Genomic DNA, 72,089 nt, shown 5'->3' with positions numbered 1-72,089 from the left:
AATTATTTTCAATTATTTTGGAACACAGAAGGAGAGAAATAAACTAGCCTGCCAGACGGGGATTCTTTTGTTTGTAAGTCTCTGGCATTTTAAAATAAAAAATGCATTGATAAATTAAATATGTTGTCTCGTACTATCATGCTACAAAACCCAGTGTTTGCCGGCTAGGAATACTTATTTACATTTATTAAATTAAATTATCTTCTCTTAACACACCAAGCTAGTTACCGTTGACAAATTTACCTTTATATTTGCCTGAGCGTTTTCTTCTGTATGTTTAATTTATCCAATCGTTGGATTTTTCTTACATAATCTACATATTTCTATATACTTAACAAATCTAAATAATGAGAACAGCACGTTGTTTTACAGCAATGCCATTGTTATGTATAATCACACCGAACAATGTAAAATGAAATACCAATAATCATTTTTTTTTTAAATAATAATAATAATAATAATAATTATTATTATTATTATTATTATTATTATTATTATTAGCAGTTTTGATGATGATGATGATGATGATGATGATAATGATGATGAATATTATTATTATTATTATTATTATTAGCAGCAGTTTTGATGATGATGATGATGATGATGATGATGATGATGATGATGATGAATATTATTATTATTATTATTATTATTATTATTATTACTACCAATTATTTGTGATCAGCCAAAGGTGCCAGCAGAAATAAATGTTATCTGCAGCCATGTTGCTGGCGCCTAGTTGAATGGCTCTTGAAAATGACTATAAGTGAGCGGTTCAGATTCTTGAGAAACCAAACCAGCCACAAAGTACACAGAGTGGGGTTATGACCAGCAGTCACAGTATTCATAGTGGGGTTATGGGCATGCCCAGCTGTTACAGTGGGGTCCAGTATTTAAAAAAAGTAATATCATGCAGAGCGAGCAGTGAAGCGTGCCGGTCCTAGTCTTGCATCCCATATAATGGCACCAAGCCACCGGCTATTCTCAAGGTTCGGATTCTCAAGAAACTAGCATTTTTTTAGCACCTAAATAGTTTTTTTTACTAATGTACCAGAACACTTTATACAGCCAACAACCACTCGTCAGTTTAGAGAGGCCTGCAAGCAATAAATAGCTACAAGAAAGCACCAAGCCCCACTGCCGTGATGAGCTAAAAGACTTTTACTGCAGATTCGAGAACAAAGCCCCCTGCATCAGCCATACTCCTGATCTGGCCAAAGTCGCACCACTACCACTCTGCTCAATACACCACTCCCATGCTCTACTGGTTGACCAAGGTGAGGTAGACGTTATGTTCAAAAGGGTCAAAGCCAGGAAAGCTGCAGGCCCGGATGGAGTGTCACCATCTACCTTGAAGACCTGTGCTGTTCAGCTTGCCCCCATCTTTACTAGGATTTTTAACAATTCACTGGAGATTTGCAAGGTTCCCTCCTGCTTCAAATGTTCAACAATTGCGCAGGTTCCCAAGAACTCTACCACAAAAGACCTGAATGACTACAGGCATATTGCACTAGCATTAGTGATCATGAAAGCTTTGGAGTGACTGGTGCTGAACCACCTGAGAGAAGCAGCTACTGTAACACTCATCTGGACCCCTCACAGTTCACCTACTGAGCAAACAGAAGTGTTGAGGATGCAGTCAAAATAGCACTGAACCACATCTTGCAGCACCTGGACTGTCCAGGAACTTATACTAGGGTCCTATTTTTTTTTTACTTCAGCTCAGCATTCAACACAATCATCCCCTGCATCCTGCAATCCAAACATTCCTTTGGGGTTCCACAATCAACATGTTCCTGGATCACTGATTTCCTGACTGCGAGGAAGCAAATGGTGAAAGACGGGTCATTCTCATCCAGTGTGCGCACAACCAGTATGGGCACCCCTCAAGGATGTGTCCATTTGACCCTGCTCTTCTCCCTATACACTAACGACTGCACCTCGACTGAGCCATCAGTCAAAATAATACATTTGCAGATGACACCACCATCAACAGCCTAATCAAGGATGAAGATGGGTCTGCATACCAACGCAAAGTTGTCCGGCTAACACAGTGGTATGGCAGGAACAACCTCAACCTTAACCCTCTCAAAACAGTCAAGATGGTGGTGGACTTTAGAAGGAAACCAAACACCATGCTGCCGCTTGTTATAGAAGACAGCGCAGTGTAGGGTTGATTCCTTCAAATTTCTAGGAGGTTTTTGGATTGTGCTGGCCTGGAGGTCCCCAGCTCTGGACATTAATGGGATCATGGTTGGTGGGCTCAGATATTTATTCCACATTATATAAGCACCTAAATCTTACTCTATGTTATATTGCATAGTTTATTATAATTATTCTGATTAACAGTGTTTAGTACTTAGAGTGTGCAATTGCATTTTCATTTTTTAATGTGGAGCTACAATAAAGCAGTTGTCTATGTGTATTAAGTTTCATGTCTGTCATTAAACATAATTACAGAACTTTACATAATACAGTATATGCATACACTTAATATTGTTATAGTTATTAAAATGAAAGCAGAGTACTCTTCATTGGATAAATAAATACGTATTGAATGCAATGATGTAGGTATCTAATTGAATCAAATTGTGAATGTATAGTGAAAATAAGACAATTAAGAGGTATGACTAGAATGCTTTCGAAGAAGTTGATGATGATTTTCTAATTGCTTCATTTGTACTTTTCCTGGGTTCTGCAGATAATCATATCAATCATTATGGAAGTGAATTTCAGGGTTAACCAGCAAATAAGTGACTCTAATTTGAAAGCCTAATGCTGTGCACAGAAACATGTATCTATCATTACTGGCAATACAAGGTTATCATTAATCAAGTGAGGGCTCGCACAAGCAGATGTGCAAACATATAGCTGCCATTAACCAGTCATTTGAATTAACATTTTTGGACTTGGCCCATATGAGAGGATCTGCTACACTTCTAGTTATTACATTAACGTGTGACAATTAGTCTGTCACCTTAACTTTAGTGTATGTTCCAGAATTGTGTAGGACATTTTTGCAAATTGTATCTAAGTAAACTAAAGTGTAGTTTAATTACATTGTAGGTTTTATACAATTTTATGTTTATTTAGAAACTATGCAATTTATTAAAGGAAATGAATAACAAGTAAAAGATAAAGGAAAGATAATACATTCTTAAGAACCCAATTCATTCAACCTTGATCCTCAGTGAAGTCCTGATAACATATATTGCCACCATAATTTCCTTCTTTTTTCCCAAACCATAAGAGATAGGCAAGGTTCCCCCCACCCCACAACCACCACCATGGAAACTTTAAGAACACTAAGTTTCAAGTGTAGATTTAATTGTCTCCAGATCAATGGGGGTTATTCTAGTCCATTCTTTCTGACAAAATCCTTCTTAGATGGACAAAACCATGTGCACTGCGGGTGGGGCAGATGTAACTTGTGCAGAGAGAATTAGATTTGGGTGGGGTTTTTCTTCAAAGTGAGATCTATATTGAAGTGTAAAATCATGCAGTCAGTATTTTCCCTGCACAGAAACAAAATAACTCACCCAAATCGAATTCTCTCTGCACATGTTACATCTGCCCCCCTGCAGTGGCACATGGTTTTGTCCATCTAAGAAGGATTTTGTCAGAAAGAATGAACTAGAATAAACCCCAATGTGAGACCACAGAGAAGTACAATACAATGATTGAGCATAATTAAAATAATAACAATTTAAAGGAAAACATTTTTCTGCTCAATTATATAGTAAAATATGTCACTAATAACATGATTTGTTTTTTTTTACCATGTTCTTTTTAATATTAGTTATTCACTTTAATCAAATAAATTAGTCATTGCTAGAACTTGTCACCAAAAGGCCTGTTTCCTTCAGCATTAGAGATTGGTCATGGAAATAATTTGAGAGGTAAAAATAAAGGAAAATCCAAATTGATTGAGTCCCTCTACTCACTCTACAATTTGCAAATTCATATACTGTAGAGATGAGCGGTTCGATTTTCGTGGAATCCGAACCGCTCCAAAGATAGCTGACCCAAAGTCCCGCGAGCCACGCTCGGTAGTTTCTGGCTTTGTTCGGAAACCCAAGCACGGTCAAATTCAGGAATCTGGCGTTGGATTCTTGTGAGACGCGAGTCTATAAAAGCTTTGCTTCCCGAGAATTCGGCGCCATTTCACAGTCACACTTCCAGCTGTGCACAGCTCTGCATAGCAGTGGGGTCTGGGTATTGTGCAGGCTAGAAGGGTGTTGTGCAGGCTAGAGGGCTGTTGTGTCATAGTGTGCGGAAGGGTGTTGTGCAGAGGGGTGCAGTGCAGTCAGTGCAGAGGGGTGCTGTGCAGTGCAGACAGAGGGGTGTTGTGCTTGTGCAGTGCAGACTTTAGAGGGGTTTGTGCTGTTGTTGCAAATCTTTCAAAGCTCCAGTGGCTTTTTTTATCTATTGGAATATTTTACACATGAGAGAAAGGGAATGTCCCAGTCTCCCAAGAGCCCCAGCGCTAGTAAGTGGATGGTAGAAATGCAAATATAGGTATTTTATGTAAAAGAGACCTTAACTGGCTGCTGCAGGTGTAAGGAGTCTGCCAGACTCCAAAAAGAAGAAAAAGTTTTCTTCTAGCGAATACTGGGTTTGTACACTGCGCTGACAATAAGGACAATAATAGAATGGGTAAGAACTGGTTAAATACACCTGAGCACAATGATAGAGGACACGCTGTAATTGGATATAAATTTATTTTATATAGACAAAAATAATAAGATAATCATGTAGGTGGGTAAAAAACAGAAATTAGAATGTAATTAACACATATAACAATCTATACACTGAATAAAACTCGGAAGAGCTTTATATATATATATATTTATTTTTATCTATCTATCTATCTATCTATCTATCTATCTATCTATCTATCTATCTATATATATATATATATATAGATACAGAAGTACCAACACACTCGCCATTCCTAGGAATGGGGTGCAAACAGCACCTACATCCCAGGGTGGGGTGCGGTGGCCTGTGACCACACACTAGTAAATACAAACACAGGGGGCCCAGCACTCACTAGTAGTGAGTGCTGGGCCCCCTGTGTTTATATATATATATATATATATATATATATATATATATATATATATGTGAAGATTGGATGAGAGGCGCCACTTGTGTTTTCCCAAATTTTAATAAATAAACAATATTCCCTTAATAAAGGGTGTCTGTCAGTCTTTAAAAAAAGAGCAGTGGTAAGCTGCACATGAGAAAATGTAAACAGTGGATAAAGGTAGCGGCGACTAATTGTTTAAAAATGGTAGTGATCTTGCTGGGTATTACAGACACCTCAGGACCACAGTAATCCGGGTCTCCCAGCTGCTGGTACCAATGTGTAAGTAAGTATATACTTAATTATATTGTAATTGTACTGATCGTGTGTTAGGCAGGCTGTCATTCAGTGTAGTCGGGTACACAGGCAGGCTGTCAGTGAATTTTCATTGTTATTTTTTTTTTTCATTGTGGTGTGTGGTCACTGTGGTGTGCTGCACTGAAATCCAATACACCATACATAATATATACTACTGTCAGAAGCAGAACAAGTTCCGTGTGTGATTGTTCTTCCTCCACGGTCAACGCAGTGTTATCCAAGGCACGTCCATAACTAAAAATACAGTATAGAAATATATTTTGTTGTTCTTTATATTTTTTGCTGTATACTGCACCCCAATAGTATACACCAAAAGTTCAGTGTGGGATTGTTCTGCGTCCACACAGCGTTATACAAGCTGCACATTAAAAACAAATTAAATTTTAAAAATCCAGATCAAATTTGCTCATCTTTTTATTATTCATTCTTTGTGTGTAGAGCACCCATGGTATATACTGTCATGAGGTGGGTGTGTGATTGTTCGGCCTTCACGCAGTGTTATACAAGCTCTGTACTATAAAACAAAACAAAAATATTTACATTTAATTTAAAAATGGAGAACAAACAGTTTGGACCAAATACTCCCGCACCAGCTGCTGCCATCATTCATGGTTATAAATATGGTGACAAATATGGTACTACTACTAATACTAACGCCGTCGCTGGTTTGTGTTCAACAGTGCAATGTGTATGTCATTTTTTTTACAAGCTAAGGGTGCGTGGGTGGGCCCAGGGATAATTCCATTTTGCACCTGCCGTCCTGTCTGCCACTGCATTGACACTCCTAGATGAGACACGTGTTTGTGCCGCACACTTGTGTGGCTTAGCATAGTTATCCAGCTACCTAGGTGCAACCTTTGGCCCTAAAAACAATATTGTGAGGTGTGAAGTGGTCAAAATTGTCTGGAAGGGGCTGAAAATTCATGTTACTGAGGTTAATATTACTCTAGGGACAAAAAAATTCAAAAATTATGTGATTTGGGCATTTTTGATCATTTTTCAAAAAATTCCAAATCCAAAGCTTATCACTGCCGCTCGACAATGCCAAATCCAAATCTTCGGCTCCGGCGCTCATCTCTACTGTAAATATACCATTACATATGATATCAGTACAACTTCAAACACTGTATATGTGATCAATTCTTCCCATTTTCCTTGGCATTCAGTGACCATTTTAATTGAAGGATCTAGACTTCATAAAAAAACCTTGATGTGCATGTGTACCCCTGTTCCAGATGTAAGCCTTTATGTAAGCATCTGGTGAATTATAGCCCAAAGGAGGTGATATTCTGTTAAAAACCGAACAACATTTTATAAGGAGAATAACCCCCTTTTTTCTTTATGGACCCTCAATTTTAGAGGCTTACAGTTATTTAACAAAATACTAAACTACAAATGTTCTCTTTGTAGAAAGTGGTGCAGGCTCTGTTAATGTGTTGCATCAAGGAGATGACTCCTTTGTGTGCCGTTACATGGAGGAGTCACTGCCTTGATTCAACACATTAACAGAGCCTGAGTGCCGCACCACTTGCTAAATTTTTTATTCCCTTCAGTGAGGGCACCGGCGCAGATATGTGTATTATTGGGAGTGCCGGACCACAACAAATTATTATATATATACACACTGTATAGCCTCACAGGAGAAGAGATACCTAAGAATCTGAAGGGGAACAAATTTTTCACAAAGTGAACACTAATACTTGTATATTATGGAGGTGTCTAACCTATTTCCCTACAGTGGATCTCCTTTTCCATTTGTTTTGTTTTGAATTATATCGGTTGGCCAAGATGATAATTCTTGACGGATTAAGTGCTGCCTCTTTTCCATGCAAAGGGAATTACATTGGAAATTGCATATTTTATATTGTATTACAACTTTAATACAAACAGTATGTAACACAACTTTTGAATAATACCCATTCAGCCCTCATCTGCCTCCTGCCATGACTTAGCTTGTTTGAACATGTCTTGACCTCCTGAAGCCAATGTGCAGTGGTGTCAAGTTCAGCCCAGCTTGGTAGCATCACTGCTTGAAGACTCCTCACACTCTCGATAATTGGATTAGTGAGTCGGTAAAACCTCTGATGAGGTCAGAGATGCATAATACTGTGCAGGGAAAGTCTGTCTTCCTAGTCATTTGGTAGACCATGGTCTAGAAGTACAGTAAAAGGACACATTTGCGCTAATGATGTTTCTATTTCCTTATGAATGTTCTTGCCATGCTATATGATGTCTGTGTGACTAATGCCATTCGGTGTGCCAGTCAAACTTTGAGTTTTTTTTAAAGGGCATGGTTTTGCCTTGCAAAGACTGCCCCTTTTAAAAAAACCTCTAAATTCTGCCAGAGTCCTGCACGGCCGCCGGGCTAGCAACGCATTGCATCACACCTGATTGGACATATTTATTAAAGTTCTAGAAATAAAGAGAGGTGACGTTGCCTATTGCAAGCAAACAAATGATGTCTATTATATTCTAGGATGCAACATAGAAATGATAGACAGCATTGGATTGGTTGCTATGGGCAACATCACCACTTTTTTATATATATTTTAGAATCTTTAGTATATTTACCCTTAAATATGTATTGTCATAATCATTTGCCAGGGTACACATGACATCCCAGAGCTGGGGATGTCGGCAGACAAAAGAACCCAGCATCCGATATGGAGAGTCCCAACAGGGGCTCTGTAAATTACCTAAACCTCTCTCCATACCCCCTCTAATCATCCATTTAGCTGGCTTGCCCCATCCCTTCCCCCTGTTACCTAAACCTAAACCCGACTCAGCTGCCTAACCTTCATCCCCATTTCTTGGTTCATAACCCTAACCCCCCCTCCCCGCACCATAACCCTAACCTAACACCCCCCAAAAAAGTGTATAACCCTAACCTTCCTTCCCTGACTGCAAACAAGCTTGTCCCGCACACTCCCCGATCATATTGCCAACTGTTATTTCAGCATCGGCATCCTGATCTCTTTTGATGTTCTGGCGCTGGTCTTCTGACGGCAGTTGGGATGCGGGCATCAGTATACTGAATGCCGGCTTCTTGACCACCAGAATGCTGCCTGTATCCCTATTTGTCTACCCACAACAGGGCAGTCAATTTGTTGATTAACAGCTTATAAATTCAATCGAAATTGTGATGTCCCTGTACTATCAGCCACAGGTTTCCACCATGAGTTGGTGGGATAGGTTGACCCCATTTAGCTCGACATGCATTGGGTTGTCCACTGAAGGTTGACAGGGCTTAGGTTGACACCTGCAATAGGTCGATATGGCTAAGGTCAACAGGGTTGGAAGGTTGACACAAGCATTCGGTCGACAGTCAAAAGGTCGGCATGAGTATTTCATGTTTTTTTCTGAGCCAACGTGATGACAGGCGGTATTTCCTGCCCTACCATCCACTACGGTGTGGCGGGAGAATAAAGCCACCGGACCTGCTGCGAGTCCAGTGGCTCTCTCTTTGCGCCGTGTCCACCTTGCACAAAGAAATCGGCCCACCTTGCCATCGGCCCCTCTGGCATTTGCCAGAAGTGCCAGATGGCCAGTCCAGCCCTGCTTCCAACCATGTCGACCTTATCATCGTTGATCTGTTTCAGGTGTTGACCTAAGTCCGTTGACCATCAGTGTTCAACAAATGCATGTCAACCTAAATTTGGTTTACCCAATGACCCAAAGTTCGTGAGGAAAATACTTAAAGGTTACTGAGGACATCAAGTTCTGAATTGCAGATTATTTCTCCTTAAAATATGTACAGCTGTGTTTCAGTCAGCTCAGATTTTGGTATTCAGAATTTATTTTTGAAGAAGCTGTTTCAAATTAACCTGAACACACACAAAAAAATCAAATAGCAGTTAGTGTCTGGTAAACAAGTTTGACTGTGTATCGTGCGGTTTCATTGATCGTAATAAGGCTTTAAAGAGGTAAGTGCCGTAAGAACTGGGGGAACATGTACCGCTATGCAGCAAAATCTTTATTTAATGCAGTTTAATGATGTCAAGGAATGTAAGCAACATAAAAGAAGACATTGTTCTTGCAAAATTAGAAATCACCTTATGTGTGTACAGATAAAGCCTTCATTATTGTACCTTTCCACGTAAACACATTTCCAATTTTAGACTTCCTGCAGCTTCTGCTTTATATTTCATGCTGATTTTCCTCTGTAATATATTCAGAATGTGTGATTAGTCTGTACTAACTTTGAAAACGTCTAAAGTTACTTTTTTATCTTTACTGGCAGCAAAAACATAGGATGGAAAAGGCCTATGAGGTTCTAACGCGCATCAATTAGTCAATAATAAAAGGACAATGGGGGTTTTTTCTCCAGGACAAGAAGGGGACATTGTAAATCGGATTTGTAGAGAGGTGCCATAAGGGCAAGGGGAAGAAGACTTGAGGGTAAATTTACCCCAGCTTCTAAAAATGAAGAGAGATGTTATACGAGCAATCAGATGCTGTCTATCATGCCTCTATTGCACCCTAAAAAAATATAGACAGAATCTGATTGGTTGCATCACCACATTAGTAAATTTTCCCTTTGGTCTAGGGCTTCAGGCTCTTTCAGATGGCCCGGACATGGGCTTCATTCATGGTGGCTGGCCTCTCCTTAAGGTCCAGCTATCATAAAATATTATTGGCAGCTTATAGCTCAGCTAAATCTCTATCAGCCTTCATATCTAAGAAAACAAGGAAAATAATGACAGCGCCGGAACTACTGCAGCCTTAGATCCACCTAAAGACTCCTAGAATCTTCCAACTCATACACAACAACAAAATGGTGTTCTAATTGGCGCTGTAGTCCCCTCTTTTGAGTGATAAAGATAGTCACCATTAAATGGATAGGGTTTGGCAATTCTCTTGTCTGGTCGTTCCTTAATAATTTAAGAACTGACCTTAGGGAATGGCCCTATACGCCCGAAGCGGTTTAATTAAATCTTCTCAACCTTGGCATACATGGATCACAACTCATCAGATATCATCGCCGGGTGGCCATAGAAACACAAACTCACCAAATTCAAGTGCCCTATGTTCACCAAACGTTTTTTTTAGGTCCGCCAACTCCTCCTCACAGGATACAGACAGCTCGCTCACTCCAAATACTTTTAAAATTCTTGACGTTTATTCCAGCAGTGCAAACAAGTAAAAACAAGTTTAAAATATATAAAGAGATTCCCTAGGAAAATGGTGGTCTGGGTTACCTCCCTATCCAAAAGGAAGAACCCCCAGTGGCTGAAGATGACACCAGCACCAACCAAAAACCTTTTGGGTAATCTACTTTACCTCCTACCAATGCGTTTCGGGCTATGGAATAAGCCCTTTTTCAAGGTGTGGCGGTTACTACCACATGTGGGGTTAATATACCCATTCTTTATGACATCATTGAAAAACAGACTGAAAACATGGAAAATTTCTTACATTTTACATTCAAGGATTCCTGTATGGCTGGGGCGCAGCTGTTCCATAATCAGCTAGCGTCTCCAACCACCGGGTTGTTGGAGCGCACGGTGACTCATATCTTTACTTCCGGTCACGCGATCCATAGCCGAAACGCGTTGTTTGGAGGTAAAGTAGATTACCCAAAAGGTTTTTGGTTGGTGCTGGTGTCATCTTCAGCCACTGGGGGTCCTTCCATCCAGATAGGTAGGTAACCCAGACCACCATTTTCCTAGGGAATCTCTTTATATATTTTAAACTTATTTTTACTTGTTTGCACTGCTGGAATAAACTTCAAGAATTTTAAAAGTATTTGGAGTGAGTGAGCTGTCTGTATCCTGTGAGGAGGAGTTGGCAGACCTAAAAGAAACCGTTTGGTGAACATAGGGCACTTGAATTTGGTGAGTTTGTGTTTCTATGGCCACCTGGCGATGATATCTGATGAGTTGTGATCCATGTATGCCAAGGTTGAGAAGATTTAAAGAAACCGCTACGGGCATATAGGGCCATTCCCCAAGGTCAGTTCTTAAATTATTAAGGAACGACCAGACGGAAGAATTGCCAAACCCTATCCATTTAGTGGTGACTATCTTTATCACTCAAAAGAGGGGACTACAGTGCCAATTAGAACACCATTTTGTTGTTGTGTAGCCTTCATATCTAGAATATCTGGATGACAGACATGGTTCATTATATACAAGGGGACTCTTCTTCATGATATCCGACCATTCTTTTGACCATATCGCCCTTCCTTTTTCCCACTATCTACTTCTACCAACCTATTCTCAGCAGTACACCTTTCAACCTGCGGAACAGGTGGGTCTGGTTATGGCTTCTGATGAATGCAAAGACCATGAAGGAGACAGACAGAGGCGGTGGTGGGGACTAATAATGACTGGCCTAACTGAGTAGTAAAAGGGATAATGGGTAGATGTATCAAGCCTTAGAAAGAAAGAGGAGATAGGTAATGCAGGAACCAATCAACTTCTAGCTGTACCTTTTTCAAACCTAACCCGTAAAATTGCACTAAGGAGCTGATTGGCTGGTACTCACATAAATTGTGCAATATGTTTTTTTTTATCGATTTAATATTGGGCCTGGTGGGGTGAGCGAAAGGTCTGGAATGTTAACTTGTTGATTAATATTTCGTGCCTTGAGACACCAAGAAAAATTGAAGCCTGTAGGGGCATGGAGGAGGAGGAGCCTGGGCTGCACTCAAAGATTGTCAATCTCGTTGGCGCCTGTAGCTGAAGCTCCACAAACACGCCACTGTCCCAGTGCCCACCATAGGTATGATATAAAAAATACCTTTTCATTTTCCAAACAGGGTCCCAAATGTCTAAAGCATCAGCAAAGCTTAAGATATCATCATTAGTATAGTAGGTAATAAATGCGTTCAGTTCAGTCCCTTCTACTGTCTTGATTCTAGAAGAACAGTTCCTGCTCTCCCAATCCACCGCATCTGCAACTCCGAATACACCGCGTCTGCATTCATAGGCTATACAAACCTGAGAAAGGGATAATGATGGGGAGAACAGGGTGGACATACAGATGTAGCATCTGAGACGGGGTATTACTCTGATCCCAACCAATCTTTCCACAACTTTGGGATTTGGATTACAAAAATTACATGATTTTAGCTTTTTTGAATTTTTATTTATTTTATTTTTATCAATTAATTGATTTTAAACCCAACCAAAATCTATATACAAACCAAAACACTTAAGGCTAGCCTTGCCAAATGGTGTAATTGTGTGTAATTTACAAATGATTATGCTTATTGCATAAATTCTGTTTTTTTTTTTTTTTTGTATTTTAATATTTTTTTACATGCATGCATTAAAATAAAATGGTACAATATGTGTAGTTTTTTTGCAACTAAGGCATCAAAGCTTTTAAGTCAAAACAAAAAGTTCTCAATGTGCAAATAATTAGATCACTAAGGGCCTTTTTCCCTGGTAGTCGATTTAATCAACCGTTGGATTCCATTAAGTGGGTATAATATAGTGATGTCATTCTAGGTTAGGTTTCCAGTTTATGGTAATTGCTCTTCCTAACGAATTTACCCAGAGGAGTTATCTCATCAGAAGTAATCAGAGGACTTCGCCCGATTATATGTTTTTATAAGTGGTTGTAAAATCTATTGTGTCCTTTGAGAATCATTAAAGTGGTCTACTAGAGAAAACAGGCTCAGGATTAGTGGGCACCAGATAATTGGGACATGAAAGTTACAGTGTGACTATTTTAAATGGTACAGAAAGTGATAGCGGGAAAGAGAGAAAGGTGGAAAGGGAAAAAGTAAATAGATAGGGCAATGGAAGTAATGGGACTGGAGGTCAGAATGAGGCTGGTTTCAGCAAGTATATCTGAGTGATCCTCGTCTCCCCCCCCCCTGGATTTGCCACTGGGTGAAGGGCACAATAGAACACCCCCCCCCCAAAAAAAAAAAAAAAAAGTAAAAAATTAAAATCCGGTAGTGCTGACAATATTTTTAGGATTAGACCACACCCCAAAACATTTAGTCTGCCCGTTACACCATCTACACCCTGCACATGCATAATAGCAAATATAATTATCTTGGATACACATGGATGGTGCCATGGTTAGCATTGCTGCTTCACAGTCCTGAGGTTGTGGGTTAGATTCCAACACTCTGTGGAGTTTGTACTGTGTGGGACTTTCCAGGTTATCCCATTTCCTTCCAGATCCCTCAAATATAATAGGATCCACTGCCCTCAGCCCATTCATGTATTGTCTGGGTCTGCCCTTGCTTGGCCTTGCCTATCGTGCATATAAACTTGTTACCGCGCGTTGCATTCTGAACATAGAATGTGACTGCGCATAAGAACCTCTTGGCCCAACTAGTGTGCCCCTTTTTTGACTATTAGGTAACCTACTTGATTCTTAGCTCTTTGTATGGATATCTGTACACCTATCCCAAGCATTTATATTGCTCTACTGTATTCTTGCTCTTCCCTTGTTGTTCTTCTGGTTCCATCATGGTTATTTCTATTGTCTTAATTTAATCTAACGTATACTTCCACGTATATTACTTACATGCCCTACAGGAGATCTACAGTCTTCTTACTATTAACACCTGGAAGCATTCAAATATTTAAATTCAATAAATTCAAAATCTAAGAAAGTCAGGCGCAATACATGGGCAGCTAGTGGAAGATTAGTTGTCCTAATAATCGATGTCCCCATATCGATTTAGGCAATCTTTTAGGTAAGAATCGAAATACAAAAAGGACAAATTCCTTCTCTAGCGCCTGAGATGGTAATGAAAATGGGAGAAATTGGTACTGTACGCCCGTGAAGGGGTATATGTGTCTCCTCTTCTCCGAAACAATTCAGCTATACCATACGGATTGCTTTGTAATAACGAACCCTCTTCACCATGGTATTGATATGGGGGTCCGGAGGTGCTGGAGAAACGGTTAAGAAGGCTCTCAGTCAGGCATGAGTAAACACTTAGAATGTAAAAAGTCCCGGGATAGTGTCACTCCAAATCCAGGCTGTAAGTCCCCCTTCAGTACCGCGGTGAATCAGGAGCTGTTCCACGCGGTACTGAAGTGGGACTCACAGCCTGGATATTATATAGATCCCATTAACCTTGTGTTACCTTGATGGTGCACATCCTTAAGTTTCCTCAGTTTGTATATAACAGATTAAATTGTCATATTGACTGATATGCGAAATCGGGGTTTAGCCATATTACAGAAGCCTGGGAGAGTAATTAGCACAGGATTACATGGCATGCACACGCCTGATAAATAGGTTTTGTCGGATAGGCTATACATCTAGGCAACAGTGTGTTTTTTAATAATTTTCTATATATCTGTATATTTTTATTGTTTCACCATATCGGCTTAAATGCCATCTTACGTGTACTCCTGCGGTACATGGGTGACTGTGACAGGACTTTTGTATATCACTGATTTGTAACAATTTAATTACAGTGTCTTATTGGTTGTTTTGTACATTATGTGATTTTTTTCTGAATACTATTTTTCCACACTTTTTATTTTCAATGATTGATTGTGAACCCTCCATTGGAACCAGCCTGCGAGCGATGGTACACTTCTGCTGGAAGTAGTAGCTACTGACCAGACAGGTGATTCCAGTGCCAGATTAAGCCTTCGGGGGGCCCGGGGTACTTTAGCCAGGGGGGCCCCCTTGCACTTGTCATTACTGGCCGCATACTGAATGGGAGAATATTACACTGTCAAAACACAGAGTAAAGGCAGTATAAACTTGGTCAATGGGTAACTGCATATATATATATATATATATATATATATATATATATATATATATACACACACATATATACACACACACACACATACACATAAATACATACCATATGAAAAGCCTGTGTTTGTCCCTCTGCACCTTACTCTGTAGGAGACCTCACAGTCCTAGTGCTGTCTTTGATTAAAAACCCTTCCATGACTAAGCTGCTGCTGCTGTTCTCCATTGGCATGTAATGAGCTCCACCAATTAGAGCTCAGCACAAACCTCTCAGCCTCTGCCCTCTGGTTTAAAGTGTCATGGGACTTAGACAACTCTCAGGAATGCACTGCACACTTGTGCAATCAGTGTGCCTTGGCTCCTGATGCTCAGCACCATTAATCATTGTCACATTGGCAGATAGGTGAAGCTGCAGCACTACCCCACTCCCATGCACAAAACCTTTAGCTAAAAAAAAAAAAATATATATATATTTTTTAAAAAAATACATGCCAACCACAGGGGGCCCAGGGGCACTGACCCGCTTGTGCCTCCATTATAATCCGGCCCTGGGTGATTCCACGCAGCTGTGCTGAGCGTCCCAGAGACACGGAAGGGGCAGGATGTTTTGGGGGTAAGTTATTGTTATTTTATGCACCTTTTCACTTGTAGTCTGGTTATCCTGACGAAGGGGACATGGGACCCAAAACATTGAGCCATTAAACACTAAGATTGTTTTTCACTGCTATTGCAAGACTCTGAGTGCTGCTTGTTCTACACTGATATATATATATATATATATATATATATATATATATATATATATATATATATATATATATATATATATATATATATATCAGGACCTGACTCTACCATTTAGCTTAGCTCAGACCCTGCTATGATTTTGGCACTTGCTCACTTTGCTGACTGACTGTATGAATAAGCCCCAAAGCCATTGTCAAGGCTTCTCTGTAGCCTTGGCGACGGTTTGGGGGCTTATTCATATTTTTTCAAAAATTCATATATTTAAAAAAAAATTTTTATCGTTCGTGTGCTGGGAAATATATTTTTCGCTTACCCCTCCCTATCACATTCCTGAGTGATATGATTAAACTTACTGAGCATCTGCCATTATCTATACAGGTTGAGTATCCCTTATCCGATATTCTCGGGACCATGAGCATTTTGGATAAGGGATTTTTTTCAGAGTTTGGAATCAGAGGCGTAGGGAGGGCGGAGCCACCGGAGCTCATGCTCCGGGCGCCGATTGGTGGAATGGCGCCGCCGGCCCGCCCCCCCCTCCGCAATTGATCCATTCCCTCCACAAGTTATTTCAAGTATAATAACGGGCAGCGCGTGCCGGCGTCTGTGCTGCCCTACCCGGCGCCTGCCTCCGTCCTGCCCTTCTCGCCCGGTCACAGACACCCACTCCAAACAAGCCCATCGGTGCAGCAGCAGCCACATTCCATCAGCGCTGCTATCGGAGCTCCGTTGCCTAGGATGCTCCCGGTGACGTCACCACCCTGCGCCCCGGGAGCGGACGAAGGCAGCGTTGTAGCACCGCTCGCACCCTCTCTCTGCCCGTACTGCACGATTACAAGACACCAACACCAGCATTCCAGACCGCAGGCAACATCACCGCTATAGACGGAGGAAGTAGCGGTAAACGTCAATCCTGTACCCACATGCATTAGTGAACAGCAACGCCCTCCTAAGATCCCGCGGCACCCCAACTAGGGGAAGCTGCTTCGAGGGACCGAACCACAGCGTGGGACCATTTGATTTGAACTGAGACTGTGAGTTGCTGAGGGTTTTTTGTGCACTGAGGGGGGTAGGGATGCCAGCCCCCCTCAACACAATACCCTCCCTGATACTGACATCCCCCATCACTGTGACTCAATTCAGCCCCACGTTTGTGCACATTCATTTATTAATTAAGCATGCATTTTGTGTTTTAAACTATTTATTGCACCATTTATGTAGAAAGCATCACTGCAAATAAAACATTTAAATACACATGTCTTATATAGCGCAGCAGATCCGTTACAGCGTCTTATAAAGCGCAGCAGATTCCATTACAGTGTATTATATAGCGCAGCAGATTCCGTTACAGTGTCTTATATAGCGCAGCAGGTTCCGTTACAGTGTCTTATATAGTGCAGCAGATTCTGTTACAGTGTCTTACATAGCGCAGCAGATTCCGTTACAGCGTCTTATATAGCGCAGCAGATTCCGTTACAGCGTCTTATATAGCGCAGCAGATTCCGTTACAGCGTCTTATATAGCGCAGCAGATTCTGTTACAGCGTCTTATATAGAGCAGCAGATTCCGTTACAGCGTCTTATACAGCGGAGCAGATTCCGTTACAGTGTCTTATAAAGCTCAGCAGATTCCGTTACAGCATCTTATATAGCGCAGCAGATTCCGTTACAGTGTCTTATATAGCGCAGCAGGTTCCGTTACAGTGTCTTATATAGCGCAGCAGATTCTGTTACAGTGTCTTACATAGCGCAGCAGATTCCGTTACAGCGTCTTATATAGCACAGCAGATTCCGTTACAGCGTCTTATATAGCGCAGCAGATTCCGTTACAGCGTCTTATATAGCGCAGCAGATTCCGTTACAGTGTCTTATATAGCGCAGCAGATTCCGTTACAGCGTCTTATATAGAGCAGCAGATTCCGTTACAGCGTCTTATACAGCGGAGCAGATTCCGTTACAGTGTCTTATAAAGCGCAGCAGATACCGTTACAGTGTCTTATAAAGCGCAGCAGATTCCGTTACAGCGTCTTATATAGCGCAGCAGATTCCGTTACAGTGTCTTATATAGAGCAGCAGATTCCGTTACAGTGTCTTATATAGCGCAGCAGATTCCGTTACAGCGTCTTATATAGCGCAGCAGATTCCGTTACAGCGTCTTATATAGTGCAGCAGATTCCGTTACATCGTCTTATATAGCGCAGCAGATTCCGTTACAGTGTCTTATATAGCGCAGCAGATTCCGTTACAGCGTCTTATATAGAGCAGCAGATTCCGTTACAGCGTCTTATACAGCGGAGCAGATTCCGTTACAGTGTCTTATAAAGCGCAGCAGATTCCGTTACAGTGTCTTATAAAGCGCAGCAGATTCCGTTACAGCGTCTTATACAGCGGAGCAGATTCCGTTACAGTGTCTTATAAAGCGGAGCAGATTCCGTTACAGTGTCTTATAAAGCGCAGCAGATTCCGTTACAGTGTCTTATAAAGCGCAGCAGATTCCGTTACAGCGTCTTATATAGCGCAGCAGATTCCGTTACAGTGTCTTATATAGCGCAGCAGATTCCGTTACAGTGTCTTATATAGCGCAGCAGATTCCGTTACAGCGTCTTATATAGCGCAGCAGATTCCGTTACAGCGTCTTATATAGCGCAGCAGATTCCGTTACAGTGTCTTATAAAGCGCAGCAGATTCCGTTACAGCGTCTTATATAGCGCAGCAGATTCCGTTACAGTGTCTTATATAGCCCAGCAGATTCCGTTACAGCATCTTATATAGTGCAGCAGATTCCGTTACAGTGTCTTATATAGAGCAGCAGATTCCGTTACAGTGTCTTATATAGCGCAGCAGATTCCGTTACAGCGTCTTATATAGCGCAGCAGATTCCGTTACAGCGTCTTATATAGCGCAGCAGATTCCGTTACAGTGTCTTATAAAGCGCAGCAGATTCCGTTACAGCGTCTTATATAGCGCAGCAGATTCCGTTACAGTGTCTTATATAGAGCAGCAGATTACGTTACAGTGTCTTATATAGCGCAGCAGATTACGTTATAGCGTCTTATATAGCGCAGCAGATTCCGTTAGTGTATTACATAATGTCTTATTTTTTGAAGTTTTTTCTTTTCAAATGACAACACATGTTAGCCACGCCCCCAATTCATTACTGGGCGGTGGGGGGGGGGGGGCGGGGGCGAAATATGCCCTTGCTCCGGGCACCATGGCACCTAGCTACACCGCTGTTTGGAATACATTTTTTTCATACTTACCTGGTCCCCAGGTGGTGCCCCGATGGTCCCCCGATGTCCACGTGTCCGCCAGCATCAAGGGCGGCCTTCAGGATCCTCTTCAGCGACATCTCTGCACTCATGCAATTCACCCCTGGGACCGGAAATGCCACTGAAGAGGATCCCGGAGGCCGCTGTGGACATCGGGGGACGGGGTAAGTATGAAAAAAAAGGGGTGGGGCGTAAAAAAACCCCCAAAGAAACCCACAAAATATTCTGAAAAACCAAGATTTCTGAATATTTTGTTTTTTTGGAATACAGGGATTAGGGAGACCCGCCCTGTATATATTTTTATATATATTGTGGCAGGGACAGCACACCTCCACATGAACAAATGTGGAGGATCCGGTCCAGGTTTTAGAGCAGCAGCAGGAGGAGTGATGTGTTCAGGGTTGGGCTGATTAGCAGCACCTGTGCTCTCCTAATATAAGTGTTTCCAGGGCAGAGGGTCAGGGCTCCTGATGGTCTAATAGCTGCCCAGGTGATATTGAGTTTGTACTATGCTGTGACACCTGTATGCTGCAATGCTGTAACCATACTTGCCTGGTATGCTAAATACCTGGTATGCTGTGTACCTGCTACAAAATAAAGACCAAGACTCCATCTTACCCAGTGTATGTGATTCCTTGTCACAATATATAACCCTTTATTTCCCACAGCGCCGTTGTCCTTATCTGCCTTGTCTTTTGCAAATTACTCTAAGTCACAGAGCACAGTTTTATCGCCCGACCTCAGTGGCAAACGCAGGATTTTCAGAAGGGGGTTTCCAGAGGGGCGGAGCAAAGCACGGAGATGGACACAGTATATGCCGGGTCAGTTAAAGTATTATAGATAGACCAAATGTATATAAATAATAATAATAAAAAAAAAAAAATATATATATATATATATATATATATATACACACACATATACACCTGGATCAGTAATATACACCTGGGTCAGTAATTTCCACTAATTGCCCCTTTACTGCACAGATGGTAGGAGATGAGGTGGGAGAAGAGGGCATTGGGCTGAATGAAGGGGCCCTGATACATAACTTCCAGGGTGGTAGAGGATGTTTAATATGCAGAGGAGGGGTGTATAGTGGAGTGGGCTTATTATTCATAATTGTCTGGTGGGAGGACAGCTTGCTTAACTGCAGATATCTCCAGTTCCCGGAAATAGATTTCTTAGATTTTAATGGAACTAGAGAATCCCACCTACCAAATGGTACTGGGGACTAGGGAATCAGAGTTCAGGAGGCAGAGCAATCTGCCAACGAGTATATAAAACTACATACCAGGTGTGTGGAGCTGGAGCAGTAACCAGCTGCTGGAAGGCTGATATCTCTGGTTCTGGGAACAGTAGAGACAAGCTGCTAGTGTCCATCAAAGGGGGAGAGTCCTAACTTTTGGAATATTCCCTCAGAAAAACTCTAACTCAGACAGAACCTGAAATATCTGACTGGGAAGAGCAATTAACAGGCTTGGATGGGGACCACTGCTTTGAAGTCAGATATCTCCGGTTCCCAAGGGCCGATTTTTTAAATTCTTGTACCCATGGAAAGAGGGGACCCTCAGCTTTCAGCCTAGGACCCTTAGACTCCTGGGGGGTTTCTGGGTACTCAGAAACCCCCCCTGCGTGCGCTACTGGACCTCCCAATGAATTTCGGCTGCCTCTCACTGCTCTCGCTGGGAACACACTCAGGCGTTGTCTGATGATCAGCGCACAAGGCTGTATCTGCATTTTCTGTACTCGGTTACCCATGGAGCCGGTGCTTGCAGGAAGCTTACCATACATTATATTGCAATGTACTCTGTCTTCAATGCTACGTCTAACTGGAAATGACGCTGCGCTGGCATTAGCAGCACGCTCTCCAACGGCGTATTATATCCGCCTGACAGATCGGTTGTAAGCTGTCTTTTCTAATGAATAAGTTCAAATATTGTGCTTGCAAAAATATGAACAATATAATTGCAAAATGACTGTGGGCAGATGAGCATTTAAAAGTGAAGTGCATCTGCTTTATGTTCCGGTTGGCACGAGATCACAGCGAATACATAAATGAAACTTGCTAATTAGTCCATATTGTTTGGAAGCGGAGCACTGATCTAATGATGCAGGATGGCGGTAACATGTGTGTCGGTGTACCCACAGGGCATCTCTGCAGATGGGGATACTGTCTCTGTGTCATTGGTGTGATCAGTCGGGGGGAGCTGTGCCTTTAAAAGAAGGATAAACATAGCATTTAAAATGATTTTAAAATACATTTGACGCGGAAAGAGCAAAGTCATGTGGAAGTGGCAGCTTATAATGAATCAAGCGAATTACAGACTCATTAACAGGGACAGCTGCTGTGAGTGCTACTAAGTACTGTATACTGTATATATTGTAATGACTCACCGACCTTTATATAACATGTATGTGTCCGGTCGGGAGACAGGACGCGATGAAGAAGGAAAAGCGGGATTCTGTTATTTTTCGTGATTACTATGACTCAGAGGTGGATATTCCACAAGGCAACCTAGACACCTGACTAGGGCTCAGCAGGTCCCAAGGGGCTCCACAAAGATATCCTGGCCATCCAAAATGTTCCCAGAGGAGCATTGCGTGACTCCCGCATGACGTTGTGACATCACATGGATTTTCCTGCACTCTTAAAGTCCCTTTGATGTTCTTTGATTGGATAAATGTTTGTTGGGACAATGGAAATGGTCTCATCCACTGTAGGTGGGTTTACTTCAAAGTGATGCATGTATTAATCTTCTTCCAAAAGTTCTAGAGCTGGCATGTCCAAACTGTGACACTCCGGCTGTTGTGAAACTACACATACCAGCATGCTTTGCCATGCTTTTAGCATTCCCTAATAGCAAAACTGTGGCAAGGCATGATGGGACTTGTAGCTTCACAACAGCTGGAGGGCCATAGTTTGGTCATGCCTGTTCCAGAGCCTGATTTAGCCGATGTCCATGCAGCTGTGCATCTATGGGTAGACTGCGCACGCGCCAATGTACTCTGTCGCTGCTGGCTGCAATCAGCAGCAACAATATGGTGTTATGCGTTGTTTAACCACTTGAGTGGTATGCTCGGAAATTTTCCGGACTCAGCTGCGCTGCCGTAGCGGGCTGTCCTTGAAAATTTCCGGGCATACCACTATGTAGTAGGACAGCGCCAGTGGTGCCACTGGCGCACCACCTTCAGTTCCCCCCCTCCATCACCCCCCCCCTCCTGTTGTCCCCCCTAAGTCCCTCCACTCTGGCGTACCCGGCGATCATACGCCAGAGCTCCCCGTGCACTAACAGATCCAAGTAAAGTTTCTGTGAAAGGGGAAATAGACAACAGTGATGCAGAAATAGATGCTAAGAGGCGAATAATATTCACATTCGGTGCTCTGCTCACTTCACTAAGCCGATCGGCAGTGGTCTCTGGCAGGGGAGTAGCACGGAGACTGTGGATGGGTTGGCTGGTTGGCAGGGTGGCGGGAATGGCGGCAAGTATCGGTGGTTAAGCGCGGGTCTCGGCAATACTCACAAAACGAGTAGATATTGCTCAGTCGAACTAAATGACAGCTGCGGCACCATCTGCTATGGGACAGGGCTACGAGACTCTGGACCCCGCAGTCCCCCTGATGCGGCCCTGCCTCCGCCCGCCAGCTCTTCCAGAATCCTCGGTACTTATGTAGTATCTGGGCTGCCGATTTCTAAATCGGGTCGAATCGGGCACATCGCATCGCATCGCATGCGACCATCGATGCGATGCGATGCGATGCGATGACCCGATTTTTCCATAGGAATCAATGTTAAAATGGACTGAGTCCATTTTAACATGGAATTCAATGGGAAAAAGGGGTCCTTTTCATACCCCTACTATCCAAGTGGGCATGGAGTTGGATATAAACCTGTGGCGAGCGTAGCGAGCCACCGAGCCCGAAGCGTGGCGAGCGTAGCGAGCCCCGCGAGGGGACACAGAATACCGGCCCCTCGCGGGGCTCGCTTCGCTCGCCACGCTTCGGGCTCGGTGGCTCGCTACGCTCGCCACAGGTTTATATCCAACTCCATGCCCACTTGGATAGTAGGGGTATGAAAAGGACCCCTTTTTCCCATTGAATTCCATGTTAAAATGGACTCAGTCCATTTTAACATTGATTCCTATGAAAAAATCGGGTCATCGCATCCGATGGTCGCATGCGATGCGATGCGATGCGATGCGATATCGCATCGCATCGCATCTGATTGTATGCCTTAACTTAAGGCATACAATCAAAAAATCGGCAGCCCAGATACTACATAAGTACCGAATCCTCACACGGCACACACACACATCAGACCAGCGGGCGGGCAGCATCGGCGTCATGATGTTACCTGCACTGAAGCCATGTTCTCAGAGCAGGGGGCTGGCGGCCATGTTTCTGTAGCTGTAGCCATGATCTGAAAGCCGCGGCTAGGAGGAGGAATGGAGGTGGTGGACAATGCGCATATCACCAGGCTGGTGGCCCGCAGCAGTAACTGGTAAAGCGGCCTTGGGCATACAGCACCCTTCCCCCCGGACCAGCCCGCCCCTAGGTCCAATGCCTAGTAATATGGGTAGCTAGACAGATGACAAGGCCCAAGGAGGATATAAGGTGGGTGGCAGACAGCCGTCTGGTGCCTTTATAAACCTGGTGCTGCATTGCCACAGCCATGCTTTTAGCCCATGAATCCCTAAGAAACTTGGGGCCCCCTCACAAGGTTGGAGCCCGGTACGGCCTTCCCCTTTGATCCCCCCTGTTGCCAGCCCTAAAAAAATGCCTACTTATAACAGAAGCCCAATGTTTCCTTACTGTATCTGTGCATCGCTGCTGCTTACTTGAAAGCGATGCACCCCCAACCATATCTGAATCACCCCCATTCTGCACAAGACAGTAGTGCTGTGTGCAAAAACACTATGGACTCAGACTACGTGAACATAATCCACTACAACCAACTGAGTGCTGTCTGCCTGGGGCACTGGGGAGCCCGCTGATATGGATCAGCGACTGAGTTACTTAGTAAGCATTCCGTAGACTAACATAGAGATATTTTACACATTACCACACAAATAGACTCTAGTTTATAGATATAGTTAAACTAAATGTATTTACCTTAGACTCGAGTGAAATACTATGAGATATGAGACAGTTGGCAGCAGCAATTTGTTTATGTAATGGCAAGGCCGTAAATAAGCCGGAACACGCTCTGGTAAAAGCAATAACTCCTTCGCTACAAGATGTTCTGTGTCTGGAAAACTTCTGATTGACCTTCTCAGTTTTCCTAGGACGTGTGACATAAAGTGTTATAGCCAGAAAGAGCGAGTTGTCAGAAGTTTTATGGACGCCATCGCCATATATTTTGTATATTGCTACCCGGTCGCTGTGACTCGCTGCTTTCCAAAGATTTTCACAGTGTAGAGAAACATAAGTATCAAGAGCCGTGCCTAGCGTGTCGCCACGCGTGTTTGTGTGATGTCACCACCAGGCTTCCCGCTTTAAGTCACCCATATGTTTTATTCATTCAGAATTCTTACGCTAATGAAATAAAGACTCGGACACAAATAACTTGACTCGGAGACAATAAATAATGACTCAGACAACTGTGTAAATTGGAAAATTAAGGTCACAGCCAGAATTTATTTAAACGAATGGCTGGAAATTTAAGGATTAATCAAAAGTGGCCCAAGAAGCATGGCCCTCGGCAATCGCCTATGTATAATGCAAAAAATGGGCGTGGCCATAGCCACGCCCTGCGTAACCTAACTGAGTAGCTCAAATCTTCCCTTAACTGGCAGAGCACTGGTCCCTCCCTAAGATGGTGACCTGGTCCTCCCCTAAGGTAGTGACCGACTCGCCTCTCTCCCAGGGAAAATGCTAGCCAATTTCTGTCACGCTAATCTCTTTCAACCGAGGAGCCATGCTCTCCGCCCTCCAAAGCTCTTGCAAGGTCCTAAACCTTTGCACTTTTCCTTCGCCCTTCAATTTGCAAGGCCCTCAGCCCATGCAACTTCTCCTTTACCTCCTCCTGCAAGGTCCTAAACCTTTGCCTTACACAACAAAATTTTCTTACTTCGGGTGGGTGGGTGGGAATCCAAAAATGGCAAGAGGGATAATTTACCTCAGCCAAGACTTATATAACCTTCCAGACTCCTCCCCCCGCTCTGTCACTACTGGCTAACCCACCTGACCTGCAACCAACCAGTACCTATGACTAAACCACCAATGACAACTGCTCTACTAATTCTTACTACAAAAACAGGGTGCTTATTTCATCTCAAGCTTAGGTAAGCTTTTGATTCTATTAAGTCACCCATATGTTTTATTCATTCAGAATTCTTACGCTAATGAAATAAAGACTCGGACACAAATAACTTGACTCGGAGACAATAAATAATGACTCAGACAACTGTGTAAATTGGAAAATTAAGGTCACAGCCAGAATTTATTTAAACGAATGGCTGGAAATTTAAGGATTAATCAAAAGTGGCCCAAGAAGCATGGCCCTCGGCAATCGCCTATGTATAATGCAAAAAATGGGCGTGGCCATAGCCACGCCCTGCGTAACCTAACTGAGTAGCTCAAATCTTCCCTTAACTGGCAGAGCACTGGTCCCTCCCTAAGATGGTGACCTGGTCCTCCCCTAAGGTAGTGACCGACTCGCCTCTCTCCCAGGGAAAATGCTAGCCAATTTCTGTCACGCTAATCTCTTTCAACCGAGGAGCCATGCTCTCCGCCAAAACGATGGCCGCCCCCGCAGGCCAGAGTCCGCCACTCAACTAGAAATCCTCACAAACCCAGCGCTCCTAACAAGGCTGTGACAAACAACTTCATCCCTTCCTTATTCAGATGCACTCCGTCTGCCCTATAAAGCTCCTCCTTCTCATATCTGATCCCTGGATGCCTAATCACAAAACCTCCCATGCTCCAGATAAACTTGGACACTGCTGCATTTAGCTTCCTCCTCACCCTATCTAATGCAGCTCCTCCTTGTGTCCCTCTCCATACCCTTCTCGGAATCATCTCCGACCAATACAATCTCACTTCGGGCCATCTCTCCTTTATGCCCTGAAGATCCATCTTAATTGCTATAATTAATTCAACGCCTTTGCACGACCCTAAGTCGTTGCCACCTGCGTGAATAATCAGCACGTCTGGAGCCCCCCACTTCTACTCCGAGATCAATAATAAGTCCCATAATCCAAACCAGGAAAGACCTCTCACCCCAATCCACTTCACTCTACCAGGCCCTTTGGTCCTATTCTCATGCCTTCCTGCCCAATATATATATGAGTGCCCTACAATCCACACCCTACCCACCACATCAGCCGAACCTAAAAATAAAATTATATAAGATAACCATTAGAAACTTAAATTACTTAACATATCTAAAGCAACTAGCCAAGGAAAGGTAAACTGAGTTGTTTAGGCTACCCAGATGGATGTGAACAACACAAAACCTCAGATTTTAAGAGGAAAAAAGTGAAACGCCATCCAATCCCCCTTTATAAAAGGCAGGCAGCTTATGGCCCTGGGTTACCTAAAAAACAAACTCGCCAGGAGCGCGCTCTCTATAACTTATCCCCCCTTATGTACGCCTTGAAAGCTGATGATCTCCATCTACCCAGCCGCTTTATCGCCTCCTCTGAACTGCCCGCAACCGCTGCGCAAGTTGCTGCCCCGATTCTAAAGGAGTGAGTACCATATTCCTCTTCTGGTATGCCCAAGGCCACTAAACACTTACCAAACACACTAGAAAATTGAAATTTAGTTAATGGCGTACCATCCTTATGCACTAACCACTGAGCCCCCCCTTTAGGCCTAACCAAATTAAATTTGCTTGCCAACTCAACCGGACAGATCCCTTTATTCTCCTCTGCCTTCAAAGAAATCCAGCGCCCCCTACCCAGCTGATCCGTTTTTGATCTCTGAATCTTTATCAACACTAAATCGCTTTTAATCACCACATTCTCTTTCAAAACCCCAGACACCACACACGATTTATTTCTCGCCACCAACTCTCCGATCCTAAACGCCCCAAAAAACGCCAGCACAAATGCTAAACCAAACAAGGCTGATTCATACTCATCCACTGCCACCCCCGAAACTGCCGTGACTAAATCCTGCAGCAACCCTTGATCTATCGGCCTTCTCAAATCTCCCCCTGCCTTCTGCTCCTTGGCCCACCCCTTCAATGCCTTAGCCAAAAGGAATGACTTAGTAGGGTCTTTTTGACCCTTCAATTTAGCGAAATAGGCTATTCCCGCCAAAGCCCCAGCCATTGCAGCCCTAGATCTACCCTCCTGGTGGCAAGCCCAAACGAACTCTAACATGACTTCCTCCTGGCACTTACCCTCACCCCACCTTGCTGTAAAAACCGACCACTCGTTCCAAGCCGCCGAGTAACTTCTCAGCGTACTTGGGGCCAAAGCCTTCAGGGCTAAACTCTCGATGCCGGCTCGATGATCTGCCATAATTGAGAAGGACATGACACACCATCAATATCCGCTGTTGGCGCCAGCCTCCTGAACCTATCCCATTGGAACCTTGATAACGCATCCGCTATTTCATTCTTTACCCCCGGGACGTGCCTTGCAGAGAAAGTAATGTTCTCCTGCAAGCAACGCAGAATAAGATGCCTAAGTAAACGCATTACCCTTGGACAATCCGACCTCTGATTGTTGACTGAATGAACTACTCCCAAATTGTCACACCAAAAAACAATGCTCTTGTCCGCAATCTGCTTAGCCCATAGCTCCACTGCCACTATTATTGGGAAAAGCTCTAACAATAACATACTAGCAGTAAATCCTTTCACCCTCCAATCCTCCGGCCACTCCTCCGCGCACCAATGCCCCTTGAAATAAGCTCCGAAACCTATTGCCCCAGATGCATCCGTGAATAATTGCAGCTCGTCATTTGCCACCGCCTCCTGCCAAATCCTAACTCCATTAAAATCCTTCACAAAACATAACCAAACTTTTATATCTTCTTTTAACTCCGCAGAGATCCTAACTTGATGATGAGGTTTCCTAACCCCGGCCGTAGCCCTTTCCAATCTTCTACAAAAAACTCTGCCCATTGGAATCACCCTACAGGCAAAATTTAACAAACCCAGCAATGACTGCAACTGCTTTAAAGTGACCCTCTTCACCTTTAAGAAATCCTCCAACTGCCCCTTCAACCTCGACACCTTTTCCTCTGGAAGCCTGCAAATACCCACTACTGTATCTATCTCAATGCCCAAGTAAGATAGCTTACTAACGGGCCCCTCTGTCTTATCCTTTGCAATCGGCACCCCCAGCACCCAAAACAATGCACTGGTTGAAAAAAGTAACTCGCTACACACCTCACTATCCGCCGGACCTATTAACAAAAAGTCATCCAGGTAGTGGGTAACCCCTTGCTGCTTACAACCTGCCTTAATACACCACTGTAGGAAACTGCTAAAACGCTCAAAGAATGAGCATGAAACCGAACAACCCATCGGTAAACATCTGTCTATGTAAAACTCTCCCCCCAACTTAAAACCCATATATTTAAACGATTCCGGGTGCAAAGGCAAAATCCTAAAAGCTGATTCCACATCCACCTTAGCCATCAAGGCTCCCTTACCAAAACCCTGCACCAAGCTTAATGCATGCTCAAACAATTCATAGCTTACGCTGCAAAATTCCTGATCCAACGCTTCATTCACTGAGCCCCCTTCTGGATAAGATAAATGCTGAATCAATCTATATTTCCCAGGCTCCCTCTTAGGCACCACCCCCAGCGGAGAAATACATAGATCCTCTATTGGTGGTTCCCTGTAAGGACCCACCATTCTGCCTAAGTTTACTTCGCTCTGCACCTTTTTCTTAACCACCTCCGGGAAATCCCTAGCTGACTTCAGGTTCCTATTTGCCGATGCAATAACCCTATCTACAACTGGTAAACGAAAACCCTCTGAAAACCCTTGCAACAAAAAGGCTGCCTCCTCCCTAAGAGGATAGAGCCTCAACCACCTCTTTAACTCCTCAATCCTAACTGGCGACTCCGCCTTGCCTATTGCCAGGCCCAGCCTCCCCTCTTCCAGCTGCTTGCCCCCTTGGCCTTGTACACTCCCTTGCCTGGTGGGCCCCACTGCACTGCAAACACACGTGCCTGTATCTACACCCTGCTCCTTTTGAGCACTGCCCGTTGTTATACGCATAGCATTTTCCCCTCCCGGGCACACTGTACCCGGGCCTGTTAAGAAAAAACTGCCTTCGCCCCCCTCCTACTTCGCCCCCACTTGACCCCCTCATTTGTTGGGTAACTTCCAACCACACCTCCACGTCCTTAAATCCCAAACTAAAGACTTTCTCCCCATCCTGCTTTTTCCTAAAAAGCTCATCGTACTGCCTCCATGCATTAACCCTGCCTGTTGAGTACATGTTATGTATTAGATGAAAATACTTAAACATATTCATATGCTCCGATGGCCTGGTCTCAGTGTAGCATGCTGCAAACACATAAGCCCCTGCCAGCCAGTTGGTATAAGACCTCCTAGCCTCCTCTGCTGCCGGGCCTTTTGCCTTGGCCGCATCCAATTCCTTCTTTGCTTCATGTGTTATAGCAAACATGTCCACGAAACGTCCCTTCCTAATTTTGTCCCTAATTTTTGACCTCACACCCCTTAATATGGCCGTGTTAGAACAATGCACCGCGTCACCCGATGCATCCGGACCTACCCTGGCTGCGCTGCTAGCCACGCTCCTTGAACCCCCTGCTCCCTTTTTCTTTCCCCTAATCTTTTGCGCAAAGTACTTCATCAGCTTGCGCGGCCTACCATCCGAGCTGGATGAATCAGATGAACTGTCTGAATGCGACCCTTCCGCTTGCTGCTGCACTGAGCGCGAGATCTCACCTGCTCCTGATGTTGACGGCCCCGCCTGCTCCTCCGTTCCAACCGACTGTCCCACGTCGCGCAGTGCGCCCACTGCGACTTGACTCGAAGACTCCAGGACTTCAGATACGCTCCCAGGCCCTGCTACACCCGAAACCGCCTGCAAAGGAATACTAACAGGCACAGAGCTCATAACATTCTCTTCATCAGCAACCAACGTGATAACCTCCTCACCGCCACCCTGCGCCCTGACCGGCTCCCCTCCCTGCCCTACTTGCTGAAGCGCTGCAGTTACCCCGGGGGGTGTGGCCTCTGGCATGGGCGGGGGCGGGGGCGGTGGTGGGGGTGGAACTTGAAAATTACCTTGTTGCATTGAGTTGATTGCTCCCTGCTGCCCACTAACGCCATAAAAGCCACCTGCAGCCTGCCCAAATCCCTGATTTACTGGCCAAAACTGCTGGCCCAGGTTACCATGGACCGTGTTCAACCAAGCCTGACCCTGCGGTTGATAAAATGGCTGCTGCATGCTCCCCCACTGCTGCACTACTGGCCACTGCCCTTGCATCCCCTGCTGCTGGGCTGCTGTGTTGAAGTATGGGGACCAACTCCTGAACTGAGCTGCCTGCGCCGCTGCCACATTGCTCCCTACCTCACCCACTGCCTGCAGTCCTGCCGGCTGCACTACCGTCACCGGCCCCTGTACTAACACTGGTGCAGGTGGGGGCTGGGCGAAGCCCGGCAAAGGGGAGGACCTAATCCTAACAATGGGTGAAAAAGCACCTCTCCTAGACTGAGGTGACTGCCAATCGCTCACCCTAAGGTCCCGCTGCCTGCTGGCAGGGGATAAGTTACTTGACTGCCCCCGCTGCTGGGAGTCCCCAGCTCCTGAAGCTGTGGGACTGCCCCTTGCCTGGAAATATTCTGTGGACAAAATGTCCGCCTGAGACAAGTGGGCGGGGCTAGCCGCCGTCTCTGTACCCCCACTGTCCGACCCGGATCCCCCCCCTAGGTTACTGGTAACCAGGGAAGGTGACCCCCTGCCCTGCGCCCCCCTAGCCAACCAAGCCTGCAGGCCGGAAGGCGAGGGGGACGGGCGCGGCGTGCCTACTCCCGCGGCCGCCATTACATGTCCCTGTACCCCGGCGGAGCGCGCAGCCGCCCGCCCCGCCGAACTACTTCGCCCACGCGCCCTCCCTCTCACTCCCGCCAGGTTAGCTGGGGGAGCGGGGGCCAGGCGCGAACCCCCCACCGCCGCCGCCGCTGACAAGCGCGCTCCCCTGGAGACCTGGGAGGACGCGGCGGCCTGTAACGGCCTAGCCGCTTCCACCAGCCGCCGGGGAGGAGGCGCATTGCGGCGAGGGCGAGACATGCCACTACCTACAGAAAAACTTTTCCCACACTTCACGCTGAAAGCCAGCAGGTGCAGCAAATACTACAGCCAGCAGCCAGACACTGACAGAGAGGAAAATTACAGCAAATTGAAAACACTAGAAAAACGAAAAGAAGAGAATGTATACAGAGATAGACAGAATAAAAAGCAGAAAGCTTAGCATAAACAGAATATAGAAAGATAGTAAATAAAGCGACACTTAGCCTATCCAGACTCCAGAGGGACCGCAATCTCCAGGGAATCCAAAAATGGCAAGAGGGATAATTTACCTCAGCCAAGACTTATATAACCTTCCAGACTCCTCCCCCCGCTCTGTCACTACTGGCTAACCCACCTGACCTGCAACCAACCAGTACCTATGACTAAACCACCAATGACAACTGCTCTACTAATTCTTACTACAAAAACAGGGTGCTTATTTCATCTCAAGCTTAGGTAAGCTTTTGATTCTATTAGTAATGTTTGGTCCTGAGGTCCATATCCCAGTGGTGTAACAATGCCACTGCTGCCCAAGCATGGTCTCTGTGGCCGTCCTTATGGAATCTGCTGCAAAAATCCCTCCAAAAATGGCTGCCGTCTTGGAGACAGATGCTAGAGGTTCTACTGGACAGATGGGTAGATGCTAGCTGTTCTACTGAGTAATATTGCTACCCAGAACTAACAGATTCCGGGAAGCAAATATATATATATATATATATATATATATATATATATATATATATATATATATATATGCGGATAATCCTGGCACTCAATCCAAACAATCAACGACTTGGGTGTCCCTCTGTCCTAGCACGGCGGCAGGAGATGTAGGTAATATGCAGTAGAGGTCACTCACAAGATTTTCATGCTGCACGGCGGCAGACTGGCAATAAAGATCACAACTGACACAAGTAGTAGTGAGTCAACGTTTCGGGCTGGTCGCCCTTTATCAAGACATAAAAAATAAGTGTACAGTACTTACATTTATAAGTGCACAAAGACCAAGCAAACTGAGTTCCCACCACCTGTGCTGCTCCCCTGGCCCGGGGTTGATGACATCACCGGCGCACCGGCAACTGTGTGTGCAGTGTCACCAGGGGGCGTGTGTCCTCTACCCATGTGGGTAACCTAGGAAACCCTATAAACAAAGTGTAAACAAGACGAGTGATAAACTAATCACCTAAGGGTCTGTGCGCGAAGTATCCAAAAAACCACAGGGAAACGTGTTAAATCAAACAGTGACAGCTAAACGGAGCTGTTCTAGGTCCTAATTGCAGAGCGCCTCACCACCGAGTAAGAGTGTGTGTTGTGCTGTGAGCAAACACTGTGCGCTAAAACCAATACAAATGTGCAGTGCAGCCAAACTAACAAAGTGCGCGCATGCTGTGTCAGTGCTAACGAGTGTCGACTATGTGTTGAAAGTGCGCTATAGACTATGTGCTAACAGGTTTGTGTCAGTACTAACAGGTGTCAATGGTGAGTGGATAATGCGATATAAGTGTAGAGACAGAGTGTATAGTATATGAGAGGAAAGGAGTGCGTATAGTGCAGAGAGAAACGCGAGACATCTGATGCATAATAAATAAAACACAGACATATTACAACATGAAAAACAGATCTCTCCTGGGCAATAGATGCGGCAGAGAGCATGAAGGGGCATGTGCAGTAAGCATAGAAAAATAAATATCACATCATATAACGGCTGTGACATAGCTCTACCAAATCGGGGCTGTCATAAAGAACATTGGAGCACAATGTCTGTGACAGCTACAGTCTAGGATATGGTAGGGTGTATCGGGCAACACTTCAAAATGCAGCAGAGTTCAATGGATTGTCCAAACTACTGCCAACCAACTGTTCATGAGGGATACTAAGGGTCTTTATATAAAACAAGTCAAAGGTAACATCTCGTTCAGTCCATGCGGCTGAACCGTTCCCAAAGCATGAATCCATTTGGCCTCTAATCGTAGAAGTGCTCTTCCTCTGTCACCTCCTCTCAAGTTTGGGGGAATGCAGTCAATCATTTTGTACCGCAGGCTGGGTAGCGTATGTTTATAGTTCTTACAGTGCCTAGCAACAGGCTGGTCTGACCCCTTATCACTCAGGGCGGCCCTAATGCTGGACTTGTGCAAAGCCATGCGTTCTTTGAACTGCCGTATAGTTTTCCCTACGTACATATATCCGCAGGGACATTTTATATAATATACAACATAGCTACTGCTGCAGGTCAGGGCATGTCTGATTGGAATTTTGATTCCTGTTCTTGGATGTAGAAAAAAGTCACCAATTTCGAGACCACTACAGGTAACACATTTCAGGCAACGATAGTTACCATTCTTCCTTTTAAGGAAGGTGGTGGGGGCAGTTTCCTTAAGCCTTGATACATCATTATGTACCACAATATCTTTAATATTTTTACTACGCTTGTATGCAGGCATAATTCTGGAGTTCTTCAATTGTTTGAGGTTGGGATCAGCAGTGATCAACGGCCAAAACCTTCTGGCTGTTTTCATCAAAAGCGTGCTGGAGGTGGAGTAACACTGCGTCCATATGATGCGATCGGACTGTGTGTCCTTATCTTGTCTTTTGAGCAGATCATTTCTATCCAGGGCTAACACTTTACATTTGGTGTTATGTAAGTGTTAGCCCTGGATAGAAATGATCTGCTCAAAAGACAAGATAAGGACACACAGTCCGATCGCATCATATGGACGCAGTGTTACTCCACCTCCAGCACGCTTTTGATGAAAACAGCCAGAAGGTTTTGGCCGTTGATCACTGCTGATCCCAACCTCAAACAATTGAAGAACTCCAGAATTATGCCTGCATACAAGCGTAGTAAAAATATTAAAGATATTGTGGTACATAATGATGTATCAAGGCTTAAGGAAACTGCCCCCACCACCTTCCTTAAAAGGAAGAATGGTAACTATCGTTGCCTGAAATGTGTTACCTGTAGTGGTCTCGAAATTGGTGACTTTTTTCTACATCCAAGAACAGGAATCAAAATTCCAATCAGACATGCCCTGACCTGCAGCAGTAGCTATGTTGTATATTATATAAAATGTCCCTGCGGATATATGTACGTAGGGAAAACTATACGGCAGTTCAAAGAACGCATGGCTTTGCACAAGTCCAGCATTAGGGCCGCCCTGAGTGATAAGGGGTCAGACCAGCCTGTTGCTAGGCACTGGAAGAACTATAAACATACGCTACCCAGCCTGCGGTACAAAATGATTGACTGCATTCCCCCAAACTTGAGAGGAGGTGACAGAGGAAGAGCACTTCTACGATTAGAGGCCAAATGGATTCATGCTTTGGGAACGGTTCAGCCGCATGGACTGAACGAGATGTTACCTTTGACTTGTTTTATATAAAGACCCTTAGTATCCCTCATGAACAGTTGGTTGGCAGTAGTTTGGACAATCCATTGAACTCTGCTGCATTTTGAAGTGTTGCCCGATACACCCTACCATATCCTAGACTGTAGCTGTCACAGACATTGTGCTCCAATGTTCTTTATGACAGCCCCGATTTGGTAGAGCTATGTCACAGCCGTTATATGATGTGATATTTATTTTTCTATGCTTACTGCACATGCCCCTTCATGCTCTCTGCCGCATCTATTGCCCAGGAGAGATCTGTTTTTCATGTTGTAATATGTCTGTGTTTTATTTATTATGCATCAGATGTCTCGCGTTTCTCTCTGCACTATACGCACTCCTTTCCTCTCATATACTATACACTCTGTCTCTACACTTATATCGCATTATCCACTCACCATTGACACCTGTTAGTACTGACACAAACCTGTTAGCACATAGTCTATAGCGCACTTTCAACACATAGTCGACACTCGTTAGCACTGACACAGCATGCGCGCACTTTGTTAGTTTGGCTGCACTGCACATTTGTATTGGTTTTAGCGCACAGTGTTTGCTCACAGCACAACACACACTCTTACTCGGTGGTGAGGCGCTCTGCAATTAGGACCTAGAACAGCTCCGTTTAGCTGTCACTGTTTGATTTAACACGTTTCCCTGTGGTTTTTTGGATACTTCGCGCACAGACCCTTAGGTGATTAGTTTATCACTCGTCTTGTTTACACTTTGTTTATAGGGTTTCCTAGGTTACCCACATGGGTAGAGGACACACGCCCCCTGGTGACACTGCACACACAGTTGCCGGTGCGCCGGTGATGTCATCAACCCCGGGCCAGGGGAGCAGCACAGGTGGTGGGAACTCAGTTTGCTTGGTCTTTGTGCACTTATAAATGTAAGTACTGTACACTTATTTTTTATGTCTTGATAAAGGGCGACCAGCCCGAAACGTTGACTCACTACTACTTGTGTCAGTTGTGATCTTTATTGCCAGTCTGCCGCCGTGCAGCATGAAAATCTTGTGAGTGACCTCTACTGCATATTACCTATATATATATATATATATATATATATATATATATATATATATATATATATATATATATATATATATATATATATGATAAACACAGTATAAAAAAACCCCATAAAAACATAATTTTTTTTTGCTCCTGCGCTATTATTAACCTCAATAACATTAATTTCCACTCATGTCCAGTTTATCCTGGACACCTCAAATCTCACATTATTGTTTTTAGGCCAATAGTTTGCACCAAGGTAGCTGGATGACTGTGCTAGGAGTGGAGCCCATCTAGGAGTGGCGCTGCAGCGGCAGACAGGATGGCAGTATTATCAAGACCTCTTTGTCATTATTATTTTGAGACTACTTACAATTTCTAAAGGTCATCTTATTTGCTTTCACGTTAGTTGCTGCTTCTATGTAAACTAAACCAGTTTCCTTTTCTTGTTGATTTTCCCAATGCTTTTAAAACCATGGTCTGTTGCATTTAATTTTTACCACCTCTCCTGCGCGCCTCTGAAGTTCCTCCAATCCCCCAATGATTTTCTTACACATCTCCCCATCTGTGCAAAGTCAGCCTTCCTGAAATCAACCACCTTTGTTTTTGTATGAGTTACATTTGGATACTCTCTTTTTACTGAAGCATATTGCTTGGTTATCACTGGATCCTACGTTCTCACCCACATCTGATATTCTGTCACCATTTGTGACTAGTAAGTTTAAAATAACATCTTTTTGAGTGGGTTCTCATATAAAACTGGTGGAATGCTCCCTACAGAGACACCACCCAGATTACTATGTACATTAATGTGTCCTAGGATTATGACCTCTTAAGGTTGGCTCGAAAAGATCATCTGGTTTGCTAATGGATAAAACCATGTGCACTGCAGGTGGGGCAGATGTAACATGTGCAGAGAGAGTTAGATTTGAGTGTTATTTTGTTTCTGTGCAGGGTAAATACTGGCTGCTTTATTTTTACACTGCAATATAGACATCCAATCGAGTGTGGTATGGTATGTCGGGATCCCGACGGTCAGTATCCCAACATCGGAATCCCAACTGCCGGTGCTCCATGCTGCAGGCTCGGTGGTTCGCTTAAATTGCCACGGGTTCTAGTCTCCCTTCCGATATCGGAGGACTGACTGTCGCAATCCCTACCGTTGGGCAGTCATCTGGCACCCATCCAAATATAACTCTCTCTGCATGTTACATCTGCCCCACCTGCAGTGCGCATGCTTTTGTCCATTAGCAATGTGCTCTGTGAGCCAACCTGAATAACCTCCAATGTCTCTGGAATAGCCACAATATCAAGAACACCCCTTCTCATTTTTGCAATGAGTTCAAGAATTTTATTACTGAAGCTCTTGGCATTAGCATAGGATCAGATACACTAAGCTTGAAAAGTGATGACATGGAGAGTGATAAACAACCAGCCAATCAGCTCCCAACTGCCATGCCAAATAATGTGTTTGACAATGAAGGAGGATGCTGATTGGTTGGTGGTTTATCATTCTCCTGTTTATTACTTTTCAAGCTTAGTACATCTTGCCTAGCGCTTTTTCTTGCGAATCTAGACATGGTTAGACAGTACTGTACATTTCAAAATCACAATGTTTACATTGATATTATTGAAGATATTGCTACAAACAATTAAAATTCTTCAAAATAACACCCTTGTGCGCCGGCACACTTCTGCCAATGAGTTGCTTACACTTCGAAAGGTGCCCTTGAAGTCCTTTACGCAGCGCGTTGAAGCCGCTTTGACCTCTGCTACAGTCCCATGGTGGTGTCCTTTGTGGGTTGTCTTCACTCGGGAGTAACAGGAAAAAGTCTGCTGGGGCCAGATCGGGACTGTAGGGGGGCTGGAAAAGTGTTGCGATGCCGTTCCTGGCCAGGTATTTGTTGACTATGAAGCTGGTGTGGCTTGGTGCATTGTCATGAAACAGCAGCATTTGACAGGTTTTCACTCCTGAACACTGTCTGGATCATGGCTAACGTCTCCGATTTTCCGAGTCCGACACAGAATTTAGTGGCATAATGCTGTTCGATAGAACGGTGCATTTTTAAGCTTTAACCAAGCCAAGGGACGGGGGTGCACTAAAACTATGATATGAACCTCACGGAAGCTTTTAGGTGACTGACGCTCGGTGCATGTTGAAGCTGAGTTCCCCATCCATCGCACTCGACTGGAGCATGCGCGCGTCAAAGTACAGTCGCGTCAGAAAAAAAAATAGGTCTCATTACTTTTTAGACAAACCCTGTATAGATAGATAGATAGATAGATAGAAAGATAGATAGAAAGATAGATAGATAGATAGATAGATAGATAGATAGATAGATAGATAGATAGAAGAATCAAACATTTATTGAAGAACAATTTTCCCTTTCTTGTCAGGAGTTACCATTATATTAAGATCTTTACATTATAATATACGTCCCATGATCAAACCGCATAATATATTAGATTAACATATCCTTGGAGAGAATGAAATCTCTGCACAGACGGAAATAAAGAATACAGAAAATTCTAATTTCCCCATGGGAAAATGCTTTAAATGTCTAGAAAGCTTGTCCTAGATAATATGTTATACAGGAATGTCTGCGTCCCACGTAATCTACGGAGGATATCTCATCTCAAATAACGTCTATTGAAAGGTAACTCTGCAGTGCCACTTCTAGGTCTCCGATAGCGGTGCCTTTATTTGTATTACGATCCATTTAAATGATGAATTACTCCTTTATCTATAGCTTCAGGCTTTCAAATGGGCTCTCGGAATTGTTATTGATGGGCTGTGTATTTTATTAGACTTTTCTTCTTCTTATCCAGTATCTGGGCCATAACTAGCAACAGAAGTGGTTATTGCAATATTTTCACAGTGGTCCTATCCCCCTCTCTAAAAACCCATAGAGAGAAGCTCTACTCCGTGCCCTTTGACTACACCATACCTCCCAACTGTCCTGATTTTTGTGGGACTATCACTTTTTTTTGTGAGTGGTCCCACGTGCAGTTATTAGAGCCAGAATCTAAACTCGTGGATAGAGCACCGGCATCAAAATCCCAACATCAGTTTAAACACTCATTGAAGTCCCTGAATCCATTCCTGGGATTACAGTTGCCAACTGATCTCTCGCCCAATCGGAACTAGGGGGGTGTTAAATACCTTGCTCAAGGAAATGAACCTTGTTTCTCCACTGTGTAACATATGTTCAAGAAACTACTTGGCTCCTGCACCTGGTTCCTGTTGGCTCTTCATGCCTTACCTGTATCCAGTTATATCCAGTCTGTGCCACTGCCCAGCAATCCAGAGCTATTCAGCTGCCAATTGCTGCCCATCTGCATCTGATTATCTGCTGCTGCCCTTCTTTTCATCCACTAACCTGTACCGGCCTACGTGTATTGTCCATCATCCCGGTCTCCAGCATACCAGCATGTCATCTTCTAATCTATTACAGCAGCAGATCTGCTACCATAGGATGCAGTCTTGTATGACACCACTGAGCGCCTGACAATATCCAGTTCCCTGCTTCCAGCAAGTACTTCGGCCTTCCAACAGAATCCAGCTGTTAGGCCTCAATTAGTGTGCCTATCTGTACCAAGTCTTTGCCTTGTTTTCAGTTTTCACCAAGCAGTCGTACTTCTGTTTTGCTATCCTGAATTTATTGCTAAGTCGGTTATCCTAAGTTATTATTATCCTATACAGCATCCTCGAATTCTGAGAAGTTTCCGGCATCCTTTGATTCTGTGACCTTTCTGGGATCCTCGGCTTCTATGACCTTTCCGGCATTTGTGGATTCTGAGATCTTTCCGCATTCTCAGATTCTGAAACCTTTCCGGCATCCCTATTCATCGAAGCATACCCTTCCACTGCATAAACTAGTCCTGAGGCTGGTTCTCCGACCCCCTGCCTGCTATCCTGCTATCTAGCCACCACCCACTTGCTTGCACCTCTTGTAATCTGTCTGTCTCCCCTTCCTACTAGATTGTAAGCTCCTCCGAGCAGGGCCCTCTTCCCTCCTGTTGTCAAAGCCCACTTCTCTTCACATTTCACTCACAGCTCTCCTATACTCAAACACTCAGTGACCATCTCCGTCCACATACTCATGTCCATCATTGGTCACCAGCCCCTAGTAGTAGGTTGATCTAGTCCTCGCTACTTATATTTAAGCTGTAAGGTGTACTGAACTGTGGTGCTCTTTAACTGTACTCTATATTTGTTGTTTATTTATTCAATGTAATACTGTTGTGTCACCATATACTGTTCCTTTGTACGACACTGAAAAACTCTTGTGGCACCCTATAAATAAAATAATAATAATAATAATAATAATAATAATAATAATCCCCGTATTCTGCCTCCAGTATTATTCTCGATCCTGTACTGTGAACTGCTCAGTTTCCCGGATCTGTTATTCATCTGTTCCAGAGACTACAGTTGAATCATCTCATCCGCCATATTCCAGTCTATTGGTGGGTACTCCTGGCAGAGAGCCGCGACCTGCTGTCCAGATGCAGCTTCGCCCAAAGCTGCTTGCGGGTGTCCCTGGGGAAAACCACTGGCCAGTTAGACTCCGCACCGCTGTCCAGGAGATCTGCCAACACCCACGTTAGCTTGTCTATGCTCAAGAGTTTTTATCGATCAGCTATATTCATGGCCTACTCTTGCGCAGTCAACCGGGATCTAATCCAGTCCAGTCCTCTCAAGTCCAGTTCAGTCCTGTCACTCACGGCCCAGGTACAGTATCTCTTCCAGCTTACCTCTGAGATCTCAGCAATCACCACCAGACCACTCAGTTCATGACCGAGTTCACAAACCCACGCTCGTGACACATGGCTGCCTCCTCTGGTCACGGGTGATGAATCCTATTTACTATTATAATTTCCACAAGTATGCAACCTCAAAGCTGCCAGAGAAAATCCAATTATTAACTACAGTTTTTAATTTCCAGAGGGGCTCTATTATCTGGTAATTAACTGCATTGTGGCATAATCTTTTTTATTTTCATTTTTAGAAAAAAAAAAGTAATGTCTAAATATCTAATCAATTCCTGGAATTAATTTGCATATGAATCGTTATTTTGTTCTAAAATCGGGAAATAGAGTGAAATGCACTTCTCTTTGATGGGCTGTAAGAAAAGTGGAATACAAGAGCAGTATGAATAGATGGATAGACATATAGGCCGATCTTTGTCACTCACAGACATGACTAATCACCAAAGATAAGTCCTATATCATACGGAAGTAGCTATGCATGCAGACATTTGCCCAAGGCACAGCATTTCAGAGAAATACATGTATAATAAGAATAGCTACAGATCCTCAGAATACCGATTCCTCTCTGGTCTGCATTTCTGCCGTTTCAGGACTTGTAGCTGTTTTGTCAACGAGACCTTCTGTAACTTAATCTCATTTGCCCGTTGGCGAGAAAAGTCACCGGGGAAATTTAATGATCAGTTCTAACCAAGCAGGAGGACCTGGAGCTTCATGTAGGACAGTGATGAAAACTGATACTGTAAGAGAGGCACACATACAGCATCTATCGCATCTGGGAAGTAAGTACAGGTCCCCGTCTGTATCTTTGTCAAGGCATTGCCCCTATACACCTATGAAAGTCACCATCATCACTATCCTTTGAGGAATCAGTTTGCAGCAACAGGGGCGCTGGGGGTAGGATGGAGTATTTGGAGTGGAGGGGTTGGAGCAGGGGTCAGAATAGAACAGAACAGAATAAAACACAGTGGGCAGTTATCATACCAGAAGTCGTAACCGGAATCCAAACTCACGGACGGAACACCGACATCAGAATCCCAATGCTGACACCGGAATCCCAACTGCTGGCAACCCGATTGTAAATAAGCCGGGGCGTGTTAGGGTTTGGGTTAGGCCATGTAGGGGGGGGGGGGGAGGGTATAGACAATAGGGGGAATGTTAGGTCAAGGCTACCGCATTGGATGGTTAGGGTTAGGTTACAGTGATGGAGGGTAAGATATAGGCACTAAGGGGGAGAGTTAGGAGAAGGCTGTGGTGGGGAAAGGGTAAGGTTTTGGGTAGGAAAGGTTAGGGGGAGGCAAGAAGATGGTCAGTATACAGTACTTATTGCACCCCTGGGATTATCAAGCATTGGAAGGCCGTTGTTGGTATTGTTTTCCATTTCTCAAGCTCTGTCTTATATCCCAGTCTGTCTACAATAAATGTCCTCCATTTCACAATATCTTTATCCCCAACTCTGTTAATTGGCTCAAATGGCTTTTGCTATATTATGTACGTTAATAATAAACAAACAGGGGTGGTAAGATGGGAGTTCTGGCGAAGATGGAATATTGCCCATAGCAACCAATCAGATTCTGGGGGGAATAAATCCGGGTTTCTGTCTGTCGTGTCGTCCCGACAGTTTGACTCCCGGGCCGTTTTCGTCCGATTTGACATTCGGAATTCAATGTTCTGACTGTTGAGTGACGTAAAGTCTGTAGATTGGCGAAAACAGCAGCGGATTGTCAAAATATGACCGTGAATTCGACAATCGGCCATTTTTGAAAGATCCAACTTTAAAAAAAAGTCGGACCTGACTGCCGCCACTGCTGTCGTTAAAGACAGCATGGAATAGGTGAGTGCCAATATTTCCCCTGTCTGGAAATATCACCACAGATTGAATACCCCCCTCTATATATTATCTTCTACAAGGTTCTAAATAAGGAAGAAGTCGAATCTGATTGGTTGCTAGGGGCAACATCCCATCTTCAGTAGTAGTAATTTCCCCCTATGAGTCTGTAGCAGCACAGCCAACTGTACACACAGTGCAGCCTCTTAGGCAAATTTACTAAGATGAAATGGCTACGAACGTCCCTATTCCATCCCATTCACAGCCCAGAATCACACATCAGCAAATTTACGAATGAGCAAATTCGGTCAAATTTGCTCAATTAAGAATGAAAATCATGGCCGAACACACAAGTATACCTAAGGTATATCGGGCACAATATAATATCTTAAAATCGCTATAAAGGATTTTGCAATTCAATATACCTCAGCATAAGATTACTATTGTGCTGCTCCCAATCAAATAGAACCAAACTAAACAAAATACAATACAAATGAGAGCGCACTAATTAGGTCTATACATTTATTAATTCATTAGAGATAATAAAAATATGATTTAAAATAATTCATTTGGTAACAGCACAATACAAAATAATAATAATAATAATAATAATAATAATAATAATAATAATAATAATAATAATAATAATAATAATATCTACCAATTTAAATTTTATATCATACCTGTCTAAATTATCATAATATTATCAGATCTGTATATTGTATACCCCAATGTTCTTACCCACTTGAGTCTTGTATTTTTTTGAATAAAGAAGTGGAGAGTCTCTGATGGAATGTTGTTAAGTTGGGTTATTAATTGACAATTAAGTCTCAGAACCCATTATTTCCACTGGACTTTTTTATTTCCAAGTTGTTGAATTATTTGAAGTTGTAATATACCAATTGTGACAAAGTTCCAAGTATCCCCGATGGAAAAGAGATTCACACCACAGATAGGAGGAAGATGGTAAGTGGCAGGTATAGGAGAACCGGTCGCTTGGGCAAGACAGGAGGCAGGTCTGTATTATTATTATTATGAAATTATTATTATTATTATTATTATTATTATTATTACGGTTTTATTATTATTATTATTATTGATATTATTATTATTATTTTGCAATAGTGATTTATTATCATTATTGTTACTATATAACAACATTTCCCCAAACCAAATATAAGTAGTTATAAATAGTTCCTTGCGCAGCAATCTGCTTGCTGATGATATATGTTAGCTGCACCGTTACAGGAGAACAGATGGCCCTAGAAGCACAGTATCTAGGGCAGACACTATCCTTTCTGGCTTCACGTCCATATTTCTTAAGAAGTAATTCAAAGCTCTCCTTAGGGGAAACTCCCCAGCTCGGAAACTGCAGGGATGGTGGAGCTTTTCCATTCCATAGGTGATAACCAGACACCTGGTAGTCTTTGCCTTGCCCTAGTTCCTGCAAGAGGTCCAATGTATGTCAGGGAACACATGATGGACGAATAGGTTCAGCTGCTGTAAGAATAATTATAGTGTGATTTTAAGATGACGGGGATTTTTTTTTCCAACGTAATGAAATAGGTAAAGAGAAAATCTATCAGTGCGTTTCGCAAAAAGCTCCACAAAATGTAAAAACAATCTTTCGAAAGGCGTCTTCTGCACATCTGGTGGAACGTTCTCTCGCTAATTCCTCACCATGCCCGTTTGGCTTATTATCCCTATTATAGTGGAAGAGGTAATTAGGGCTGACATTACCTAGCTCATTTACAATTTTATGTATTACAGTTAAATTTGCTTTTAACAGTCTCTGCTATTTAAAGTTAGTTCTTAACTCAACTTTGCAGCCTAGGGATTTGCTTTGATATGCTTTACTCTGAGCTATTGCCTTTAATACGAATATGTTCATTAAAAACAAATTTTGTAATCGCAACATAAAGATCATGTAACTGGCGAGACCATAAATAGAATTGACTCTAACGCATGCAAATGCACTCTCATTATTGCAAATGGCAAAAGAGCAAAGGCATGTGCTATGAGACAACGCAAGAGAACGCCATCTTGTCAGACTTTCATGTTTTGGACTCTTCCGGCTGTATTCCATACATGGAATCTGAAATATTAAATGTATCTATATAGGCACATCAATACAGCTATAAAACAAAATATAATAAGGTCTGTACTGTTGGAGAACGCTCCCCAGTGGTGACCACTGCTGGGGATACAGAACAAGCTGTAGCCGTAGTCAGGAGAAGAGGAAGACAAGGACCCGGGCAGGATGGAGCAATGGAGGAAGTGCGATGGGGCAAGGGGGTGATGTGGGACATGAGGAGCATACAGTGGGGGTGGGGCAGAGTGTCAGGCACAGAGCGTTGCAAGGGGCGAGACAGAGTGGGGGTGGTGCAGATCAAAAGAATTGTCAAGTGGGTTCCTTCTGTTGTGGTGTGTTGTGCCATTTGTTCTTTGAATATTCCATCAGATTTGAGACAATAATTGTTTCTTTCAGGATTCAGACCCAGATGGATGCAGAACTCAATGATCTACATCTGCACAATTGTCCTGATGATTACCATGAGTGGACACAGGACTTGATTCAGCATGGCTCTCATAGGATAAGATGCTTCCAGCAGCTGTAAGTCAAATCAATGCAAATGTAGGAAGAGGTGCATATAACACCCTGCCTGAACACCACCCCCTGCCTGCATATAACCCCCTGTCTGCACACCACCCCCTGCCTGCACACCACCCCCTGCCTGCATATAACCCCCTGCCTGCATACCACCCCTACCTGTATACCACCTCCTGCCTGAATACCACCTCCTGCCTGCATACCAGCTCCTGCCTGTATACCACCCCCTGCCTGCACACCACCCCCTGCCTGCATATAACCCCCTGCCTGCACACCACCCCCTGCCTGCATACCACCCCCTGCCTGCATACCACCCTCTACCTGTATACCACCTCCTGCCTGTATACCACCTCCTGCCTGCACACCACCCCCTGCCTGCATGCTACCCCTGCCTGCATACCACCCTCTACCTGTATACCACCTCCTGCCTGCATATAACTCCCTGCCTGCATACCACCCCCTGCCTGCATACCACCCCCTACCTGTATACCACCCCCTGCCTGCATATAACCCCCTGCCTGCATACCACCTCCTGCCTGCATACCACCCCCTGCCTGCATACCACCCCCTGACATGCATACCACCCCCTGCCTGCATACCACCTACTGCCTGCATACCACCTCCTGCCTGCATAACACCTACTGCCTGTATACCACCTCCTGCCTGCACACCACCCCCTGCCTGCATATAACCCCCTGCCTGCATATCACCCTCTACCTGTATACCACCTCCTGCCTGCATACCACCCCCTGCCTGCATATAACCCCCTGACATGCATACCACCCCCTGCCTGCATACCACCCCCTGCCTGCATACCACCTCCTGCCTGCATAACACCTACTGCCTGTATACCACCTCCTGCCTACACACCACCCCCTGCCTGCATATAACCCCCTGCCTGCACACCACCCCCTGCCTGCACACCACCCCCTGCCTGCATACCACCCCCTGCCTGCATACCATCTCCTCCCTGCACACCACCCCCTGCCTGCACACCACCCCCTGCCTACACACCACCCCCTGCCTGCATATAACCCCCTGCCTGCATACCACCTCCTGCTTGCATACCACCTCCTGCCTGCATAACACTTCCTGCCTGCATACCACCCCCTGCCTGCATATAACCCCCTGCCTGCACACCACCTCCTGCCTGCACACCACCCCCTGCCTGCATACCACCCCCTTCCTGCATACCACCCGATGCCTGCATATAACCCCCTGCCTGCATACCACCCCATGCCTGCATACAACCCCCTGTTTGCATACCAACAAACGCTTGCATACCACCCCCTGCCTGCATACCATCTCCTGCCTGCACACCACCCCCTGCCTGCATATAACTCCCTGCCTGAATACCACCCCCTGCCTGCATATAACCCCTGCCTGCATACCACCTCCTGCCTGCATATAATCCCCTGCCTGCACACCACCTCCTGCCTGCACACCACCCCCTGCCTGCATACCACCCCCTTCCTGCATACCACCCGATGCCTGCATATAACCCCCTGCCTGCATACCACCCCATGCCTGCATACCACCCCCTGTTTGCATACCAACAAACGCTTGCATACCACCCCCTGCCTGCATACCATCTCCTGCCTGCACACCACCCCCTGCCTGCATATAACTCCCTGCCTGAATACCACCCCCTGCCTGCATATAACCCCTGCCTGCATACCACCCCCTGCCTGCATTTAACCCCTACCTGCATACCACCCCCTGCCTGCATATAACCCCCTGCCTGCATATAACCCCCTGCCTGCATATAACCCCCTGCCTGCATACCACCTCCTGCCTGCATACCACCCCCTGCCTGCATACCACCTCCTGCCTGCACACCACCTCCTGCCTGCACATCACCTCCTGCCTGCAGTCCACCCACTGCCTGCATACCACCCCCTGCCTGCATACCACATCCTGCCTGCATACCACCCCCTGCCTGCATACCACCCCCTGCCTGCTTATAACCCCCTGCCTGCATACCACCCCCTGCCTGCATACCATCCCCTGCCTGCATACCACCTCCTGCCTGCACACCACCTCCTGCCGGCATACCACCTCCTGCCTGCATCTAACCCCCTGCCTGCATACCACCTCCTGCCTGCATACCACCCCCTGCCTACACACCACCCCCTGCCTGCACACCACCTCCTGCCTGCACACCACCTCCTGCCTGCATACCACCTCTTGCCTGCACAATACCCCTGCATACATACCACCCACTGCCTGAATTCTACCCCCTGCCTGCATACCACCCCCTGCCTGCAAGTCACCTCCTGCCTGCATACCACCCCCTGCCTGCATACCACCCCCTGCCTCCATGCCACCTCCTGCCTGCACTCCACCTCCTGCCTGCACACCACCTCCTGCTTGCATACCACCCCCTGCCTACACACCACCTCCTGCCTGCACACCACCTCCTGCCTACATACCACCTCCTGCCTGCATACCACCTCCTGCCTGCATATAACCCCCTGCCTGTATACCACCTCCTGCCTGCATATAACCCCCTGCATACCACCCCCTGCCTGCATACCACCTCCTGCCTGCATATAACCCCCTGCCTGCATACCACCCCCTGCCTCCATGCCACCTCCTGCCTGCACACCACCTCCTGCCTGCATACCACCTCATGTCTGCATACCGCCTCCTGCCTACACACCACCCACTGCCTGCATACCATCTCCTGCCTGCATATAACCCCCTGCCTGCATGCCACCTCCTGCCGGTATACCACCTCCTGCCTGCACACCAACCCCTACCTGCATACCACCCCCTGCCTGCATACCACCTCCTGCCTGCACACCAACCCCTGCCTGTATACCACCTCCTGCCTGCACACCACCCCCTGCCTGCATATAACCCCCTGCCTGCATACCACCCTCTACCTGTATACCACCTCCTGCCTGTATACCACCTCCTGCCTGCACACCACCCCCTGCCTGCATGCTACCCCTGCCTGCATACCACCCTCTACCTGTATACCACCTCCTGCCTGCATATAACTCCCTGCCTGCATACCACCCCCTGCCTGCATACCACCCCCTACCTGTATACCACCCCCTGCCTGCATATAACCCCCTGCCTGCATACCACCTCCTGCCTGCATAACACCTACTGCCTGTATACCACCTCCTGCCTGCACACCACCCCCTGCCTGCATATAACCCCCTGCCTGCATATCACCCTCTACCTGTATACCACCTCCTGCCTGCATACCACCTCCTGCCTGCATACCACCCCCTGCCTGCATACCACCTACTGCCTGCATACCACCTCCTGCCTGCATAACACCTACTGCCTGTATACCACCTCCTGCCTGCACACCACCCCCTGCCTGCATATAACCCCCTGCCTGCATATCACCCTCTACCTGTATACCACCTCCTGCCTGCATACCACCTCCTGCCTGCATACCACCCCCTGCCTGCATACCACCCCCTGCCTGCATACCACCTCCTGCCTGCATAACACCTACTGCCTGTATACCACCTCCTGCCTACACACCACCCCCTGCCTGCATATAACCCCCTGCCTGCACACCACCCCCTGCCTGCACACGACCTCCTGCCTGCATACCACCCCCTGCCTGCATACCATCTCCTCCCTGCACACCACCCCCTGCCTGCACACCACCCCCTGCCTACACACCACCCCCTGCCTGCATATAACCCCCTGCCTGCATACCACCTCCTGCTTGCATACCACCTCCTGCCTGCATAACACTTCCTGCCTGCATACCACCCCCTGCCTGCATATAACCCCCTGCCTGCACACCACCTCCTGCCTGCACACCACCCCCTGCCTGCATACCACCCCCTTCCTGCATACCACCCGATGCCTGCATATAACCCCCTGCCTGCATACCACCCCATGCCTGCATACAACCCCCTGTTTGCATACCAACAAACGCTTGCATACCACCCCCTGCCTGCATACCATCTCCTGCCTGCACACCACCCCCTGCCTGCATATAACTCCCTGCCTGAATACCACCCCCTGCCTGCATATAACCCCTGCCTGCATACCACCTCCTGCCTGCATATAATCCCCTGCCTGCACACCACCTCCTGCCTGCATACCACCCCCTTCCTGCATACCACCCGATGCCTGCATATAACCCCCTGCCTGCATACCACCCCATGCCTGCATACCACCCCCTGTTTGCATACCAACAAACGCTTGCATACCACCCCCTGCCTGCATACCATCTCCTGCCTGCACACCACCCCCTGCCTGCATATAACTCCCTGCCTGAATACCACCCCCTGCCTGCATATAACCCCTGCCTGCATACCACCCCCTGCCTGCATTTAACCCCTACCTGCATACCACCCCCTGCCTGCATATAACCCCCTGCCTGCATATAACCCCCTGCCTGCATATAACCCCCTGCCTGCATACCACCTCCTGCCTGCATACCACCCCCTGCCTGCATACCACCTCCTGCCTGCACACCACCTCCTGCCTGCACATCACCTCCTGCCTGCAGTCCACCCACTGCCTGCATACCACCCCCTGCCTGCATACCACATCCTGCCTGCATACCACCCCCTGCCTGCATACCACCCCCTGCCTGCTTATAACCCCCTGCCTGCATACCACCCCCTGCCTGCATACCATCCCCTGCCTGCATACCACCTCCTGCCTGCACACCACCTCCTGCCGGCATACCACCTCCTGCCTGCATCTAACCCCCTGCCTGCATACCACCTCCTGCCTGCATACCACCCCCTGCCTACACACCACCCCCTGCCTGCACACCACCTCCTGCCTGCACACCACCTCCTGCCTGCATACCACCTCCTGCCTGCACAATACCCCTGCATACATACCACCCACTGCCTGAATTCTACCCCCTGCCTGCATACCACCCCCTGCCTGCAAGTCACCTCCTGCCTGCATACCACCCCCTGCCTGCATACCACCCCCTGCCTCCATGCCACCTCCTGCCTGCACTCCACCTCCTGCCTGCACACCACCTCCTGCTTGCATACCACCCCCTGCCTACACACCACCTCCTGCCTGCACACCACCTCCTGCCTACATACCACCTCCTGCCTGCATACCACCTCCTGCCTGCATATAACCCCCTGCCTGTATACCACCTCCTGCCTGCATATAACCCCCTGCATACCACCCCCTGCCTGCATACCACCTCCTGCCTGCATATAACCCCCTGCCTGCATACCACCCCCTGCCTCCATGCCACCTCCTGCCTGCACACCACCTCCTGCCTGCATACCACCTCATGTCTGCATACCGCCTCCTGCCTACACACCACCCACTGCCTGCATACCATCTCCTGCCTGCATATAACCCCCTGCCTGCATGCCACCTCCTGCCGGTATACCACCTCCTGCCTGCACACCAACCCCTACCTGCATACCACCCCCTGCCTGCATACCACCTCCTGCCTGCACACCAACCCCTGCCTGCATACCACCTCCTGCCTGCATACCACCTCATGACTGCATACCACCCCCTGCCTGCATACCACCCCCTGAATGCATACCACGCCCTGCCTGCATACCACCCCCTTCCTGCATACCACCTCCTGCCTGCATACCACCCCCTATTAAATTGTCCACCAAACTAGTAGACAATATGCGCATGTGGTTAGTAGGTAGGAAACCAGGTCCTCAAGTATGGTCCTCCTTATTCCTCCATATTCCTCCCGTAAGTAGAGAATATATGAAAAGATATCTCCATATGGTGAAATACCGTTTTAATGAAGACACAATAATTTTAAAACATTCAACATGAAAAATGGGATAAATGTCTTGGACTCTCACCAGAATGAGATGTCTACTTAAACAAATAAGCAGACTCAAACAGCATAAGGTGGTATTACTGCAGGCGTCCCTGGATGCTGCTGGATCTCCCGGTCCTGGTGGTCTGTCCAAAGTACATAGATCCCCTCCGCCAACGCGTTTCAGACTGATTCTGTCCTTTATCAAGGCTTGGAGACATGTTGTCCTGCTAGGGTATTTATACCCAAACATATCACTTACAAAAAATGGCCTAATTCCAGACATAGACTACTAACCACTAGTACAATCCTATGTGTTCACATAAAGACATCCTAAAAATCCTAAAAATCCAAACCAGTTCTTGTAATAGCCGGCATTAAGTTCATGCTGCGATCAGCTGTAGTATCGCCGGGTGTCACGCCGCTCCGGAACTTCCGTGCGTTCCACCGTCAGCGGAAGCCGGAAGTTATTGTGTTCCACTGTCAGGATGTGTAATTATGCGGTGCGTCATCTGTGTGCGTATTTCCGGTCTCGCGATGACATTAGGGTTCTGGGCTTCCCATAGCGCTGTGCGTGTCATCTTAATCCAAAGTCCCGGAAGTATATGCGTTCCACCGCCATTTTCTTATTGCCATGGTATCGTTTACACGCCATATCCATTTAGTATGGAAAGGAAACAAAGTGAAAATTAATTTCTTAAAAAACACATCATAAAACAATCCATCATATAATATTAAGGGGGTAAGGAAATAAATAAGACTAACACTATATGATAGGCTTATTTCAATGGATAAAATGTGATTTTATAAAAAGGGGAAATACGACATAAAATACATGGAGACAATGGGAAGTTATTTTAAAAAAAGATTTAGCAGCAGCAAAGTTAAAAAACACATAAACTTCTATAAAAACCACTTGAGCTCAAAGTCTTTATTAAGACCATTTGGCATGAGTGTTTTATATTGGTATATCATGTTCATTTCACTCTTAGCTAATTTAGTGGCAATGTCTCCGCCCCTTTCTCCAGCAGTAATCTTTTTGAGGGCTGCGAAGTTTTTAATGCATTTGGGGTCACAATTGTGATTTTCCTTAAAGTGCATGGAAAGTGCATGAATCTCCAGGCCTTTTTTTATATTACGGAGGTGTTCCCCCATCCTTATTTTTAATGATCTGCTGGTACGGCCTATATAAAACTTCTCACATGTACATTCTATCACATAAATGATGTTGACAGAATGGCATGTGAGAAAGTCTCTAATATTGCACTTATGACCATTTATGTTAAACTCTGTTAATTTATTGCCAAAATTATTAGATACACATCTGCATCCCAGGCAAGAACCGCATCTGAAAAAGCCCTTTGTGAGTATTGTGTCACTTTTGGGAGAACTGGGACACAGGCTTTTGGTCAATTTAGACTTCAGATTAGGAGCTCGTCTGAAAATGCATTTGGGTAATTCGGGCAACAGGTTACCAATAATGGGGTCCCTTTTTAAAATAGGCCAGTGTTTTTTAACAATATTTCTGACTTTCCCATGTTGAGTTGTGTAGTCAGAAATGAATGACCATTTAAATGTGTCTGCCTTTGTAGTTGGTTGAGGTTGTTTTTTCTTTAATAATTCTTTTCGGTCGATGTTTTGGACTATCATAATGGATTTTTCCAACTCCTGTTTGTTGTACCCACTAGACACAAAGTTTTGTTTCATTTCCTCAACTTGCTGATTAAAAATGCCTGGCTCGGAACAATTTCTCTTTAGCCTTTTAAATTGTCCTATAGGTATTGAGTCGAGCCAGGTGTCCTGGTGACAACTGTCCCTATTAATATATGATCTAGAGTCAGTTTCCTTCACATAATTCTTGGTTTTGACCTTGCCCTCCTCCACATAAATCTCAAGGTCAAGGAAACTGACCTTCTGTTTGCTGATTTCATATGTGAGGACAATGTTGTTACTATTCGTATTTAAATATTCACAAAATTGATTTAAAACCTCCCTGTCTCCTTTCCATATAAATAAAATGTCGTCTATGTACCGACGCCATGACACCAGGCTCGCCCCAAACGGATTATTATTGAACACGAACTCTTCCTCCCATGCTCCCATGAAGAGATTCGCGTAGCTTGGGGCGAACCTGGTGCCCATGGCCGTACCTCGTTTCTGTATGAAAAAATCACCCTTAAAAACAAAATAATTATTGTTTAAAATAAATGTGATACTTTCAATTAAAAATTCTTGTAGTTGGTTTTCAAGATTTGAAGTGCGAAGTGCTTTTTTAGTTGCCTCTATACCCTGTACATGTTCAATAATAGTATAGAGTGAACTGACATCGGCAGTAATTAGATGGAAATCCTCACTCCACTCAAATTCTTCTAGGAATTGTAGGACTTCAGTAGTGTCCTTCAAATGTGAACGATTTTTGCATACCAGGGGTTGGAGGAAAGAATCAATGAATAACGATAAATTGGCTGTCATGGACTCCACACCCGAAATTATGGGTCTCCCTGGTGGTTTCGTGGTGCTTTTATGTACCTTGGGTAAGATATAAATGGTGGGAATAATTGGATCTTCCACATTCAAAAATTTATATTCTTTATCAGATAAAGTGCTGTTTTTGTGAAATTTATCCAAGGTATTTTTCAAAGCCAGGGACATTCTTTTTGTGGGATCTCCCCTCATTTTTTTGTATGTGCTCTGATCAGCCAATTGCCTGTAAATTTCTGATTCATAATCTGCTTTGTTAAAAATAACAATTCCCCCCCCCTTGTCAGTCGGTTTTATGATTAAATTTTTTTCTTCCATTAATTTTTTTATAGCCAATCTTTCCTTCTGAGATAAATTTATTTTTTTCCTGTCAGGTTTTTCTCCCAACTTCTGTAGGTCCTCCACTACTAAACTACCAAAGGTGTCGATAAAACACCCCTTTAAATATGTGGGATAGAAAGTGGATTTGGGTCGGAAAGGTGTCTGTACCTCTTCCAGGCTGTTTGAATCCCCATTTTTTTGTTCAAAGAACTTCTTTAAGGTCAATTTTCTCAGGAATTTCTGCACATCTACAAATATATTAAACTGATTAATTCCTGTAGCGGGACAGAAATTCAACCCCTTCTCTAAAAGAGACCTTTCTTCCTCCAACAGTAGGTGGTCACTTAAATTAAAAATTTTTACTTTCTCAATGGTTGAATTTGTTTCCTCCTCCATATTATGTGGGGTATGACCTTTATTCTTACGTTTTTCTTTTCTTTTTTGTTTGATCTTTTCTTTATGTTTTTTTAGACCCCCCCTCCTTCCCCTTCGTTTTGTGTGAGGTGGTGATCGAAATTCCCTCTTCTTTTTGCTAAAAAAGGATAGGGGGAATCCACCCTCTTTAAAGGGGAAAATCTATTCCTGGTTGGTATAGGTGAGTTTTTATATGTAATGGGGGCCGGTCTTCTTCTTATTGGTGATTGTTGTTTATAATATTGTGGGGTCTCATAATTTCTTATGTGATAATCACCATGATTCCTTGTTCTTTTTATGGGGGTTCTGACTCTCTCTCTACCCCGGAGGTGTTCCAAAGAATGGTCCCTCCTGTTATTTCTCCAATCCTGTCTGTCCCTTCTTCTATTCTGATGATTGCTATAGTTAGCCTGTATAAATTTTCTATAAGGGTTTCTGCCTTTTTCCCTTATGATTTCTCTTTGAGCTCTGCCGTATTCTTTTTCTTTTATAATAATGACAGAATTATCTTTATCCTGATTTTCTTTGGTATCCCTTTGAAATTTTTTTACTTTTCTGTTGATTAGGATTTTTTCTGCTTTATTTATTCTGTTGCTAATTACCTCCTCCTGTTCTTTATAGAACTTTTGATCGGAAAAGGGTTGGACAATATTTCTATACTCTTTTATTTCTCCATCCAAACTATTTAGATTCTCCTTCCTCTCCATGATAATTAATTGCATTAATTCAACAGAACAATTTTTTAGGATATTGTCCCATTTTTTCTGGAACAATTCCGTAGGGGTGGTGTGGCTAATTTTTTTATCAATTTTTAAACCCCTGGGTACAAGATTGGCAGAAATGTACTTCTCAAGGGTGGCCACTTCCCACCAAATTTTACTCTCTTTTAAGAGCGCTTTCTCTAGTTTAACAAAGCAGATTATGAATCAGAAATTTACAGGCAATTGGCTGATCAGAGCACATACAAAAAAATGAGGGGAGATCCCACAAAAAGAATGTCCCTGGCTTTGAAAAATACCTTGGATAAATTTCACAAAAACAGCACTTTATCTGATAAAGAATATAAATTTTTGAATGTGGAAGATCCAATTATTCCCACCATTTATATCTTACCCAAGGTACATAAAAGCACCACGAAACCACCAGGGAGACCCATAATTTCGGGTGTGGAGTCCATGACAGCCAATTTATCGTTATTCATTGATTCTTTCCTCCAACCCCTGGTATGCAAAAATCGTTCACATTTGAAGGACACTACTGAAGTCCTACAATTCCTAGAAGAATTTGAGTGGAGTGAGGATTTCCATCTAATTACTGCCGATGTCAGTTCACTCTATACTATTATTGAACATGTACAGGGTATAGAGGCAACTAAAAAAGCACTTCGCACTTCAAATCTTGAAAACCAACTACAAGAATTTTTAATTGAAAGTATCACATTTATTTTAAACAATAATTATTTTGTTTTTAAGGGTGATTTTTTCATACAGAAACGAGGTACGGCCATGGGCACCAGGTTCGCCCCAAGCTACGCGAATCTCTTCATGGGAGCATGGGAGGAAGAGTTCGTGTTCAATAATAATCCGTTTGGGGCGAGCCTGGTGTCATGGCGTCGGTACATAGACGACATTTTATTTATATGGAAAGGAGACAGGGAGGTTTTAAATCAATTTTGTGAATATTTAAATACGAATAGTAACAACATTGTCCTCACATATGAAATCAGCAAACAGAAGGTCAGTTTCCTTGACCTTGAGATTTATGTGGAGGAGGGCAAGGTCAAAACCAAGAATTATGTGAAGGAAACTGACTCTAGATCATATATTAATAGGGACAGTTGTCACCAGGACACCTGGCTCGACTCAATACCTATAGGACAATTTAAAAGGCTAAAGAGAAATTGTTCCGAGCCAGGCATTTTTAATCAGCAAGTTGAGGAAATGAAACAAAACTTTGTGTCTAGTGGGTACAACAAACAGGAGTTGGAAAAATCCATTATGATAGTCCAAAACATCGACCGAAAAGAATTATTAAAGAAAAAACAACCTTAACCAACTACAAAGGCAGACACATTTAAATGGTCATTCATTTCTGACTACACAACTCAACATGGGAAAGTCAGAAATATTGTTAAAAAACACTGGCCTATTTTAAAAAGGGACCCCATTATTGGTAACCTGTTGCCCGAATTACCCAAATGCATTTTCAGACGAGCTCCTAATCTGAAGTCTAAATTGACCAAAAGCCTGTGTCCCAGTTCTCCCAAAAGTGACACAATACTCACAAAGGGCTTTTTCAGATGCGGTTCTTGCCTGGGATGCAGATGTGTATCTAATAATTTTGGCAATAAATTAACAGAGTTTAACATAAATGGTCATAAGTGCAATATTAGAGACTTTCTCACATGCCATTCTGTCAACATCATTTATGTGATAGAATGTACATGTGAGAAGTTTTATATAGGCCGTACCAGCAGATCATTAAAAATAAGGATGGGGGAACACCTCCGTAATATTAAAAAAGGCCTGGAGATTCATGCACTTTCCATGCACTTTAAGGAAAATCACAATTGTGACCCCAAATGCATTAAAAACTTCGCAGCCCTCAAAAAGATTACTGCTGGAGAAAGGGGCGGAGACATTGCCACTAAATTAGCTAAGAGTGAAATGAACATGATATACCAATATAAAACACTCATGCCAAATGGTCTTAATAAAGACTTCGAGCTCAAGTGGTTTTTATAGAAGTTTATGTGTTTTTTAACTTTGCTGCTGCTAAATCTTTTTTTAAAATAACTTCCCATTGTCTCCATGTATTTTATGTCGTATTTCCCCTTTTTATAAAATCACATTTTATCCATTGAAATAAGCCTATCATATAGTGTTAGTCTTATTTATTTCCTTACCCCCTTAATATTATATGATGGATTGTTTTATGATGTGTTTTTTAAGAAATTAATTTTCACTTCGTTTCCTTTCCATACTAAATGGATATGGCGTGTAAACGATACCATGGCAATAAGAAAATGGCGGTGGAACGCATATACTTCCGGGACTTTGGATTAAGATGACACGCACAGCACTATGGGAAGCCCAGAACCCTAATGTCATCGCGAGACCGGAAATACGCACACAGATGACGCACCGCATAATTACACATCCTGACAGTGGAACACAATAACTTCCGGCTTCCGCTGACGGTGGAACGCACGGAAGTTCCGGAGCGGCGTGACACCCGGCGATACTACAGCTGATCGCAGCATGAACTTAATGCCGGCTATTACAAGAACTGGTTTGGATTTTTAGGATTTTTAGGATGTCTTTATGTGAACACATAGGATTGTACTAGTGGTTAGTAGTCTATGTCTGGAATTAGGCCATTTTTTGTAAGTGATATGTTTGGGTATAAATACCCTAGCAGGACAACATGTCTCCAAGCCTTGATAAAGGACAGAATCAGTCTGAAACGCGTTGGCGGAGGGGATCTATGTACTTTGGACAGACCACCAGGACCGGGAGATCCAGCAGCATCCAGGGACGCCTGCAGTAATACCACCTTATGCTGTTTGAGTCTGCTTATTTGTTTAAGTAGACATCTCATTCTGGTGAGAGTCCAAGACATTTATCCCATTTTTCATGTTGAATGTTTTAAAATTATTGTGTCTTCATTAAAACGGTATTTCACCATATGGAGATATCTTTTCATATATTCTCTACTTACGGGAGGAATATGGAGGAATAAGGAGGACCATACTTGAGGACCTGGTTTCCTACCTACTAACCACATGCGCATATTGTCTACTAGTTTGGTGGACAATTTAATAGGGTACGGTTCCCATTAAAACACACCTTTTGGGATATATCCAATTTATAGTTTAAAGGTTTTACACTATATTCCTGTCTTTTCCTTACATGTTTCCATGAGTAACCCTTTGAAATACATGTGAAGGAGGGGATACAAAGAAGGAGCGCCTGAAAGTACTGTCGGTATCTTGTTTTTTGTGGTTCTATGTTAAGTGTGTTTGGTGACACACTTGCCGTACAGGTTAGGCAGCCCCACAGCGCAGTATTTAGTTCCAGAAAAACCCATTGTATTGCTTGCATACCACCCCCTGCCTGCACACCACCTCCTGCCTGCATACCACCTCATGCCTGCATACCACCCCCTGCCTACACACATCCCCCTGCCTGCATACCACCCCCTGCCTGCATACCACCTCCTGCCTCCATACCACCTCATGCCTGCATACCACCCCCTGCCTACACACCACCCCCTGCCTACACACCACCCCCTGTCTCCATACCACCCCCTGCCTGCATACCACCCATGCCTGCATACCACCCCCTGTCTGCATACCAACCCACGCCTGCATACCACCCCCTGCCTGCATACCACCTCCTGCCTGCACACCACCCCCTGCCTGCATATAACCCCCTGCCTGAATACCACCCCCTGCCTGCATATAACCCCCTGCCTGCATATAACCCCTGCCTGCATACCACCCCCTGCCTGCATGTAACCCCATGCCTGCATATAACCCCCTGCCTGCATACCACCCCCTGCCTGCATACCACCCCCTGCCTGCATACCACCTCCTGCCTGAACACCACCTCCTGCCTGCACCTCACCTCCTGCCTGCAGTCCACCCACTTCCTGCATACCACCCCCTGCCTGCATACCACATCCTGCCTGCATACCACCCCCTACCTGCATATAACCCCCTGTCTGCATACCACCCCCTTCCTGCATACCACCCCCTGCCTGCATACCACCTCCTGCCTGCACACCACCTCCTGCCTGCATACCACCTCCTGCCTGCATCTAACCCCCTGCATGCATACCACCCCCTGCCTCATGCCACCCCCTGCCTGCATACCACCCCCTGCCTGCACACCACCCCCTGCCTGCACACCACCTCCTGCCTGCACATCACCTCCTGCCTGCATACCACCTCCTTCCTGCACACCACCCCTGCATACATACCACCCACTGCCTGCATACCACCCACTGCCTGAATTCTACCCCCTGCCTGCATACCACCCCCTGCCTGCATGCCACCTCCTGCCTGCATACCACCCCCTGCCTGCATCCCACCCCCTGCCTGCATACCACCCCCTGCCTGCATACCACCTCCTGCCTGAACACCACCCCCTGCCTACATACCACATCCTGCCTGCATACCACCTCCTGCCTGCAGTCCACCCACTTCCTGCATACCACCCCCTGCCTGCATACCACATCCTGCCTGCATACCACCCCCTACCTGCATATAACCCCCTGCCTGCATACCACCCCCTGCCTGCATACCACCCCCTGCCTGCATACCACCTCCTGCCTGCACACCACCTCCTGCCTGCATACCACCTCCTGCCTGCATCTAACCCCCTGCATGCATACCACCCCCTGCCTCATGCCACCCCCTGCCTGCATACCACCCCCTGCCTGCACACTACCCCCTGCCTGCACACCACCTCCTGCCTGCACATCACCTCCTGCCTGCATACCACCTCCTGCCTGCTCACCACCCCTGCATACATACCACCCACTGCCTGCATACCACCCACTGCCTGAATTCTACCCCCTGCCTGCATACCACCCCCTGCCTGCATACCACCTCCTGCCTGCATACCACCCCCTGCCTGCATGCCACCCCCTGCCTGCATACCACCCCCTGCCTGCATACCACCTCCTGCCTGAACACCACCTCCTGCCTGCACATCACCTCCTGCCTGCAGTCCACCCACTGCCTGCATACCACCCCCTGCCTGCATACCACATCCTGCCTGCATACCACCCCCTGCCTGCATACCACCCCCTGCCTGCATACCACCCCCTGCCTGCATACCACCTCCTGCCTGCATTTAACCCCCTGCCTGCATACCACCCCCTGCCTCATGCCACTCCCTGCCTGCATACCACCCCCTGCCTGCACACCACCCCCTGCCTGCACACCACCTCCTGCCTGCACATCACCTCCTGCCTGCATACCACCTCCTGCCTGCACACCACCCCTGCATACATACCACCCACTGCCTGCATACCACCCACTGCCTGAATTCTACCCCCTGCCTGCATACCACCCCCTGCCTGCATGCCACCTCCTGCCTGCATACCACCCCCTGCCTGCATACCACCCCCTGCCTCCATGCCACCTCCTGCCTGCACTCCACCTCCTGCCTGCACACCACCTCCTGCCTGCACACCACCTCCTACCTGCACACCACCTCCTGCTTGCATACCACCTCCTGCCTGCACACCACCTCCTGCCTACATACCACCTCCTGCCTGCATACCACCTCCTGCCTGCATATAACCCCCTGCCTGCATACCACCTCCTGCCTGCATACCACCTCCTGCCTGCATACCACCTCCTGCCTGCACACCACCTCCTGCCTACATACCACCTCCTGCCTGCATATAACCCCCTGCCTGCATACCACCTCCTGCCTGCATACCACCTCCTGCCTGCATATAACCCCCTGCATACCACCCCCTGCCTGCATACCACTTCCTGCCTGCATACCACCTCCTGCCTGCATATAACCCCCTGCCTGCATACCACCCCCTGCCTCCATGCCACCTCCTGCCTGCACACCACCTCCTGCCTGCATACCACCTCATGTCTGCATACCGCCTCCTGCCTACGCACCACCCACTGCCTGAATACCATCTCCTGCCTGCATATAACCCCCTGCCTGCATGCCACCTCCTGCCGGTATACCACCTCCTGCCTGCACACCAACCCCTACCTGCATACCACCCCCTGCCTGCATACCACCTCCTGCCTGCACACCAACCCCTGCCTGCATACCACCTCTTGCCTGCATACCACCTCATGACTGCATACCACCCCCTGCCTGCATACCACCCCCTGCCTGCATACCACCCCCTTCCTGCATACCACCTCCTGCCTGCATACCACCCCCTGCCTGCACACCACCTCCTGCCTGCATACCACCTCATGCCTGCATACCACCCCCTGCCTACACACATCCCCCTGCCTGCATACCACCCCCTGTCTGCATACCACCTCCTGCCTCCATACCACCTCATGCCTGCATACCACCCCCTGCCTGCATACCACCCCCTGCCTGCATACCACCCCCTGCCTACATACCACCTCCTGCCTGCATACCACCTCATGCCTGCATACCACCCCCTGCCTACACACCACCCCCTGCCTCCATACCACCCCCTGCCTGCATACCACCCCCTGCCTGCATACCACCTCAGTTTTAGTCACAGCTTTTTGTATCTTATATCACCCTGCAATGACAGTTTTAGAGAAACATTGCACTTCATGGTGAATCTGAGTAAATCTGACTTTGCTCAGGCTGCCGATCTTATGGCGGCTTGCGAGACCAAGCAAACTGCACCTCACGGGACATTCCTTGGCCTGGTCACTCCCAGAAAATGGTGACCCCCGTCCTTCCCCATCATTGCCTCTGCCTAACAATCGGGCTGAGGCATTCACTAAATTACAAATCAAACCTGGGACCCATCCTGCATATGCGCAAGATGGGTCCTGTGCATGGCAGTTCCCAAACCATCGGAAAACACTGTGCTGTGGATTGCACAAGCAATCCAAAATGCCACAGATTAGAAGTAAGATTTAGATAGGTGTTCCTGGATGTGACAGTGAGAGAGGGATGACTAGCATCGGTGGATGTGTCGGGGGCTGTGCCATGCAGCCTAACCATAATTCTAGATGCCTAGCCCCCCCCCCCCCCGCAATCTAACCTTATATACCCCCTAGTGTAACACTAACCTGCCCCGGTTCAGCATGCCAACAGTCATGATTCCAGAGCCAACATTGCAATTGATGTCAGGATTCCACCGCCGATCTACTGCCATCTGCTGCCATCAAGACAACTACAGCATACACCCCTGAATCACCCCCGCAGTCCCATTTGTGTTCTGTATAATAAAAATTACAGATTTTACAGATTTTTTTTTATATTATTCAGTTATCATTTACTGTTGGTAAATTGAGGAGATCTACGTTGCAGAGTTATGAAGGGACAGTACGAGGCAGCTTTACAGTAACTGGACACGGATCACAGTATCTCATAGCCTAATCATGCAAACTGTGTATAAATGGAATCTTCCCCAGGAAATGGCCATTCTTAATGAAACCGATGAACTCTGACAGCCGAGGAGAATAAGTGTACCAATTAAAATGAGCATTAGATACTGCTCGTATTAATGCTTGCTGCATACAAATACTGGCCAACTGTGCTTGTTAATTAATTCTGTAGTCAATCCAAACTTTGTCGCGGAAACCGCTGCAGCATAACACTCGCAAAATGACGGTATGTTTAAAGTTAGAAATATACATCAAGCCATATGGGATATAGAAATCCATATGTGTGGCTATTTCATTTTTATATGGAAGCAGACATTCACTATGCTTAATGAATATTTTAAATAAAATAGAGCAAATATATATTTTTTAATATTCTGCCAACAGACACTTGATTAGGCCATTGGCTACAGGTGAGCCATGCAGCAATATATGCAGAAGAAGAGGTAGATTAGAGGAAACAAGGCTCCTCATGGATTTGTGTCAGATGCACCCCATGATTACGTTCAGGACAGGATTTACAGAAGGCTGGTGCAAGGTTTTTTAGCCCCTGTCACCCTCTTCCTGTTGCCCAATTTTATTCCCTCTGCCTCTCCCTGTCAGACTCTGCCTCTGCTTGCCTCTCTCTGTCACCCTCTGCCTCTCCCTGTCACATTCTGCCTCCCCCTGCCTCTCTATGGCAGACACTACCTCCACCTGCCTCTCCTTGTCACCCTCTGCCTCTCCCTGTCACACTCAGCCTCTCCCTGTCACTCTCTGCCTTCCCATGCCTCTCCCTGTAACACTCTGCCTCCACCTTCCTCTCTCTGGCAGACACTGCCTCCACCTGCCTTTTTCCTATCACCCTCTGCCTCCCCTACCTCTCCCTGTCACCCTCTGCCTCTCCCTGTCACACTCTGCATCCCCCTGCCTCTCTCTGGCAGACACTGCCTCCGCCTGCCTCTCCCTATCACCCTCTGCCTCTCCCTGTCACACTCGGCCTCCAAATGCCTCTCTCTGTCAGACACTGCCTACACCATGCCTCTGCCAACAGATGGCAGTGTCTAGTAGACACACACACATGGCCACTAGACATATATAGATGATTTGCAATAAAAACCAATACAATTGTGCAAAAGACAAATATACTTTACTGCAACATGCTTCTGTGCTGTTATGGTTAATATTCAATTGGAAGGTATACCTGTATCCAGTCATTGGGATCAATCCAACTAGGTGGGAAAGGTGCGATGTGCCATTTCCGCCGCTTCTCAATGCCTGCCATGGCACCATTCTTCGCACCCCTAGCGGCTGATTTCAGCCCGAATCCGCACAAACTTGCTCAGAGTCCTAAGGGGCTTTCTTGCAAGTTCACACGGCCATAAAGTGCCCTTGCTGCCATGATGATTCGCGGGAGTTCCTGAATTGGATTGTGACCATTATATAAAATCTGACGTGTCCTTAGAAAAGTAACAGTCAATACATTCGAAAAATAATTCTGAAAAGCGCAATAAACAGACGCGATACCAATTCTAACACAGCAATATAATGAGAGGACAACAGATACTGTAACCTTGTGTCCTAGACCCCGGGATATTGTTATTGTTTTGCTAATATAATAGATTTTCTTATTTGCTATGTTTCCAGACCATTAATAAGCATCTTCCAGGGCAAGGTGAGCGCACGTCAATGCTTACTGTACCTACGGTAATGTTGCTTGGAAACTAATGTGCTAGATGCGGAGGCCATCTGCATCCGCACACATTGTTATGCTACAGAAGGGCATCCAGAGTCTAAAACTCACGTCTAATTTGCTGTGATGTAAAGAAAATGGAACAAACATTCACAAGAGTGGAGATGTTGCCCATAGCAACCAGTGAGATTGTGGGTGGGATTTACCCCCAAAAATGGCGTATCCCCATAGAAGCCTATGGGCTTCTCTTCGTAGTGCTGCTGTGTTAGGGATCCCTCCCAGCACGGCCACCAGCTTCTCTGCGCAGTTGGACTTCCCCATTAGAAACAAGGAAATCCAGGCATTAGCGTGGATCTGAAAGGTCAGCTCTCATTGGGAGACCTGCCCTTTGCGTATCACATATGCAATCAGCGCAATGGGCGGAGGGATGTACCACCGTAGGCTATGGATAACCGGTTATCCCCTACATAAGCCATGTTCTCACCCTACTATGGATCGGATTCACGATGAGTACTAGATTAGCAAAAACATGCAAAACGGCAACTCCTGGTGGTAGGTTGCAGAGGTGGGGAGCCAATGGCAGGTTGCTGCCCCATCGCTGCCCTGTTGCGTCAAGAACGGCTCACATATTTTTGTAAAGAGACCGCAGTTCTCGGCCAATGATGCGTGCACATTCACCGATCCACAAAAATAGCAATCATTGAAGATCGGTGTATGGTGTTGAATAATCCCCTTTATTTGCGTTTTTACCTCACAGAGGTAGGTTTTCCTCACATTTCAAGCAGCACTGTAGCTAAAATAAATGTATGGAGATGGGAGGCACCATGCAACACAATGCAGATGAGATACACCCCACAACTTATTGGGAATAACGTTAGCATGAACAGATGTGTACACGTACATATGAAGGTAGTGGATGATGGGATGCTAAGGGTGTCAGCAGGAGGCAGATTTTGGTAGACAGGAGCAGAGGGTGACAGCAGGAGTCAATGGGTGACAGGAGGAGGCAGAAGATCACAGCAAGAGGCAGTGGGTGGTAGCAAGAATTAAGGTGTGATAGCAGGAGGCTGAGGATGGCAGGGGGAGTAGAGGGTGACAGAAGGAGTCAGTTGGTGATAGGAGAAGGTAGGTGGTGGCAGGAGGGAGCAGAGGGTCACAGCAAGAGGCAGTGGGTGGCAGCAAGAAGTAATGGGCGACAGCAGAACACTGAGGGTGGGAGAGGTAAGGAAGTGTTCACCTAGATGAAAAACAGGCGCTGGTGAGATGGGGTGTTGTGCTAGCTGCTCACATCTCGGGGATGGTCAGTCCCCAAAAAGTAAGAAATACAAGCAAAAAAAAACAATGGTGGTGGAGCGCTCAGAAAAAACACTTGATCAATTGGGTATCACATATTAAAGTTAATTTAATATATAAAAACACATAATTGAACATAGTATACAACACAAAATCATAAAATGGCAATACAGGTCGAGTATCCCGTATCCGAATATCCGTTATCCGAATTATTCCGAAATACGGACATTCCAGAAAGTGAAAAAAAAAAATTTTTTTGCTAAAAACTCACTGGGGACATATGTAACAGCATCACTGGGGACATGATATGTAACTGGCACTATATATGTGCAAGACAATGATTGCTTGGCATTCAAATTCAGTGCTGAGATAGTACACACATTTTGTTTCACGTTTTGAAACCTTGTTTTTTGAACAATTAAAATATGTTTGTGTGTATTTTATGTGGTAATAAAATATATTTGTGTGTATATTATGTGTTTATACAGCATAAATGCAAGATACTTCAAAATACATCATTGAAATATTAAAATATTCCGAAATACGGAATAATCCGTTATCCAAAATTCTCCTGGTCCCGAGCATTTTGGATACGGGATACTCAACCTGTAATAAGAAAGATAAAAAATGCACTGAAAAATTTAATGTTTGTTGATCAATATACTTAGGGTGTGTCCTGCTTGTTCCTATAGTGCTCTCCTCAATTTAATATGGTCTCCCAGATGATGGTTTTCAAAAGTAACTGGTTTGGTGGGTGTCCATAGACCTGGCTGGATGCCTTGTACCTTGAATGGTGTGAACGTGGCCCTGGCTGGGCAGTAAGAATAGGCTCCAAGTGGTAAGCAGGTGGTGGTGTCCCATATATGATTATCCAGTTGGAAATGCACAGCAGTTGGGGATCCAAATATGCATATTGTGGGGGAGAGCTGGTCCAAGTGGGTTAGCAGCAAGGTCCAATACCAACAGAAGAGTGTAACCTGACGCATTTCGTCATCTTTGGACAACTTTTTCAAAGGTGTGTCACTCTGAAGTGAGACAAGCTTTATATACCCTTGAACAGGAAGTGCATCATCAAACATTTCCTCAATTACCCAATTGATCATGTTTAATCAACTTAATTAGTTTCAGCAGTATATATATGTATTGATGCCCTGAGGACGGGGTGATTCCCCGAAAGCGCTTGGCGCTAGAATACACGTTTTTTCTTCACATGACTGCCTGATTGCGTGATTATTATATTTTTTTTGGAGTGCCGCCCCTCCCCCACTTACCTGTATATAGAAGTTAAATACTGTAGGAGGCAGTCTAAATTGAAAACAATATAGTAATGCATATAAAAATATGAATAAAGATCAAATAATCTATTTGCGTTCCCCTTCTTGGAACGCACGCCATGTCCAACTTTCGGCCGGTGGAACGCATACACTTTGAATATATATCCCCATAAATACATATATTCTATTAGTAGTATATATCATGGTGGGGTCCTTAGTAGGACCAATACCGGTACTTGTGTAGTTTCACGGCGCCACCGCGCGCACAGTCTGTGTCTGAAACTTGCGTGTGCCGCTCTAGCTGTTCTCAGCGCAGCGCGTGTCTGCTTTCCTTATGTAAGCTACGTTATCAGCATAGCGCTGGGCAGCAGCAGCGCACACTGCCCAGCGCTGACAGGTCACTGTGGTACTTGTAGTTCAACAGTAAAATAGGCAGTCCTGCGCACCTCTGACAACGGGGGCACGTAAACTGGACAACCCGGCAATTTAGACGCTAATGCGTCTAAATCCAGACTCCCTGAACTGGACACCCCGGCAATTTAGACGCTAAAGCGTCTAAATCCAGACTCCCTGCAAACTGCTAAGATGGGGGCATCTAAATTTAGTAGGGTCTAGGGGTACACTATTAAACCTGTTCACAATGACACTAGTTGACGTAACAGCTGTCGACCTTGTTAATTCCACTATCCACGCCAACCTGAAGCGTGGCAAGTGCAGCGAGCCCGCGAGGGGCGGCGGTACGCGTCCTACGACCTTTTCATACCCCCACTATCCACATTGGCATGGAGTTGATTTTGCAAAGTGTGGTGAGCGCAGCGAGCCACCGCGCCCGAAGCGTGGCGAGCGCACGCGGATACCTGTGAAGCCCGCGAGGGGACGCGTATACCTGTGAAGGTATCCACCTCCCCTCGCGGGGCTCGCTGCACTCACCACGCTTCGGGCTCGGTGGCTCGCTGCGCTCGCAGCACTAGTATTAGCATCTAAATTGCCGGGTTGTCAACGGTGCGCAGGACTGCCTACTTCACTGTGGAACTACAAGTACCATAGTGACCTGTAAGCGCTGGGCAGCGTGCGCTGCTGCTGGGCAGCGTGCGCTGCTGCTGCCCAGCGCTACACTGATAACGTAGCTTACATAAGGAAAGCAGCCATGCGCTGCGCTGAGAACAGCTAGAGCGGCACGTGCACAGTAAACACAGAGTCTGGCAGACTGCCAAGTTTCAAAGTTTCACTGTGCGTGCGGTGGCGCCGTGAAACTGCACAAGTACCCCAATACCCTGATATATACCACTAATTTAGAGTATGCAGAGAGAGAGATGGAGTGCAGAGAGAGAGAGGGAGCACAGAGAGAGAATGCAGAGAGAGAGAGAGAGAGTTAGAGTGCAGAGAGAGAGGGAGCACAGAGAGAGAATGTAGAGAGAGAGTTAGAGTGCAGAGATAGAGGGAGCACAGAGAGAGAATGTAGAGAGAGAGAGTTAGAGTGCAGAGAGAGAGGGAGCACAGAGAGAGAATGCAGAGAGAGAGAGATGGAGTGCAGAGAGAGGGAGCACAGAGAGAGAATGCAGAGAGAGAGAGAGTTAGAGTGTAGAGAGAGAGGGAGCACAGAAAGAGAATGCAGAGAGAGAGAGATGGAGTGCAGAGAGAGAGAGGGAGTACAGAGAGAGAATGCAGAGAGAGATGGAGTGCAGAGAGAGAGGGGGCAGTGCAGAAAAAGAGGGAGCACAATGAAAAAGCGTGCAGAGTTAAAGTGCAGAGATATAGAAAGGTAGCGCAGAGAGAGAGAAAGGATGAGAGTGAGTGTAGAGAGAGGAAGGAAGAGATGGAGTGTAGAGAGAGGGAGTGTAGAGAGAGGAAGGAAGAGAGCGAGTGTAGAGAGAGGAAGGAAGAGAGCAAGTGTAGAGAGAGCGAGTGTAGAGAGAGGAAGGAAGAGAGCGAGTGTAGAGAGAGAAAGGAAGAGAGCGAGTGTAGAGAGAGGAAGGAAGAGAACGAGTGTAGAGAGAGAGAGGGAGTGTAGAGAGAGGAAGGAAGAGAACAAGTGGAGAGAGAGAGAAGGAGTGTAGAGAGAGGAAGGAAGAGAGGGAGTGTAGAGAGAGGGAGTGTAGAGAGAGGAAGAGAGTAAGTGTAAAGAGAGAAAGGAAGAGAGGAAACGTAGAGAGAGGAAGGAAGAGAACGAGGGTAGACAGAGAAAGGAAGAGAGCAAGTTTAGAGAGAGAGAGGGAGTGTAGAGAGTGGGGGTGTAGAGAGAGGAAGGAATAGAACAAGTGTAGAGAGAGAAAGGAAGAGAGGGAGTGTAGCGAGAGAGGGAGCACAGAGAGAGAATGCAGAGAGAGAGATGGAGTGCAGAGAGAGAGGGAGCACAGAGAGAGAATGCAGAGAAAGTTAGAGTGTAGAGAGAGAGGGAGCACAGAGAGAGAATGCAGAGAGATAGAGATGGAGTGCAGAGAGAGAGAGGGAGCACAAAGAGAGAATGCAGAGAGAGAAATGGAGTGCAGAGAGAGAGGGGGGCAGTAAAGAAAAAGAGGGAGCACAACGAAAAAGCGTGCAGAGTTAAAGTGCATAGAGATAGAGAGGTAGCGCAGAGAGAGAAAGGAAGAGAGCGAGTGTAGAGAGAGGAAGGAAGAGAGCAAGTGTAGAGAGAGCGAGTGTAGAGAGAGGAAGGAAGAGAGTGAGTGTAGAGAGAGGAAGGAAGAGAACGAGTGTAGAGAGAGAGAGTGAGTGTAGAGAGAGGAAGGAAGAGAGGGAGTGTAGAGAGAGGAAGGAAGAGAGCAAGTGTAAAGAGAGGAAGGAAGAGAGGAAGCGTAGAGAGAGGAATGAAGAGAACGAGGGTTGAGAGAGAAAGGAAGAGAGCAAGTGTAGAGAGAGAGAGACAGGGAATGTAGAGAGAGGAAGGAATAGAACAAGTGTAGAGAGAGGAAGGAAGAGAGGGAGTGTAGCAAGAGAGGGAGTGTAGAGAGAGGAAGGAATAGACCGAGTGTAGAGAGAGGAAGGAAGAGAGCGAGTGTAGAGAGGGGAGTGTACAGAGAGCGAGTGTAGAAAGAGGAAGGAAGAGGGACTGTAGAGAGAGGAAGGAAGAGTGCGAGTGTAGAGAGAGGAAGGAAGAGAGGGAGTGTTGCGAGAGGAAGGAAGAGAAGGAGTGTAGAGAGAGAGAGAACGAGTGTAGAGAGAGGAAGGAAGAGAACGAGTGTAGAGGGAGTGTAGAGAGACAGAGTGAGGTTGGAGAGACAGAAAGAGAGAGTGCCCCTCTGACACGATTCACACCCCCCCTCCCCTGCATGTTTTTGCACCCCTCTTTGACCCTCCCACTATATTAGTCCTACAAATTATATGTGTGCAATTCAAATATACAGTAAAAAGAAAGGAAACACATTATCATTATCAAGGGCAGATGTTAGCATGGAAATCTATGGGTAGAATTGGGCTTTTTGCTGTTCTGGAAAGTTGAATGAATGCTTGAGCAAATAGCATTTAATTGTGCTGAATATAAAACATTACACCGTACACATTTAACTTTTCTGCATTTGCTTATAATCACAATAGAGGATCACTTTTACTGAAAACACTGAAAGACTGAAAAAATTGAGGTTAGATTACAATGACTGCAGCCATAGAAATGAATTTACAAGTATGTTAAATACAACAAAAGCAAAACTATTCTGACAGTGATTAGCAGTTGTCTCAGACAATAGTCAATGGGAATAAATAATTTCATCATTCTTTTCATATAATAAATTAAGACTATTTGTATGCATAAGCTTCCATGGATCTGCTGTCCTTAACTGACATTCATGTACAAGGTTCTGAAATACATGAGCCTGCACAACACATTGTGAATCAGATTCAGATGTCGGCAGGGAATTAAAAAAAAAAACATGGTGCTGGGGTTTTGCCCACCCATACAAATAACTGTGCCATTGTTTCTTGCACCACCAGAGCAAATCAGTTGTTTCCTAAAATCTTTAATTTCAGGAAAAATCACCAAACGTTCTCTCCCCCCTCCCCGCAGCAGAGCAAAACTCTTAAATTCCACTTTGTTTTTCTGCACATGCCCAGTAAAATGTAATGGCTGTTTGTGAATGAAATGTGGACACACCGCCAAATCTTCAAATGTGGTTTGGCCGGAAGGTGGTTAAACCCTGAGGAACTTTAAAGATGGGTTAGTTCTAGATCCCAGTTGGAGAAAGAGGACTTCTGATGTCACAAGGGGAGGAGAAAGTTCCATGGGTGCCTACTAGGTTACGAAAGGCAGTTGGTGGTGTCTCGGCCACCCCCCTTGAACCTCTCCCTTGGCGTGAAAGATCCTTGAATCTAGCCATCTACCCTAAGAGATGTGTATGTGTCAGACAGAGGGCTGTTTCTTTAGAATAGTCAGTTAATGGTGTAGTAGGAAAGATTCTGGGCCTTATTTTGGTTCATTCTTTCTGACAAAATCCTTCTTAGATGGGCAAAACCATGTGCACTGCAGGTGGGGCAGGTGTTACTTGTGCAGAGAGAATTAGATTTGGGTGGGGTTTTACTTCAAAGTGAGATCTATATTGCAGTGTAAAAATAAAGCAGTCAGTATTTTCCCTGCACAGAAACAAAATTACTCACCCAAATCTAATTCTCTCTGCACATGTTACATCTGCCCCGCCTGCAGTGCACATGGTTTTGTCCATCTAAGAAGGATTTTGTCAGAAAGAATGAACCAAAATAAGGCCCTCTGTGTCTTGAAGACATCTCCTCCATCCCTCTTATATTGTTTCCTGGTGGTGGAAACAATAAATGACAAAAGTATACTCTCCTTCAGCATTGGCTGACATAGCCCACTCCGTTTTGCTGGGTTTGTCAACAATTAGACGATGTAGGTGGCAGTTTGGGCGTTTGATTGGTGCAAAATTGGGTTGCCGGTCTTCAGAGTGGTAGTCTTCTTTTCTCGCGTTCTTCTTGCCACCATTTGAGATATAGATCTTATCAAAAACTGAATACCAAGATTAATTTTGTCTTTTGTGTCTATGTGGTTAGTCATTAGAGATTACTATTACACTGTTTAAAATCTAGCCTGGCATACAGTAGTTGCATGTGATGCGATAGAAGCCAGGTATATGTTGCCTGGCTAGGGCATATGACATGATACGTGCTGCCCGATGTGTTCCCTCACTTGTAGATCCGCTCTGCAAAAGTTGAGAACGTGTTTCATCTGCTGCCCGAATCCCTCACAGTGATACAGCAGTCTCGGAATCATACCCCAGAATGCAGTGCGGCCGGAATTAGGGATGGCCATCGTTGCCTTTGCCATCAATGGCAAAAGTGCAACTGGCCATCAATGGGGCATAACTAGGCAATGGATGACCATCGATGTTTTCACATATTGATGGTCATCCATTGTCTTTGACTGATTGGCCTATGTTCCATGTCCCAGGAAATACCAAAACGAAACTATTTATTTAAGCTTGACATAGATGGTGGGAAACCATCTGGTTCTCCCCCCATCGATGTCAAAACTATTCAACATCGGCCATAAACCATCAATATTTTCTAAACATCGATTGTCAATGGCCATCCTTAGCCGGAATACAATGTGGGAACTGGAACATAGATCCTCTCTAAGAGAATTGTGATTGATGTCTATGTATGCAAAAATGAGGGGAGGGTGTTTAGAATGGAGTACAATGGATATGGGGTGGCGGGTGCAAAACACCCCCTTAAATATACATTTTTTAAACTAAATTATTTGAATATATTATTAAAAAATACTTTTTAAACTTTAATAATAAGTAATTTAAAAAATTGACACTTTGTGAGTTTTGTGGGAGTTAATAGGGGTTTAACAGTTTTAGAGATTTAAATAGTGGTTTAGCGTTGAATCCAACTC

Source organism: Crinia signifera, chromosome 1, assembly GCF_055691185.1.
Source record: "Crinia signifera chromosome 1, ASM5569118v1, whole genome shotgun sequence".
Classification (NCBI taxonomy): Eukaryota; Metazoa; Chordata; class Amphibia; order Anura; family Myobatrachidae; genus Crinia; species Crinia signifera.
This window is presented reverse-complemented; position numbering follows the sequence as displayed.